Consider the following 72,089-nt stretch of genomic DNA (forward strand, 5'->3'; position numbering starts at 1 on the left):
TACGTCTACGAGTAGGAGGAAGAAGAAGAAGAGGCAGCTCGCAGTCGTGCTTCCATGGGCTCTACAGTTTTTCCTCATCTATTGCGGTAATTTCATCGTCCATCTTAACCAGTGTTATTACTGTGCGTATCAAGTTGTGACGATCAGTTTGACACCACGGTTGACCCTGTGCGTGCAGTGTTACCTTAGTTAGGGCTGTTATTCTTGATGGCCGCGTCATGGCCATGTCAGGCCTAACCCTCCACCCCGGAGAGCTGGGCCCGGCGCCCGTGCCTATCATGCAAGGGACACCGAGCGTCGGAGACGGCACCGTGCCTGTCTCAGTACCTGACTCCAGTCTTCCCCCGGATGCCGACATGGACCCAGAAGTAATGGAAGATGGCCACGCAGAGTCCACCGCAGGAAATAGCCATGGCTTCATCGAGGTCGTGTCGAAAGCGCAACGCCGACGCCAACGTGGCTTATCTACAAAAGGAAGTGCGCAGCCAGCCCTAGCTCAAGCAAATGCCACTACAGCCTCTACGTCAACACGTAAGACATCCATTCGTCCTCAACCGCTACCCCGTGACGACTTCAAGCTTGTCTTATGACCTCAAGGGGGCCTTCGTCTCGGGGATGTTCAATACGCAGAAATCTCCATCGCCTTACTCAATGCCATAGGGACTACTTGGAGACAGGCGAAACTGAAGCTACGTATTGACACGACCCAGAATACGGCTACAGTAAGCACACCTTCTGCGGAGGCCGCTCGTGCTCTAAGCCAAGTTAAACAACTCACTATCGGAGCTTCCATCCACCAAGTCTCGCTTCACAGCTTAGCACCAGACGACTCAATCACGGGAATTATCCGTGGGGTACCCCTTCGTTTCACAGAGCAGGAAATTCTGAACAACCTGGACCAACCCCACGACGAGATCTACTCAGTGCGCCGATTGGGCCAAAGTACAACGGTCATCCTTACTTTCGCGGGACCAAAGTTACCTTATCATGTACGACTCTATGGGGCCGAATACCCTTGCTCCATTTACAAAAAGACAATTCCTGTGTGTTCTACATGTCGTGCGATTGGACACCGTTCAACAGCCTGCCCTCAACCGACAGCTCAAGTTTGCCATCAGTGCGGTCTTCGGGACCCTGTTCCAGATCACCCGTGCTCTCCCACCTGTGGCCTCTGCGGTGGGCTTCATCTCTCCGGCTCCCCTGGCTGCACCAAGCTCTACGCGGAACCGTATATTCTGCGTCAACGAAGGCTTCGACAAGCCAGAGCGGGAAGTCGGGAGCCAGCGCGAGACTCCTCTTTGACACGAGGGCGACGACGGGAGCGGTCTGTCACGCCGAGTTCGAGACTGCGTAGCAAATCCAGCAACAGAGGTTCTCGACCCGAGAAGACCGGGAAAACTGGCTCAAACGTGGACACAAAACAAGTAAGCTGGGCACAACGGGTGTCTCCCACAGCTCTGACCTCAACCCCTCCTTCCAACTTAAATCATAAGTCTGCCACACCATGTCAGGGTTGCACAGAACTACTACAGCTTCTTGAACAACAAAAATCAGTTATGTCAGCTCTTCAATCGCGTCTTGACGCTTTAGAACTCACTAAGGGTACCGTGACCGAAAAACGCAAGAAACCCAACCTACAGCCCCCTCCCTTGACTTCCGCGCCCCCTCCCACGCCACAAGAAACCCAGACCGCAGAGGCCGAACCCCAATCCGAGAAGTCCTCATGGTTCCAGTCCATGTTAACCAAGCTTGATGCACAACTTGGCACCTTAAATCAAGAAATTTAAAACCTCAGGCAAGACAACAACCTCCTTAAACAAGAAATTAACTCGCTACGAACCAAACACCTAAATTTCCGCCAAGAGGTAATGTCTCTTCCTGCCCTCTCCGGTCATTTAGAGACCCGCCCTGATGCCTTGTCCGGCCAGCTAGAGAGCCGACCTGATGCCGGCCCCATCCGTCAAGATAGACCTGAAAGCACGGGTTCTCGCTCCCACCGCCGACCCGCCCCTTATGCCAGATCCGTCGAACCCAAACCCTCCCACTCATCCCTTGATGACCACGAAACAGCTTAACAAGCACGTCACTGCACTCCTGCAGTGGAACTGTCGAGGCTTCAAGAACAAATCAGGCTCTTTACAACAATATATAAACACTCTCGATCCCCCACCTGATATCATCGCTGTCCAAGAAACGAATGGCCTCACCAAGCTTCCTGGCTATATTACCTATGAAGACCCGTCTAAACGAGCCACAGCCACACTCATTCGAAATTCAATGGCCTCTGTACAGCATTCCACGCCACAAAAAGGGTGCGAACACACACTACTGGAAATTTTATCGCCATCGACCAAACTTAAATCCAATCTCTTCATCCTCAACATCTACTGCCGGCCCTCCACCAAGAAACCTGACGTTCAATCTACGATACAGGATGCTATCGCCTTAGCTGGCTCCCGTCCGGTACTTATTCTAGAAGATTTCAATGCCCACCATCAACTTTGGGGCTACAAGTACAGCACGAAAAAAGGTCGGCAAGTTGCCTCGACCATTGAGCAGCTTAATCTCACCATCCTGAACGACCCTAACACACCGACCCGAACTGGCACCAGTACTTGCAGGGACACCACCCCAGACTTGTCTTTGTTGGCGGGCCAGCTCGATGTCACGTCGTCATCCACCCACACTAACTTAGGCTCAGACCACGACATTATTCACCTCCTGTTGCGTAACCGGGACTACAAGGCACGATTAGGAAAAACTCGGATTACGAACTGGGATAATTTTCGTAAGGCGCTGTGCAGCCATTCGCCAAATCCCGATCAGTCCTACACTGAATGGATAGACGACATTCTTCAGACAGTTCACTCTCATACGCGAGCTGTAACCACGACTTACCAGACCCCTTGTGTGGATGCGAGGTTGCTTCACCTTTGGGAAACACGCCATAGCCTTGCCCGTAGATGGAAACGCCAGCGCCACAATCGGAAGCTCTGTAGGAGGATATCTCTTCTCAGTCAACAGGCGGCGGAGTATGCACAGTCGTTGAGCAAAGAAAATTGGCTGCAGCTTTGCGACAGCCTCCAAGGCACTCTGACCTCCCGCAAAACCTGGAACCTACTTAGGTACCTTATTGACCCCCTAAACAGCAAGGGGGAATCAAATCGACACATGGCCCGCACTCTTCACGCTTACCCCGGCACTCCAGAACACCTCATTCAAGACTTAACGGCTAAATACCTCCAAACAGAGATACTATCCCCGCCGCCACCGTACTCTGGTACTCGCAACGCAGATTTGGACCGAGATATCCAACTTTTTGAACTGGAAGCAGCCCTGGCGGAATGCAAGAAAAGGAGTGCCCCGGGTCCTGACCAAGTAACCTATAAGCTCCTGGCCAATTTAGGTGATGATGAACTTGCCATCCTGCTTAAACACCTGAATGAATTTTGGACATCTGGCCGCCTACCTATTCAATGGAAAACCGCTGAAGTCCGCTTCATTCCTAAAGCGGGCAAATCCCCACACATAGACAATCTCCGGCCTATTTCACTTACCTCTTGCGTGGGGAAGCTATTGGAACGCATTATACTCAAAAGGCTGCAGCCATACCTTGAAGACACCAACCAAATGCCCAAAACAATGTTCGGCTTTCGACAACATTTAAGCACCCAGGATATTATGTTGCGACTTAAAGAAGAGGTCATTGCACCTGCCACTCGCCACTCACCTCGAGCCATCTTGGCCCTCGACCTAAAAGGGGCCTTCGATAACGTTGCGCACGCAGCGATTCTCTCCCGTCTTAATAATACTGGCTGTGGCAACCGAATTTATTCCTACATTTCGGACTTCCTCACAGGCCGCCAGGCTGTGCTCAAAATTGGAGATGTAAAATCCAAACCAATCTCTCTTGGCAGTCGGGGTACACCGCAAGGCTCGGTATTGTCTCCACTCCTCTTCAATATCGCTTTTCTGGGTCTACCAAAACAGCTAGAGCAGATTCCGAATCTTCACCACGCATTGTATGCAGACGACATCACCCTCTGGACTGACACAGACTCTCTCGGTGGGCTGCAGGACACATTGCAGCGTGCAGCCGAAGAAGTCAATAATTACGCCCAAGCTTGGAGCTTACATTGTTCACCGCAAAAATCAGAACTTGTCATCATCCGGAAACACCCCCACGACACCACGTCGAGCCCATCGAAATATCTCTTGACGGCCATTCGATCAAACCTAGCCCCTCACTCAAGATATTAGGTCTTACCATCCAAGCCAATACCCGAAACGACTTTGCCTTGTCAAAACTGCGTAATATGTCAGCTCAAGTCGTGCATATGATTTGGCGGGTCACTAACCGGCATCGAGGAATGAAAGAAAAGGACACAATGAGACAAATTCAAGCTTTCGTCATTTCTCGCCTCACCTATGTCGCTCCATACATGGCCCTAACCAAATCCGACATTGAAGCACTAAACAGGATCATTCGGAAGGCATTTAAACAAGCACTCGGGCTCCCTATGAGTACATCGACAACCAAGCTTCTTGAAATGGGCCTTCACAACACTATTGAGGAACTCATTGAATGTCATCTCGCAAGCCAGCGCCTCCGTCTGACACACACTCAAGCAGGCCGCTTTGTTCTGCAATCCATCAACTGGCCCTGTACAGAACAAACCCACCTGGCCCCTTTGTCAGACGAGTGGCGTAAACATATCTCTGTACGACCCCTACCAAAGAATATGAACCCCGACATCCATCCCGAGCGCAGGACCGCCCGCAGCCAAGCCCACGAACGCTTATATGGCAATCGCTCTGACGTGTCCTACACCGATGCGGCGAGCTACGCTGACAACCAAACCATGGTTGCAGTGACAACAACCAGAAGCCATTTAACTTCATGCGCATCCATCCGTACGACATCCCCACAAGACGCCGAAGAACTCGCCATTGCCTTAGCCCTCATCCAATGCTCCAGCAGAGTCATCATCACTGACTCTCAAGCAGCCTGCCGCAGTTTCCTTTCAGGGAGGGTTGCACCAACGACCCTGCGGTTACTTCAGCGATACCGTCCATCTCACCGAGTGGCGATCGTTTGGACACCTGCCCATGCCTCTGTAACGGGCAACAACTTCGCCCACCAACAGGCTCGCGAACTGGCCCACCGAGCCCCAGAGGTCACCGCAGCTCCGACGCCACTTCTCACCTATCAGGAAATTACTCAATTTTACCGGACCACCAGACAAAAATTCCCTTGCCCTCACCCATCCCTCAGCAAAACTCAGGAAATAACACTCCGACAATTACAAGCAGGCACGTACGTTCACCCGGTTCGAATGAATTTATTGTTTCCCACACAGTACACCGCGCTATGCAAGTTTTGTCCACAGCTAGGTACCCTCCAGCATATAATTGTGGAATGCGCTCACAACCCAGCCCTACCACCCCTCTCCACCTGTTCTTTTCCCGAGCTGTGGGAGACACTGTTGACCAGCTGTCAACCGGAGGACCAGACTCTCCTGGTGACACGGGCCAAGACGGCGAGGGCAACGCATGGATTCCCGGACTAGGGTTCCACTCTCACATTTGAGCTCAATAAAATGTTTTCTCTCTCTCTCTCTACGAGGTAGCCGAAATGCTCCCTGTTCTGTGGTAGCCGGGAGGCGTGGCAACTGCGCGTTCGGCAAAAAGGAAGGCTGTGCGCGATCGTACCACCTAAAGTTGCTCATACCGGAGAAGAAGGAACGTATGGCTGAGCTTGTAATATGCCGCAGCGAAAGTTGTCACTGATGAAAAAAATTGCGCGCCTATCCACCCTATGAAGGTGGTTGTAAAGCGAAGCTGTTAATGACACTGAGAAAGATTACCCATGCGACACCACTTGAATTCACACACGTGGTCCTACAAAGAGTAAAAGCAGACGCAAGTGGAATGCACCTAATCACACCCGTTATTACTTTAAAGAGGTATTTTTGCTAAGGTTAAATAAATGCACGATTTGATTGCATGATTTATGATTGGTGAAGAATATCAGTGGAAACTCCTTTTTTCTAAAATAAAAGAAAGCTCATACCCGGTGTTAATTGGCGTATGCCTACCATTGCCCCTGAAGAAGAAAGTGTATGACAGATGCATCTTACCGGTTCTCACCTTCGGGCCATAAACTTGGAAGCTCACTAAGAGGGTTAAAGTTAAATTGGGAACGACTCAGCGGGCAATCGAGCGGAAGAATATAGGTGTAACATTAAGGTACAAGAAGATAGCGAAGTTGGTCAGGGAACAAACGCGTGTTAAGGACATCTTAGTAGAAATTAAGAAGAAATGGACGTGGGATGGGCATGTAGTGCGAAGGCAAGATAACCGTTGGTCATTAAGGGCAACAGAGTGGATCCCTAGAGAAGGCAAGCGTTGCGGGGGGGGGGGGGTGGGAAGGGGACGGCAGAAAGTTAGATTGGCAGATGAGATCAAGAAGTTTGCGGGGATAAATTGGTCGCATTTAGCACAGGACCTGGGTAATTCGAGATTAATGGGAGAGGTCTTTGCCCTGCAGTGGGAGAACAGAGGCTGGTGATGATGATAACCGGTGTTAAACGATTTCACTCCTCCTTCGCCTCTGCTGCAGCCGACTGAGGCCACCAGATCAGCGGCAGAGAGGGAGGAGAAGTGAGATGCCATGCGTCGGTGTGAGGTTCCTTTACATTTTATAACTACTAGCGCTTGCACAAGGCCCGCAAACGACCGCTACACGTGTCGTTGACGGAGCGTAAAGCGGCTCGAGACGTCGCGTAACTCTGTCACGTGGCATTCAGCGAGAACGCAGGGGATAGACCCACAGATGTGCTCGGTGAGTGCAGCGTCTGTCTCCCGATTCAGCGTTGGCCCGAACCTCAATCGGAGCGACAACGGGCTCTCAATTCATGTATTCATTCGTTCCAGGTTCGATTCCTGGGGGGTCCTGTAACTTTTTTTTATTTGTTCACGGAACGTTTCTTTTGATACCAACGGTCGCGACAGAACCCTTCGGCGGTAGAGGTATAAAGCTTCGCTTTAAAAAAAAAACCAAACGTACTTCGACGATGACCAGATACGACAGATACGGGCGCATGCATCCGTTTTACCTTGTCTTCGCCCACGACAGTTTAATGGCACGTTTTCCTTTTTTTCTTCAAGTATGAACCAACTCGCTCAGCAACAAGTTTAAGCTGTAGCTGACAGTCGGTTCACTCGTTTGCCACGAAAGCGACGTTTTCCTAGGCAAAAAACATTTATAATCTCTTCAAACAAGTGACTATTTGAAATAATTGTAAAATCAATAAAATGATAGTATCTACTAAGCTTTCCACAAAATATTAATAGCGTTGTTAGCTAATAAATTGGTCCGGAGAATAGCACAACCGTTCCGACAAAAATACGCTTTAGTTCATTTTTGCTCAGCTTTAAAACAGCGTGTTTTAATTTCCACTAATTTAATACCATAGCATTCTTTGAGGTTTTGGGGAACTGTGTTCGAACATACGGCCACTAAAGCGTTTCACTCCAAGCGAATGATGAAACTAAGACGAGCGCAAGGTATAATTGCGGCCCAGGATGACACAGACGGCTTTGATGTGAACCGCATAGACGTTAGCGCCATATCCCTCTATAGTGTATATAGTTCGAAACTATATAATCAGCAGCCCACAAGCTCCGCCACCTCCCACGCATGCGCCGTTGGGTCTTCTCGGGTAACGTGGCTCGTCTTGCGCCAGGCGAAGAGGAACGACGCGTTCGCCGCGAGTGAAAGCGATCCGGGCCTCCTCCTGTGAGCGTTGCAAGGGACTGAACGGCCTTGAGTCGTGGTCAGCAATACAGCTACATCATAGGTTTACCAAGCGGTACCAAGACGCAAGCAGACTAAGCCAAACTTGTGATTTGCATATCCAAAGTTGGCTGAGCTAAGCCGAAACCATTTGTTTTGACAACTATCTGATCTTGCTGCAACGTCCGCAGCTGCCGCGATGACGCTGTATGTTTTTATCACACGTGCTTGGGCGTTAGGGCCATGTCGTCAGTTTGTTCCACCGATCGTGTTTTCATCGATCTGTGACCATCGAGATTAACGCCTACCAACTAGCCGAATTATCTGCTCTGCTGCAAGTCGTTGAGCAGCTCTTGTGGAAGCAACCAGCTGGTGGCCGTTCGTGTTTCGTTGACCTCGGTTTTGAAACAGTGTACGTCTTACCCTTTCTTATCTTCAGTGCTTAATGAACCGAGGAAACATTTTCAGCTGCCCGATTCTTGCCTTTTTCAACAGTTTCGCTGCGGCTGTAAACCGATATCCAGCGCAAAACACTCGTGGAGCTTGCGATAAGTGCACGCTAGCCAAAAGTGATAACGAAGTTGTAGAAGCTCAAAAAGAAACCAAAAACGCCTCTAATATACCTCCTATCGCTTGGACAGCTCGCAGCTTCTTTCGGGAACGTTTGTTTTGTGGTTCTGTGGTGCGCATGTTGCCTCAACAGTTTCCTCCGCGTGCTGACTCTGCGCTTGAGCTGCGTAGAACAAAATCGTGCGTAGTTTTTCTTTTCATTATCTCCCAGCGGATTTGCAAATTGTTGATTCGCTATCATACCGATGGCTTTTATTTGCTTACCCGAGCCCAGTATGTCAGTCTTTTACGCGGCTTTACGCAGAGTGCGATTGTAGTTTCACAGGTTGCGGAGTCCCCTCCGAGTTCCAGAGGCACACTGCAAGCGGGAAGGACTCATTGCTCAAGACACAACTATGCCCAATCTTTCCGAGAAGGTGGCAGTCATCACAGGTGAGGCGACACGTTTGCAAACGCTTTGCAGCAGGAACTTATCAGTGCTAAGACTATTTTGTATGCCCACAAGGGTGAGGCCCGGGCTCCTTCTGTTCAGTAATGTTCCGTGCAGGGAATGTTTCGTTTTTCTCGGAATTGTTTGCTTTATTTTTGCGAAAAGGGATAAAGGTAATCTTTAACACATACAGGAAATTTTAGGAGCCGTCAAGTAAAAAGACAAATACTGTCACTAAACCACTCCTCGCATCATTTATTACATTGTTTCCTTTTTAAATGTTTCCTTAACACTCCGCCACATTTATGTTCTAATTTCCGCAGCATCCAAGACAACCTCCCATTCAGTTCATAAAACAGGAGGGAGCACACAGCAAAGAATACCCACAGAGAAAGAGCTTGTCAAGCGTGACGCGGCGGTGGCTGAAGGACTGAAGCCTGGTCGCATGTATTCGTGCGCACTGCATCTACAAAAAAGTATTTCAGGGGCGATTTAGTTCGCGTGTTGTCAACCAGCGGTTGTCACGGCGGCGCGAGCTACAATTACTTCAATTCGAAATAACGACTTGTTCTTTTTCATACGAGCAGTTTTAACTTTCAGCGTTACCTTGTAAAGTAAGCATGCTGAAAACACAGAATGCATAGTCCATCGCTGTTGAGTGGTAGAGACAATAGAATTGAGTTCACGCTGAAACTTGTATTCTCTGAACGGCTACAGCGTCCGGAAGGCCACGTGAAGTGGACATACATGACGCTGGCTAACTCCCAAAACCGAGCAGGGAACCACGTAAAAACCTGTCAGTTGCAGAGAGAATGTAGGGAAATTTGCAGGGAATTCATGAGGAACCCGGGGCAAAAACATGCTAAAAATAGGGAATTTCTGAGCCTAAAAACGGGAAATTTTCGCAGCAGCACGGACCATCACTGCTTCTTCTGTGTATGTTAAGCGACTGCTTGGATGTGATGTGGATGTACTTCTATTCGTGGTAGCATTATATGCTATACATGGTTGGGTTGGAAACTTTGCCGCTTACTCTCAGATGGACCCCGTAGATAGAGGCAGCGCTTCCCCAATTATGATTAGTGGCTCAAGCGCGGTAAAAGCAGACACAGGTAGCAACGCAACTTTCGTTCCATCTACCACTTTTCCGACAACTTTCTTATTATACATTCTCTTTTTGAGACTGCAAGCTACCATAATATCTACTATTCAGTTTGAGAAAAGAACGCGAACTAAATATTATCCAGTATATCAGAAATCATTACTACAACCATTGGCCGTCTGCAGTAGTAGTAGTAGAAGAAGAAGCAGCAGCAGATTTTAATCTAACCTCGCTGATTGCAAGCTTCATTCGGAATGAAGTGTGCCTTTGCGCGGCTATCATCATTCGGAAATTTCAATTTTTTCCGTCATGGAAAACCCAACTAGTGTAATAACGTTTTCGACATGCGCGACACACAACTATATGGCAAGATAAAGCTAGCGCCTTGATACATGGGCCACTAGAACTATTTTGATATTGATTGATCGATTGTGGGATTCACGCGCCTACGCAACGCATGCGATGAGGCGCGCCGTAAAAGGAGGGCTCCCGATTAATTTTCGACCACCTGGGGATCTTTAAATGTGCTGAAATCTCCTACACACGGGCGTTCTTGCTTCTCGCCTCCATCAGAAAAGCGGCCGCCGCGGCCCGGAATCGAACCCGCGATCTCGTGCTCAGCAGCACAACGCCTTAGCCACTGAGCCATTGCGGCGGGTTATTTTCATTTGTGAAGCAATATCTAGAACAAGCGGTGTTAAGGATTACGGATCAGCGTCGCCGTCCACCCGGTTTTTCGCTCGGGTCAGCTTATGGCGCCCCGTTATTGCAGCATGATTGGCTCGTCCAGTTTCAAACGAGAGGATAACCGAATAACTGCTGATGACAAGTTTTCTCAAATACCCCTTCGAGGGAAAGAGGGAAAGAGAGAAAAAATTTTACGGCGTGGGATAGTGGGAGTAGAACCCTAGCCAAGTTATCCATGTGTCACCACAACCCTCTTCGCCTTGAATACCAGACTGGTCTGGTCCTAGAGCCGAAAGCTAGTGTGAACTGTTTGCTAATGGTCAGGAAAGAACCAGGTGGAAAGGCGCAGTAGGGCTGTCTCGTGGGCGTATTCCCGAATGATATTTTGGAGGGTACCTAGTTGTGGACAAGCTATGTATAGAAGAGTTTCTACGAATGTTGGGCTGTGTGTACGAATGTTCCTGTTTGTAATTGTCGGAGTGCGATTACCTGAGGTGGGCTGAGGGCAGGGGAGTTTTCGTTTGGTGGTCCTGTAAAGTTGGGTAATGTCTTGATAGGTAAGACCTGGTGATGATGCTGCACTATTCTCAGGGGGTCGGCGGATCACTTCGTAAGCATGTTGATGATCGAGGTTGTTGACCGTTACGCAAGAACGTGCAGTCGCCCACACGAGATTGCGCTCTAGAACAAGCAGGACGTGAACTCCAGAATTAAACTAGCCAGCTAGACGAATGCAGCTGGCTTTAATATTCATGAGGATTTTCATCGTAGGCGCATCATCGGGCCTCGGCGAGGCAACCGCTGTACACTTTGCGTCTCTGGGATGCTGGCTGGCGCTCACGGCAAGAAATACTACTGAGCTAGAACGAGTGGCCCGGGATTGTCGAGCCAAGGGAGTCCCTGAAGAGAAGGTAAATGTCATGTTCACATATATACGGGAAGCGAACTGCATAACTGTGTCTGAATCATGCGAAACTTAGCTGGGGAAGCATTGGTTTCCACGCGCCGTAATATGTACGAAAAGATCATTTGAGGGATTCTGGAAAAAAGGTAGAATGCTTGCAGCAACTGTAGTCAGCCGTCCAGATGTGGCAATAGTAATTCGCCTAATCACCTTAATTGTGCTTGATGTGTGTCAACATTTGGCTGTATTCCTGGGACTTTTTAAAGGTACGCAGAAGTAAGTTAGAACCCGTCTCAATATTTCTTCATAATCTAGCATGTGTAATTGTTTCCTGGCGGAAATACGCGTATTTCTATTGCGAAGCCGCTGTTAGCGTAACTCTGCAGTTTTCGTGGCACATTTAAGAAACCTTTTTAAAGCAAAGCTTTCTACCTCTACCCCCCAAGGGTTCTTTCGCGACCGTTGGTGTCACCAGAAAACTCCAGGGAACAAGTAAAAGAATTTACGGGCACCGCCCGGAATCGAACCTGGAACTAATAGACTAACAAAGCGAGAGCCCGCTGTCTTACCGATTCAGCTACGAGCCCACGCTAACATGGGAAGACAAATGGTGTACTCACCAAGCACATCTACGGGTTTACCCCCTGCCTTCTCGCTGAATGCGACGTGAAAGCGTCACACGACCACTCACGCCCGGCTAGCGGCCCTGTGCGCGCCTTGCTCATGTGCTAAGAGTTACAAAAATTAAAGGAAGCTCACACCAATCCATGTAATCTCATTTTAAAGCAAGGCTTTCTACCTCTACCCCCCAAGGGTTCTTTCGCGACCGTTGGTGTCACCAGAAAACTCCAGGGAACAAATAAAAGAATTTACGGGCACCGCCCGGAATCGAACCTGGAACTAATAGACTAACAAAGCGAGAGCCCGCTGTCTTACCGATTCAGCTACGAGCCCACGCTAACATGGGAAGACAAATGGTGTACTCACCAAGCACATCTACGGGTTTACCCCCTGCCTTCTCGCTGAATGCGACGTGAAAGCGTCACACGACCACTCACGCCCGGCTAGCGGCCCTGTGCGCACCTTGCTCATGTGCTAAGAGTTACAAAAATTAAAGGAAGCTCACACCAATCCATGTAATCTCATTTTTAGTACGCCAATGTGCTAAAGCCTGTGGCCTCCAGTGTTTACGTAAAAAATCACAGCTCCTTGTCGTCCGCCTTCACGCCAAATCAAGGAATACATTCAAATACTCCTTGATGACCAGGCCATCACTCCAAACCTAAGCATCAAGATCCTGGGCCTACATTTCCAGGCCAACACCAAGAGTGACGTCTCCTTGCAGCGCCTCAAAAACAGCATTAATCTAATCATACACATGATCAGGCGAGTTGCCACCAAGAAGCGAGGCCTAAAAGAATCCGGTACCTTTCGATTAATTGAAGCTTTTGTCCTCTCGAGAGTTACTTACGACAAACCCCTATCTCTTCTCGACAAGGAAGATATAGAGATGCTTTACATAATGATTACAAAGGTGGTTGAGCAGGCCATTGGTCTTCTAATGAGTGCGTCCACACTGAGGCTGCTTAGCACGGGCTCCACAACACGGTGGAAGAGCCGATAGAAGGCCATCTTTCTAACCAGAAGGTCCGACTCAGAACTGCGGTGGGTAACCGCATGCTTCACTAGATTGGCTGGGCAGCCCAAAATGTCACTCCGCTTGACGTACTCCTAGACTCTTGGCGACTAAAACTAAAGATGCTCCCTTTGCTTAGAAATATGAACCCCTCCAATGACGAGGGTCAACGAAACGCACGGGCTCAAGCGCTAAGCAGCACCCTCGGTGGGGCTCATGCAGTTATCTACACAGACGCCTCCAAACATCGAGGGAAGCAGTACGCCATCATCGTGGCTACCTCCAGAACCAACCTCCTTGCGTGTACCTCGCTTAGGACCCAACAAATGACGGCAGCACAAGAGGCAGCCATCACCTTGGCTCTCACTCAACCAGGGGTTCGGAGGGTAGTCACCGATTTCCAGCAAGCCTACTGGAATTACCAGTCGGGTTGGGTGTCCTGACCTGCACTGTGCGTGCTAAAAAACCACTCCCCAAACGGTTCCATTCAGCTCATCTGGACACCGCCTCACGCTTCAATGGAGGGCAACAAATACGCCCACCCAACAAGCCTGCGCTTTTACCTCCCGTGCTATGGAGCTACACGAGGACAGTCACCCGCTTGTCACGTCCAGGGAGATAATCCAGCATTATCGCCTTCTGAGACAGACCGTACCTTCGCCTTACCCTGACCTTTCCAGAGAACAACAAACTACCCTACGGCTCATACAATCCGGGCTTCTTTCCACAGCCAACGTGTCTTCACGTAATGCATCCGAATCGCTACGACGCTGAATGTAAATTTTTCTCAGAAGTAGGAATACTCCGCCCCGTAATCGGGGTGTGCGACTTTAGCCCTGAGCACCCTCCTCTCTTTCCGTCAACTACCCAACAAGAGCAATGGGAGATGCTGCTGTCCAGGCCCTCTCTACCTACCCAGCTTCAGCGGGTGGACAGAACACAGGCCGCGCGGACTGCATATGGGCCCCACAGAAGAAGGAATCACTCCCCAAGGCTGCACTCTGGGCCGTTCAGAAATCTGAACAGAAGTATTTCTTCCTCCTCCGTCTCAGCCGCAAGTCTCGTCGCCTCCGTCCGCGGCGCAGAGACGGAGAAGTCAGATCGTCTAACACCGGATGGGAGCTTACTTTGATTTTATAAAAACAAGTTTCCACTCTTGCTACACCAATACAAATCAACCAAACACCGTTCATGCATAATGCATTGATTAAACCTTACCAAGAATATCTCTTTGAAGTAATAAATGGTGTGGTTAAGTGCATTTCACTTGTCTCTGGTTTTGCTATTTCTAGAGCGATGTGAGTGATTTTAAGTGACGTCGCATGAGTAATCGTTATGGGTGCCGTTTACAGCTTTGCTTTCCAACCACATTCACGGGGTGGATTGGCGCGATTTTTTTTTGTTATGTCTGTGTCTTAAAGGGACTCTGAAACTTTTTTTTTTCAACGTTTTTTGAAATAATAAATGCTTGCCGAACGTAGTTCATCTGGGGAGTCACAACGTACTTAAGCCAGACATTACTGCTCTATGCAACCAGATAACTCAGAAACTTGCTCAAATTGTTGTTATCTTATTCCCAGTCTTGGCTTTCTTCAACAGCTGTAATCACATCATTACAGCGGTGTAGCGGCTATTGGGCGGCTTTCATTTAGTAGCAGCAATGAATACATTCGGTAGCCACATTAGAAGAACGCCGAAAAGCAAAGCAGAATTGGAAGGCGTATCTGCTGCGTCGAGCAAATCACACAGTGCCGCCCCTTGCTGCCGATATATAGCTTTTGCAGTGCGTCCAGACAGGAAAGGAAGAGTGACAGCGTATCTCGGAAGCGCTGATGAGTCCCTTTAAAGCCCCTTTTAGTGCAAAACGGGTTTCTCGAGGAAACTTGTGAAGCAGCTTCGGGAGGCTGGGTTTTTAAAACACCAATAATGTTGTTGACCCTCCGCCTCTGCAGACGTTGATCTCAGAGGTTGATTTCCTGCCTCAAATTTAAATTTGAATTTATTTCGGAACGTCCAGGCTCAGAGGGCGCAGCACACCGCCAGCGGGTTTTCACAGAACAAGCTGGAAGCAGAGTTTGCAATGCAGGGAAATGTAATAAAAGGGTGGGCTTAAGCGGCGGTTGTCCCTTCATTCTGCTAGTTGCGCAGTCTATCGGGTAAAAATTTCCTGGGTACCGATGTCCCTTTATGAAAAAGTAAGATTGGACTTACTATGAAGGTCGCGGGATAGTCCGAGTTCTATTCCGAGGACGACGATTTATGCCAGAGATACAAATGATCAAGAACTGTAAAATCTGCCGAATAAGGGATGTCGGAGCTAGCAATTTTAGGTTCTGGGATTATTTGTGAGCTAGCTGTATAGCGCGATAAAATGAATTTCCCTTAATGGAGGTGCAGCCTCCGTTTGATGGCATGGAGGATATTTGTGTCTTGCGAATGTGGATTCGGCTTATGTGGGTGCGGTAAAGGTTCATGAACATAGGTATGGCTTTCGTTCTCTTCGGGGGGAGGGGGGGGGGGGGAGTGGAGGGACGTGTAACAGCTACAGTCGGCGTCCATCTTAAAGGGGCCCTGCAACACTGTTTTCAACTTTTTTTAACATCTTAAATGCTTGCAGAATGTAGTCACCCAACGCACGCAGTACTTGAGATTAGGGGGTCGAAAGGTACCTCAGACGAAAAATACCGCTCTATGCTAATCAGATAACTTTTAAATTCCCTCAAAAGATAGCTCTCTTTTCCGGTCTTGAGTTCTTCGACGGCTCGAATAACGTCACGAAGGCCATGTAGCGGCTGTTGGCCGGTTTTTCTTCAGTTGCAACAATGAACGCTTTTCGATAGCAGCTTTAAAAAAATGACATAAAAACAAAGCAGAAATCGAAGGCGCTTCGCTCTCGCTATCCTTCCCCACATCTTCTGGGTGTGCCCTAAAGATCCATTTCTCCTAGTTTCCTCTGATGAGCAGTGGGAGGAGGCGCTCGGGAGCTCAGACCTAGAGGTACAAACCTCCTTGCTCACCAGAGCTGCCGATGTCGCCGCCCGGCACAAGCCAGCGGCCACAACCGCGTCCTGAGCCACATAAAGCTCAATAAAAATGTTTTTTCTCTCTCTCTCGCGTGCGACGAGCAAATCACGCAGTGCCGCTCTGGGCTAGCGATAACTATAGCTTTCGCAGTGCTTCCAGACGCGATGGAAAGAGTGAAAGCGCTTATACAAAGTGTTGCAGGATCCCTTTAAGTCGGCCTCTATACGTCGGAAGTAGTTCAGGCAAGCGAGCAAACCTGTTAGTTGTTTTGGTGGATAAGAAGTTGCAGCTGCCTTCTCTAACGATACACAAAATGCGCGACCACCTTCGACTTCGAAAAACCGCTGCCAAAAAGCCTGCCAGAAAGAAATACATAACCCCTTGCTTTGTTTATGATTGTAGTGTGTCACTCATAAAAAAAACATTTTTTTCGTGTATTAAAGGCACCCGCCCTGCAGAAGATACCAGAAGCCGATCGTAAAAATGAATTGTTTTACTAGCTTTGTTAAAAGCGCATTGTAACAATACCACTCTGATAGGGACGTGCCAATGCCGTTCGGAAGGGCGGTAGAGGCGACATTCAGCAGCAGAGAAGAAATGCAACTGTTAATATTAGTGTTATTAGAATACCGGTGTTACCCCTCACACACTTTTTCCAGATTTCGTGGTCCCTCCACAACTTTCAAGCTTTTTCCGCAAGGGCATGCGATTTGGTGGGTGACGATTTTCGCTTATGAAATTAATACAAAATTTGATGCGTGAACGGGCCGCCTGTTCCACGTAGGGAAAGTACTTTCTGGGCAATTTAGATTGGCATGCTCACATTGAGGCGACTATAGAGAATGGATTTCGGTGTTAACGAAATTAACTGAGATGTGTTCAATCATATATGGAATCGATTACTGTTTTTGAGGCTTCTAAACTGTGGTACACAGTCTATGCCGCAGGTCTTGGTGTTTGCGTTCTGGAAGGCAGCAAATTTTGAATACCTCATTGTGGGCCCTCGTGGTGGCGTTTTTAACCCTGATTATGCGGGGGCGCAAAAAATGGCGCTGAACATATCTTTAAATTCAAGTCTCCCATTAAAACCTATATTTGATAATTATGGCGTTGTGTTGTATCTGAGGACTAGAGAATAATTTGCGCCATCCGCAATATTTTAGAGCGCACTAAACAGAGCTTTGTTGAGGGCGGAGTAGGCAAACGGTGTATGGCAGGTCAAAAGCTCGGTAGAAAAATACTAATGCGGCCCCTTCTGTTCAGCCAAAACGTTTCCCCGCATTGTATCCACCACACTGGGACGCCAACGTCACTATGGGGGTAGTCAATGACATACGGCTCTATCACAAAAAAGCTACAGAAAAGAGAAAAATGAGTACGTGCACTTAGGCTTCCTTCCATGATGCCGCAATGGGCCAGCTTCACGTAACGTTGAATTTTGAAATTAAGGATCGGCGTGGGTATGTAGAAGTCTTCAAAAATGAAAATTAGTAAATCGGCCGTGAGCTTTAGACGGCTGCTGTCAGATGTGCAGAAGCAAAACTGTGGGCTTGCATTTAGACCTTGCAACCAGCCATAGTAGAAGCTGTGACTTGCAAAATGGTTGAAATAAGTGAACTCACGGATCATTTCCAACCATCCTGCTTTCATAAGCTCACGGTCATGATTTTTTTACATCAGCTGTCATTGGCCAGAACATTTTTAAGTGCGAATGCACTTCTTAAGCGACCCTGAACCTGCGTCCACCGGCGATGTCCGCGCACGTGGAGATGGGCGCGCGCAGCCTGGCCGCTGACATGGCACATACCCACGCGGGGGATTGGCCAGGAATCTTCTCGTCTTCCTTGGCAACGGGGGGAGATGGGCACGCGCTGCCTGGCCGCTGACATGGCACATACCCACGTGGGGGATTGGCCAAGAATCGGGCGTGAGAAGGGCTAATGCACCTGCTTAAAGGAGTACTGACACGAAATTTCAAAGCTGAGATCCGCTCTAGCAATCAAGTACAACGACAACACAAATAGGTGTCTGTGAATAAATGCATCTTTCTTTCTTTGTAGTTGTGGTGTGTGTGTGATCTCTCTTTCGCGAACATTACCGAACCGCGCAAATTCAACTCGTGCATTCGCACTTTCACATTCTTCCCCTCGGGGAAATGCGGGGAATTTTTTCCTTTAGTATGAATGTGTGACTTCACGAGTTCATATGGTCATGGCATACCCACATGTAAACTGGTGATTCAGCTGTGAGCCTCTGATGGGTCCCGCCATCGTTACGGGCCAATCCACCTAACGCAGGCAGAGCCAATGAATTTACAAACTCTGTCAACGCTAGTAGGCCTCGCTGATCTGGGAGGAGAGAAGATACATGCTAGTTTTACAAATTGAGAGCTGGAGGATGGCCGCCTCAGTCGAAGTAGCCGCGGACGCCATTAACAGCAGCATGTTTACGCTTGAGCTTGGTCCGGTGGCGTTCACATAATAATACCAAGAAAAAAAAATCGCGCCAATCCACCCCGTGAATGTGGTTGGAAAGCAAAGCTGTAAACGGCACCCATAACGATTACTCATGCGACGTCACTTAAAATCACTCACATCGCTCTAGAAATAGCAAAACCAGAGACAAGTGAAATGCACTTAACCACACCATTTATTACTTCAAAGAGATATTCTTGGTAAGGTTTAATCAATGCATTATGCATGAACGGTGTTTGGTTGATTTGTATTGGTGTAGCAAGAGTGGAAACTTGTTTTTATAAAATCAAAGTAAGCTCCCATCCGGTGTTAGACGATCTGACTTCTCCGTCTCTGCGCCGCGGACGGAGGCGACGAGACTTGCGGCTGAGACGGAGGAGGAAGAAATACTTCTGTTCAGATTTCTGAACGGCCCAGAGTGCAGCCTTGGGGAGTGATTCCTTCTTCTGTGGGGCCCATATGCAGTCCGCGCGGCCTGTGTTCTGTCCACCCGCTGAAGCTGGGTAGGTAGAGAGGGCCTGGACAGCAGCATCTCCCATTGCTCTTGTTGGGTAGTTGACGGAAAGAGAGGAGGGTGCTCAGGGCTAAAGTCGCACACCCCGATTACGGGGCGGAGTATTCCTACTTCTGAGAAAAATTTACATTCAGCGTCGTAGCGATTCGGATGCATTACGTGAAGACACGTTGGCTGTGGAAAGAAGCCCGGATTGTATGAGCCGTAGGGTAGTTTGTTGTTCTCTGGAAAGGTCAGGGTAAGGCGAAGGTACGGTCTGTCTCAGAAGGCGATAATGCTGGATTATCTCCCTGGACGTGACAAGCGGGTGACTGTCCTCGTGTAGCTCCATAGCACGGGAGGTAAAAGCGCAGGCTTGTTGGGTGGGCGTATTTGTTGCCCTCCATTGAAGCGTGAGGCGGTGTCCAGATGAGCTGAATGGAACCGTTTGGGGAGTGGTTTTTTAGCACGCACAGTGCAGGTCAGGACACCCAACCCGACTGGTAATTCCAGTAGGCTTGCTGGAAATCGGTGACTACCCTCCGAACCCCTGGTTGAGTGAGAGCCAAGGTGATGGCTGCCTCTTGTGCTGCCGTCATTTGTTGGGTCCTAAGCGAGGTACACGCAAGGAGGTTGGTTCTGGAGGTAGCCACGATGATGGCGTACTGCTTCCCTCGATGTTTGGAGGCGTCTGTGTAGATAACTGCATGAGCCCCACCGAGGGTGCTGCTTAGCGCTTGAGCCCGTGCGTTTCGTTGACCCTCGTCATTGGAGGGGTTCATATTTCTAAGCAAAGGGAGCATCTTTAGTTTTAGTCGCCAAGAGTCTAGGAGTACGTCAAGCGGAGTGACATTTTGGGCTGCCCAGCCAATCTAGTGAAGCATGCGGTTACCCACCGCAGTTCTGAGTCGGACCTTCTGGTTAGAAAGATGGCCTTCTATCGGCTCTTCCACCGTGTTGTGGAGCCCGTGCTAAGCAGCCTCAGTGTGGACGCACTCATTAGAAGACCAATGGCCTGCTCAACCACCTTTGTAATCATTATGTAAAGCATCTCTATATCTTCCTTGTCGAGAAGAGATAGGGGTTTGTCGTAAGTAACTCTCGAGAGGACAAAAGCTTCAATTAATCGAAAGGTACCGGATTCTTTTAGGCCTCGCTTCTTGGTGGCAACTCGCCTGATCATGTGTATGATTAGATTAATGCTGTTTTTGAGGCGCTGCAAGGAGACGTCACTCTTGGTGTTGGCCTGGAAATGTAGGCCCAGGATCTTGATGCTTAGGTTTGGAGTGATGGCCTGGTCATCAAGGAGTATTTGAATGTATTCCTTGATTTGGCGTGAAGGCGGACGACAAGGAGCTGTGATTTTTTACGTAAACACTGGAGGCCACAGGCTTTAGCACATTGGCGTACTAAAAATGAGATTACATGGATTGGTGTGAGCTTCCTTTAATTTTTGTAACTCTTAGCACATGAGCAAGGTGCGCACAGGGCCGCTAGCCGGGCGTGAGTGGTCGTGTGACGCTTTCACGTCGCATTCAGCGAGAAGGCAGGGGGTAAACCCGTAGATGTGCTTGGTGAGTACACCATTTGTCTTCCCATGTTCGCGTGGGCTCGTAGCTGATTTTTTCCGCTTTCTCTTTCAGTGATTGCACCTGCCCCCGCCAGTAGGGCTCACTGTCGCGATAGTATTCCAGAGGGGTTCCCAAGTACTTTACTGGGGTGGTTACCCAAGCTACATTAGCAAAGATCGCTGGCGTTGACCTCCATTCACCGTGCCAAAACCCCAGGCATTTTCCCCAATTTACCAGACTCCCCGTGACCTCCCCAAAATGCTTCACTGTTTCCACGGCGAACATCACGCTTTCTTTGTTCGAGCAAACAACGGCAATGTCGTCAGCATAGGCGAGAAGTTTGACCTCTGTCTCCTGTAATTTAAATCCGCTTATTTTAGCATTATGAATGATGCTGAGGCACAGCGCTTCTATGTATACACAAAACAATAAAGGACTTAGGGGGCAACCCTGGCGCACCGAACGCTGCACCTCGATGACCGCTCCCAATTCCTTATTCACTATCAACCGTATAGTGCAGTTCCGGTACGCCATCGCCACACCCCGTACAATGACAGAGTCTTCCCAGTGCCACTGTATAGAGCTCTGTACAGCAATGGTCCAGGACAAGATGTGTTAAAAAGAGTCAAGCGAATGGAAGTGTCACCTGGGGCAAAGACTTTCTTTTTTAAATTGCACACGGGTACACTTTCAGTCGCTACTTGGATGAATGAAAGGGGGCTCTCGGTTCCATGGGGAACCGACTGCCCCATTTGCAAACAACCCGAAACTGTGGAGCATGTTTTTCTTCATTGTTGGGCCGCAGTGTTCCTTTGGGATGTCCTCCAACGGTCACTCCAGAAAGATTTTCCACTTAGTCCACACGGTATTCGTTTTTTGTGCATTGATAGAGAGGATGGTGTACCATTTGACAGTGTCATGTTGTTAGGTCTGCACAGCATTTGGCGTTCTCGCATGGCTTGGCTGCATTGCGATGTCGACGCGCGACCAACGAGACAGTATTTTAGGGAAAGTGTGTCACAGTTTGTTGAAGTTCAGAGAGCGAAGAACTCTCCGCCAGAGTGGTTGTCAAAAATTGAACCCCTTACTACGCTTAGGGAATTTTAAATGACAACACTGGCCCTGGGGGGCATGGCGGCATTACTGTGATTTTTTTCTTTGTCATTGTACCTGGTACCTTGTGTTGCTGTCCGAGATGGGCAATAAAGAAAAAAAAAAAAAAGCTCGTAGCTGAATCGGTAAGACAGCGGGCTCTCGCTTTGTTAGTCTATTAGTTCCAGGTTCGATTCCGGGCGGTGCCCGTAAATTCTTTTATTTGTTCCCTGGAGTTTTCTGGTGACACCAACGGTCGCGAAAGAACCCTTGGGGGGTAGAGGTAGAAAGCTTTGCTTTAAAAGTTGCAGATGACGGCTACGCTTAGGTCTTACGATGTACGACGCGATAGTGTTACTTAGACGTCGACGAAGTGTTTTGAAACGGAGTTGCTGCGTTTGCAACACATGCTTTCCAGGCACCAATGTTCAGTGCAAAGAGCGAAACTAGCGGCAACGATTTTTAGCTGCCGTGGCACAGGAAGAACAGGGGCCACTTGCGCTTGTGTAACCGAAGAATTCGGCGTGAAAATTTGCGTCCACAAGGTCCACTTTTTAGCATTTTTTTCTGTCACGAATGGAGGCACAGAGAAGTCTTTTATTGTGTAAGACGTGGTTAGAGTTTCGAAAAAGTAGGTAAACAGATGGTGAGGGGCCCATTGCTTGTGCCCGTACTAAAAGGCCCCAGGCTCTCTCTGAATAAATAGTGACTAGGTGGTCAGAGATGCTTCCCATGTTTTGACAGAAGTGGAACATGTAATGTTTCACTTGTATTGTGTGTGCATATGTTTCAATATCACCACGTTGCGGAGAAGAAATTGTAAGCTTTCTCGTACATAGCAGTGTTATATAGTATTGTCGGGAATTTCCTACAAAATATCTTTGCCCGTCTAGATTTGTCGGTATATGTGTTGGTTCGGAACCTGCGCCGCGCTTGCAATTATTCCACGATGACACCCAATTTGGCCCGGGGAAGGATAATGCGTGTTGGCCTGCTTTTTGTCAGCTATAGCGTAACCTTCCCGACTCTCATGTCCGGGTGTCCATGTGATGTGAACTGTCATAGTTGTTGACGAAAGAATGTTTTTCAAGCGTTTGGGTGTTCTGCTTGCAGGAACAACTCTTTTGATTGTGCGTTATGACGCTTAAGCTTATATTTTGTAGTTCTGATAGGGGAGGCGCTGACCTATTTGGTGATAGTGAGAAGTGGGAGGGTGCGGGCTGCCCTATATGCTGCCCCCGTGATTGTGGTTATTTACTTCATTCCGTGCAGGTAAATTTCTGGAAAAGCAGGCGTGATGAGTGGCTGCATAAGTGTTGCCCTTTCTATCTGCCTCTTTCTAGATCTTTTTTTGTTTGGGGTATTACAATTTGGTCCAGATCGGTAAATATCTTCCATTCTTCTTGATTGTGAGATCACTTCTGCCCTTCTCTGCAGTGCCATGCCAATGATGTTTACGTGACCGTCCTCTCGGACGATATCCTGGCCGATTTGGAGGGGTTTTCTTAAATTGTCCTTGTGGTGTCATCCATCGTTTTTCGCACAGAGCTTGCACCGGTGAGAGTGCGGCGAGAAATTTAAAAAGTAATCTAAAATTCGCCTCTTTCACGCCCTGTTCCCGGTTTTATTTCTTAGTAACATACATTTTAGATAGTTTGTGGTGTCAATATAGGCCTTCCTTGCTTTTTCACAGCTTGGCGTCAATATTTCGCCAATCTTTCGCCAATATTTAACGCTTTGTTAGTCAGGTGACACAGTGTTGGCGCCGCATCAGTTTCGTTGGCAGCTTTGGGGTGATGGAGTATGTCGCAGCAGTGGCTGGGCGCAGTATCTGCCGAGGAGGCGACTACCGAAACGGAGTACAACACACCTTACTGCACAGGCGCAGCCCCCGCAGAAATCACGTATCGTTTCTTTCATCCCCGCTGCAGTATTATTGTCCTCCTTTCCACATTCCAGTTTCCGCCGTACTCAATGTTCGGGTGAGCGCTCGTGTCTTGCTGCACCAGTAGTAGTTTTCGGTTAGCAGTGGTGACGTACTTGCGCGGACGCTTGATGAGCACGGCTGATAGTGGACGGTTAGCAGGCACTTTGAAATGAAAAAATGAGCCTAATAACGCTATCCGTTAAAAACTCTCCTAGACCTTCGAAAACACTTCGCCCAGGATTCGTGGCGTGTTCTGTTGCGGGCTCTTCTCCTCGCCAGTTCACATGCGTTCTCGCCCAAAGCAGGGAGCCCAGACGCCGAGTTCGCGAAGCCGGTTGCCGCGGGTTCTAGCACGTGCGGTCCGTTTTGAGTACGATGTGGAAGCCTGCGGACAAAGCGGGCCTGCCAGTCATGCAGAACATCCAGCGGCAAGTTCGCAAATCCGCGTGACGTGCAACAGCCGGGTTACTGACGAAGGGAGAGGGGCCGCCAGCTCTGCTGTTTCTCCAGCCATGCACCACTGGTGAAAGCTGCGCCAATTTCTTTTCTGAATTAGACAAATCAAGCTCGCGAATAAAGAAAGTGCCATACATGCAGGTTCAATCTCTCCTCGAAGTGGATTTATTTCTCGGTGGTACGGTTTTGACTGGAGTATATGACACGTTAGGTGAAGGCCGGCACATTATTCGAAAAGCTGATGGCATCATGGTCCATATGGAGCCGAAGTATACCCGTAAAAGTTCAACGGTTCAATACAGGTCAGTTTTACCGACGTTGCAATAGGAAGCCCTTCACATCACTGTGTTAGTTTGTTATTGCGAATTTAATGGCGGATAGCAGATTGTTTATCCCCAGCGTATTTTTCTTACACACATTGCTGTTTTTTGGAAGGTACTGCACAAAGGTACTCACTAGAAGGTACTCCACAAATTGCAGACGCAAAATCACCGGAAGCCTGGAATAGGTCTCACAAACTGTACACCAAGCATGAATATACGCGAAGGAATGGGAATTTGCATTCTTTCCCGTTGAAGGTACTGGTGGCACCGGGCGATTTGTCATTAGAAGAAAATGCTGCTGCGGTGATACAGAAAACAGTGGATCACTTCGGGCAAATCGACATTCTGGTAAGCGGAATTTTTTTATATTGCAAAGCTTTCTCACAGTGCACACAGGTGCACAGGCGCACTGAAGAGTCAAAGTGCCAGCTACGCAGCGCAAAGTATCAGGCGTCTTCCCAGATGTGATGCAAAAGTTAACAGATGAAAGCCCTTCCCCTAGCATGTTGGCTCTTTCTCAGCTTGCTTGTATGCGCGGGTGGTTTCGTAGCAGTATACGAACTGAAGGATATGTGAAGGGGGATTTAGAGAACTAGTCCGCTCTGGCACTTCCCGCTAACGGTTACGAACGCGCCCCGCCGTCGCATCTTTCTTTTTGGGGGCAGGCTGGTTTCTTCGTGCATTGAAATATTTCCGAGAGATCGGCACTAAGTATACCCCAGCGGCAGGTAGTGGTGGCGAACAGGAAGTTGAGCTTTTATCAGGAAGAGATCTGAACCTACGTCAATGGTTATACTACATCGTTCTTTGGGTAGAATTAGGCAGAGAAAAGTGTGAGCAAATGATTGTAAGCGAAGCCTAGAAGTGATGACCCTATGCCCGATCGCAGTGACTATCAGGCCACAGGACATCCTTCCTCATGCAACAACACCTCACCCAACGCGATCGTTTATTGGAACTCTATACACGCACAACACCGTTTGCCTTGATCTTTTTTTGGCTATTTGTGTAAAAAAGAGAAAACCATCCTGGTAAGCGAGGAGTACAAATAAGAAAACATTCGTTTCTTAGTAACCAAATCAAGCTGTAACATTAAATTCTTGAATACCGCGTCTAAATTAAATAAACCCAGACAATTTCTACGTGAAGGAACCACAAAAGGAATCACATACAGGTGTGATTTGATATCCCCATGAAATCAGCAAATGTAAATCTACAGAATCGCCGGAAGTATAACGCATACAATTATCACTTAGCACGAAACGGGCACACGCATTCACAGTTATCTCTTGCATTTCAAACTCCCTCCGATATGCGGATTGAAAGCGCATTCGATTCTACGTCAGGCACCCTTGACGCTTCAATAATTTTCTGTGTAGTCTATGTTCTGAAGATGTGATTAGTCTGGTTTCCTTGAACTTGGGAGTGAATGCACAATTGCATAATAGCAAGCGAGATTCAGAGTAATTGCCTTGTGCTCATGTGAACATGTACTCCCGAAGCCGTTCCCTGAGAGAGCCTGCCTAGGCTTTGATACGTATTTAAAGAACCCCTTAAACTAAACTAAAGCGATTGGAATTATTCCCTCACTTGACCCATGTGTCTGCCCCTGTACGTCCTCTCAGTCTTTTCAAACCACCAGCATTGCCCCAACAAGAGTTCTTGAATTTTAGAACAGCCTAGTGGTTGATATATTCCCGCAGCATTTCTTGTGCTGTGGGATAAAAATGTCATAGAAAATACTACAAAGTAAGCAACCATTGTTTTGCTTCGAAAGAACCGCCAAGTGTTTGTTAACACGCAGGGAAATTAAATGAAGTATTTGCCTGATTGTCAAACTCAACATTCAGTGCTTCGTGTTTGCAATATTTCTAAACATTTGTAAATAGTGAACGGTAACCACAAAACGAAAAAAACAGAACGTGGGATGTGAAGTCTTAAACGTTGCCAACTTTTTTACATACCGTCATGTCGTTTTTTTTTTCTTCCGCAGTATCGCGCGTTTCAAATCTTTCTGTAGTGTGCGATTCTGAGTCACAGACGTTTTGAACCAGATTCGTTGCTTATTATTGTGTTCAAAACGTTCCCAGGTGAACAACGCTGGAATTTACCTCCCAGGATCACTTGAGGAAGGTTCTTTAGAAAACTACGATGAGCTGATGACAACCAATCTGCGAGCGCCACTACACATGCTCAAATATGCCCTGCCGTGCTTGCGAAAAACAAAAGGTACATTGATCTTCTTCGTCTACAACAGTCTTAGCGTATAAAACTACCTGAACAGAATTTCACTTTGTTCTTTTAACCGATTGATTTATTGTGGAGTTTAACATGCCGAAGCAACACGTGGGCAATGAGACGCGCCGTAGTGGAGCGCTGAAATCTTGACACACGGGTGTATTCGTTTTTCGCCTTCGTCAGAAAAGCATTCACCGCGGCATGGATCGAACCTGCGTCCGTGACACAGAAGCACAACGCCACAGAAGCACAACGCCATCAGATAGCACAACGCCAATCTGTGCTATCTGATAGACGCATTTTTCAAGGTTGCATAATCATTGCTGCTGAAATAAGGCGATGAGAAAGTTCCAAAATTACGCAGTTTATGATGTGAGTATTTTTTACCTATAAGCATTAGCTTCATGGGTTATACCATAACAAAAAAGATTTGGCACAAAGCTATTAAATCCTGATGTGTGCTGCTATATTGGGCACTAAGCTTTTCTGAGTTCCATGCTATCCCACATAAGTAGCACAGGAGCAATTAGGAACCAGAATCGGTCACACATTACACCGCAGGCAAAAGGCAGTCTCCCCTAAATAAACGCCCGAACAGGCAGATATGCTCGGATTGAGGAAGGTTGAAATTTCGGTAATTTGCTGTCCATTGCAGAACTGATATAAATAAAAAGGCCTTTAAGGAAGTAGGAACTCGTAAACCTGTGGAAAAAAAACGTGAGTTAACTCATAAGAAGTTACCCAAGTTTGTTGAGGCAACGAGAAATGAGAATGGACGAAGCTTTCGCCACGCATAAACAAACGTGCGAGGAGCACTTCTACTAATCTGAATGTACCCATTGTCCGCCGGACGTACTCAACCATTTTAATGTGTTTCCAAATGGTGTGCGCGCCAAAGTCAGATTTGTATTGACGCCGAAGGGCCCGTAGTACACAGCGCGAACGGATAAAACCGCATTTTAGTAGCCAAGATAAGTTAACTCCAGTGACTTTTGACCAAATATTTCGGAAAAGCGTTAAATAAACTGTTATAGCAACGAAATCTTCGCTATCACAGAAGCAAAATCGGCAGATCAATATTTATTGTTTGAAAGATATTGCATACCTACTAGAGGCTCATGCAAAATGGGGAAAGTAAATAAAAACACGGGGTGAAAAAATTGGATAAAGCGAAAATTATTACCCAGTGCGCGCATAAGAAAAGTACTGAACGCGAATGAAATGTGAAACGCAAGACAACCGACAAACCACCACACAGGGTATACAATTACGTGCACACAAAAAGCGCATTTTAAAGGGAGCATGAAATGTTTGGAGCGCAGATCTGGAGCGCCCGCTCCGGACTGTAATTTCGCGTCGCCCTCGCCCTCGCCCTCGTTGTAACCGATAGAACAAAGAGGACACGAAAGTAAGATTGAGCAGAAAACCGGGAGGAGGAGAGTATGGCGAAACAATGAGCCGCAGGGCGGAATGCCAAGGCTGCCTTGCGAGAGCACAAGCCTTTATTCGAGCCACGGTCGCTGAGTGTTGGTGACGGCTATGCTAAGGCCAGACGCGACTTAGGTAACTCCGCGTACCAGGACCTCCCGAACCTGCCTAGCTACCCAAGGCGTCTCTCCATAGCTCACGGCTGGTGAATTGAGGACAGGGGTCGAAAGGGCCACGCCATGGACATTGAGTGTTCTGGAGTGGCACGCTGGCCGCATTGGAAGCAGTTGGGAGACAGGAATCAGGACGGGTGGATTTGGTGTATACGATCTCTGCATGGGAAAGAATGCGTTTCCAAAGGTTGCCCGTTAAGGATTTCGTGAGGCGTGAGGCAGGAATGGGTGGGGTAAAGTACGACGAGATAGTCGGTAGAGCTCTACGATGTAATTGAAAGTAATTAGGCGATCTCAGCTGGAGCGCACACCGTATCGGGGGCGATGCTTACACCAGCCCGGAGTGTGAGATCGTGGGCAATGGTATGATCAAGTTCGTTTCCCGGCAAACCAGTGTGAGCCGGGGCCAGCACCGCCTTCACCATTTTTCGAGGTGGGTTATTCTAGAATAAGAGAGGGACTTCACAAGAGATGGCTCCCCGTGAAATCACGATGCACCCTTGTCCCCTATCATGGGGCCAGACCCGTCAGGAATACACTGACAACGTTTCACGATATCGCCACTTATTACCGCCTTTTCCGCCGTAAATGTCCCTCCGCGCATCAGAAACTGGCCCATTCACAACAATGTACCTGGTGACTTCTGCAAACCCACACTCTCTATGAGGGCGGTAGTTTATTACATTCATCCCTCCCTGTACCCATCACCTAACTGTCCGCGTGTGGTAACCGTGCATCAGTCACCAACTCTATGTGGGTCCCGCTCCTTTAAGGCCGATCCACACGGGGGACCAAAACGGTTATTTGGACCGCGGTCCGCGCATCACGTGACAGGACGTCACCAGATCGCGCGTACCGCCGTTGGACCACGCAGGACCGTGGTCTTCGCGGTCCAAATATTCACCTAGGCTTTTCGGTCCGCGGTCTCGACGGCGGACAGCGACATCAATCAGCGTGGTCTGACAGCTCCCGCGCCGCGTGGGCGGACCCGGAGCCAGTTGCGCCAATAGAGAAGGTCGCGGGCAGTGCGGTTGATTCGAAGCGCTTGAAGGAGCCGCACCGAAGGAATTGGTCTGGACAACGAATGTTGTCTGGCAACAGAGTGTTTTTAGCCAAATCCCATCCAATTTTTGGTTAAAAAAAAAGCCAGTCGTTCTGTCGTCTGCTTTTCCGCCCCTCGGCCGCCACTGCAGCGCAGTTCCGAGAAACTGCGGCGGGCGCACATGTCCCTGCTTTTATGACCGTACGCACAGCGGGCGGTCGAACTACCCCCCTCTCCCCTTTGTCGGACTTGGCTCCCGACCCAATGTCTCAGGCACCCTAGATCTGTGTTCTCCGAAAATAAAATAAAGAATGCTTTCTCTTTTTTCGAGGTGTTCGGGATGCGACCCAAGGACAGTAGCAGACGGTCGCGAGAGTTCCGCACGCCTCAACTTGGTTCTGCAGTCCCAGCTCTTTTCGACACATCCACTTTTTAACCCAGCACGACCTTTTTGGTGCAGGCTAGTCTTCTTCATCAACGTACAAAGCTAACGCCATAGCGCCCAAACGACGCTTGCGCTCTGTTTCCATTTCGACTGCCCCAAAAAGCGCGCGGAACCGCGAAACCAAGCGCAAAATATACATAAAACAAGCGCGGCGCGGGCGCGAGCCGATCGTATGGGTTCCCAAGTTCGTCTGGTTGGGAACGCTGTGGTGGATAGTGTTGCTGGTTGGACCGCTCTGTCGTCTGCTACGGCGTTCCGCCGTGCGGATGCTCTCGGCCAGCTACATCCGACCGCGGCGGGCCGTGACGTGGCATCACGTGACCGATCTGACCGCGGACTCGGTCCGTCGTGTGGATCAGACTTTAATTGCATATTTTCGATCATTGGAGTTTCTGTTTATTTCTCTTTCCCGTGCAAAAGGTAGCAAGGCTAGCTTGGAATCAGTGAAGATCTTGGGCAGGGTTGGCCGCTGCGTGAGGGCCGGTGTAATGGCCGCTTCCTCTGCAGCCATGGGAGAGGTAGCAAAGACGGTGAGCGTCTTAGGCGTGCTTCGCTGCGATGACGGACTACGTGACAGCGCCAGAGCACGGTGGCCCAAGTAATCTGCGCCGTTTTGCGTTCGCTGGTGAAGCGATAACTACCTCAACGCAGCAGCTATGCGCCGTCACCTAGAAGTCGCTCGAACTTTGCCTTAATTTAGTACCGTAATCGTGAGCCAAGTTTTGGTATAATAACACAGTGGTGAAAAGCACACAATATAATCGCCGAAACAAAGAAGAATATCAGTGCAGCGATAGCAGTTTCTCATGTGTATGCGCAAAATCGAAACGCCCGAGTGTCGGTGTTTTGCAGCACGTTAAAGATCCTCAGGTGGTGGAAATTAATCCAGGCTATCATGAGTTAACGGGCTCACGTAGAGCGAAAGCTGCGGTAAAGCCGTAATTGCGGACACGAGTACTACAGAGACCCTTTTTGTTTTACTCGAGTGGCTTTACTCGTGGAGTGGTAGGTGTCAAGGAAATGTATGTGCCTTTAAAATAGTTGCAGCGCTATTTACGGCAAGTGCTTTATTATTACGGTTTATGAACAATAGAGGAGAGACAGGGACCCAATTTAAAAAAAAAAATCGCTTGCACCATTCACCTTGTTGGGGACCAGACCGGTGCTGTATTTCTCCCTTCCGGCACCGCCAATTACTACACCGCCACATTTCGGGGAGAAATGTGTTGGCGACACCGCCGGGGTGTCGCAAGAAAAGTACCCTTACGTCCTTCAAGAAAATGCCGTAAAGAGTGTACAATAGACTGGTGGGATGATGGCTCGCTGCACGAAGCGGTTTTAGGTATCTTGGGAACCGTTTACAAAAAGATGGATGATACAACATGTTTTAACCGGGGAATGCGTACATGAAGAAACTTTTGATTAGAAAATTGGCCTTAACTAACGTTTGCATGTGGCTTATCAGACTACCCCGATGTTGAAGGAGCCGCGAAAAGTAAAAAAAAAAAAAACTAAACGGTTCGTCGTACTAGAAATGGTTTAAAAGAGCCAACTTGTGCCCCACTTCTTCAATGCCCTGCACTACAATTCCCTGGTATTCTTAGCTTGCAGTAGTTTGTGCAGTGTACAGCAGATAAATTTCATAACGGGAAAAGTATTTGAAATGTTTCACCGCAGAGGACACTAGGAGTACGTCAACTCTGTTCTCGGCGCAGTGGAAACACTGTGCTGCCATTTATGCTCAGCATGCGGGGGGTGGGGGTGGAAACGTACTCAGTGCTCTTTTGTGAAGGCGGCACGTCGTGTACGCTTGTGTTGTGTCATGTCTTAAGTATGACATTAAAATAACCGCGCTTGCGATAGTTTAGTGCTTCTATCAACGTTTTAGTGACATAATAATTCGCAAGTCTTTCGCCATGACTACTGATATCCGGCTATATGATAGACGTTGCTATGGCACGCCTTTATCAAAGCTCTATTCTTCTTACAAGCATTGCACTTCTCTTTTCACTGAGGAAAGAAGGTCTCGACACCTTAGCCTATTTTGTCACAGCGGAAGACGATGAATACTGCGAAAACATAAAGCGCAACTGCTCACTCCAGAATTGTCTTTCTGGACTTCTTTTCAGGCAGCGTCGTGAACGTGTCGAGCGTTGTTTCACTCCGTGCGGTGCGTATCCTTTAGTATGTTTCCTATAACAATGCGGGGGGGGGGGGGGGGTAGCTGAATGCTTAACAGTGGTGTGTAGAGGCTTTGAAGGGGTGCTTACACGTAACAGATGCTGTACTCCATACAGTGATTTTTACAGGCAAACCTGCTACGCCGCAGCACGCTTCAGATGCAATGAGCACAGAACGTAGTTCAGTGTTGTGAGATTTCAGCAACGAAGTAGAACATGCAGCCTAGGTGCTGCCTCTCTCCTCCTTTTCTTCCGCACGCACATGCGCCCGCATGCACATGCGGACAGACAAGACATACAGGCAGATAGGTAGGTTCCAAAACGCCTGCATTTTATTCCTCGGTGTCATGCTGTTCTTGCACGGGTGGTAGTCGGTCTGCTGCAGCAGCACTGATGAAGGAATGAGTGAGCTGTGTACAAACGGGCGGACGAAGCCTTGCGAAGCGTGCCAGCAATACATCAGATCAAGTGACACCTTTTAAAACAATTCGCGGCAAATCCTGGGCAGCCACACAGGTCTGTATCTTTCGAAAAGTTCAGAACAAGACACAAGATACCTTGCCCGACTATCAAATGTCTCTTGATGTCGACAGTGGAATTTGGAGGAACGGGGGGGAGGGGGGGCTCTTCTCTAAAGTTTTTAAAATAGAGCTGACGGCTCATGGCATGCACTGGGAAGTCCGTGAAAAAAAAAATCACAGCATATCCACGGGGTGAATGATGATGAGTGGGCGAAGGTCCTGAGGGGAAATCATCGGTAAAACCGTGACTCTTCAGTGAAAGTTCGCCCACTACATCTGTGTCCGAACGTAACGTCTAGAAAGTCTCGCTTAAACCGCGCGTCGGCACCTTGGGGCTGAGCTCGCCTGATGCGTTTTGCAGACGCCTCACGAGCTCTCACTGCATCGGGGTCTGCCTGCCGATACGCGCGCTTTCTCGCCGCTTCCCGTTCTCTGACGTTTTGGAGATCCTCTTCGCGTCGCAGCCGTGCCGCTTCGCGTACGGCAGGGTCCTCGCGCCGTTGCCGTGACGCTTGGGCCTCTCGTTCTGGAACGCTGGGATCTTGGCGGCGTCGTCGCGCAGCCAGACGACACGCTTCGGCCTCCCGCTCTCGTACGGCAGGATCTTGGCGGTGGCGTCGCGCAGCTTCACGGAGCGCTTCTGCCTCGCGGGCTCGCACATCTGCAGCCTTATCCATCGGGCGACTCCGAGCGCGCGCCAACAGCGAACGGATTTTATTACAACGCTCCCCGCCATCTAGTAAACAATCCAAGAACTAAACTAGAGGTAGCCACGCCATCTAGTAAACAATCCAAGCGCATCTTTTCATCATATACAAGTACCGCCATCTAGTAAACAATCCAAGAACTAAACTAGAGGTAGCCACGCCATCTAGTAAACAATCCAAGAACTAAACTAGAGGTGGCTACATACATACGTCGAGTATAGACAGACCCACGCATTAAGGAGCTTCGCCCCTAAAACGTCTGACATCACCATGCACGCCACAAGTTGAACACAGCGGCCAGGATGCGGGATTCAGTTTTTAAAGCCAAACCGGTGTTCAGGCTCAATTTGTCCTGATGAAGAACAGTAACGACGGGTCGGCTCTTTTCATTCCTTTAGTAACACGAGGCCGGTAACATGTGCGCGTGTGTGCCGGTGTACAACTGCATACCGGGCCATTGTAGGAAGTGCGCATCTCTTAAACGAGTTCCGCCCTTGTCCCGCATCGCAACAGGAAGCCCAAATAAAGAACTTGTCGCAGTCGTTTCACTTATGCCGCTATTCATATTTGCATGACTACTCTTCTCGGTTTCCATTTAACAGAAGCTCAAATTTTCGTACACCAACAGCAACATACTGCCACGAAACATGCCTTGAGATTTGTTTGTTTTGTTACTAGCGCGCCGCCGCGAAAGCCGAAAGCCTTAACGCGCTTTGAGGTGTGTAGCAGCCAGGGATTCTTGTTTGATTAAGTAAGGGTGTAGCGTTCTTGCCACAAGACTATGGTGTCCTTGCTTAATTGACGAGGCTCTCGATCTAGTCCGGCGATTCTTAAAATGACGGCATTTCGCGGTACGTGCCATGAATGCGTGCAGAAAAAACGCCGCCAGCTACGATGCGCGAATGCTTCATGGTGCGAAACACTTCCTTGAGTGCTTCTTTGAGGTTCGTGCTTTGCTGTAGTTAATTGCGAAGCAGAGGCTTATTCAAAGAAAACTTTATTTTCCATAATAAATGTGCGTCGTTTTTGCTACGTGCATTATAAACACTTTATACCTGAGTGTCTTCAAGGCACGCCTTAGGTCATGTGTGATGGTTTCAAAACCTAAATTCCACCTTGCCTGAGCGTTGGCTTGTCACTGTGTTGAAACGCTTGCTAAACGTGCCATATTCATTGCGGATTGACGATAATAACCGCAGCGTGCGTGTTCTTTGTTTGTTTTTATTAATAAAGGCCCGTGGTGGAATGTTTTATAATATAAGCAAGGCAGGCTTGGACCAACTGACCAAATGCGCCGCACTGGGTGAGTTTCACCACGGTTTCCTGGTTTGCTATTGATAGGTCTTTTTGACATATTGTGTGCCTTCACCGGTTCTTCGGACGATTTAACGTTCATCGCGGTGAGATTTTTTAAAAAAAAACGTGCTGCGTTCCTATATCTATTTTTCAGAACGGTGCAAATAAACTGAGGGTAAAGCATGTCCCGTTTAGAATCGATATTTGCGGATATCGTGACTCATTGTCTTGCCGTAGAGCTGCTTTATCGCGAAACTGTTGAAATGAAGTCTTTATTATTAATAAAGAGGGCTTCCGCCACACTATTTTCAATGCATCGGAAGTCCTAGGTATTGGTGCCTCCGTACATGTATGAGAACAGCGTCAGTGCCGTGAACTTCCTGTGGATAACTGTGGGCGAACTATCCACTCTATTTCCTCTGAACTGAAGAAGTGCGTGCTACGTTATGGCCCGTCGCCTCTTGACTTCATTTCGGTGAACTGCCTGGGTAATTCGCCTGCTGCTAGGTCATCAGTGCCTTCGTGATTTTTACTCGTATTCTGTCAAATGTCGGCATAATCCTGATGGGGAGAGTACGAAATATTAGAAATGGTGTCAAGACATTTAACCGTGCACCTGGCCGATATGATGCCTGGCTGCTACCGGGGACCTGGCAGAAGTTATCAGCGTAGATAGAAGTCAGCTGTTCTGTCTTGAGCAGGACATTTTCGCCCGATAATGAGCCTGCACACGATCAAATAATCACACGATGTAACGCGATTTATTTTCACAGTTTGTGGGAAACAAACGCATGCAGTTTGATGTTCTTTGTTTAATAAGCGTGGTTTATTGTCTTGCTATAGAAAACGGCCAGTACGGAGTCAGGGTTAACGCTGTCAAGTAAGTTTCACTGTTTTTTATGTATGAATTTTATATGCGCCTGGATTTGTTGAAAATATTTCTTGGTAGTAATTGCTTTAGGAACTGCTACGAAAGCAAGAAAATAATTTTCGCCGCGTATATGGCATGCTTGTAAGGTGTTCATAATTAAGCACTGTAACTCGTTTAATAAAACAGCTAGTACAGCTAGGTTTTGTCTCTCTTCTGGCTTATGCTTCCGTGCGTAAGCAAACTCAAGCACTAACCATCAACGCAAAAAAACCTAAGTAATAATTTTCAATCAGTTAGCATTCATTGCTTTCCCCAGGGTATGCATTTATAACGTAAAGTTAAATTGGCCTGTCACCCAATGCCACCATTAAATGAGATCTTCAAGCACGCTTTCTCGAAAAATTCAGAGCCCTTCCCCCCCGTGAAGAGTGATGACCAGCAAAGTTGCGGTGCCGAGCCTCCACGTTAGGTTTGACTGGGTCGTAGTCCAAGTGGTGCATGAAGCAAAACACGTTTGTTTATAATTTGCGATTGAGCATTGTTCCTGGTTATTAACTGAAAGACCAGTCCTGTCCAGTCACTGTTCCTCGGGCATGCTCAGCATGCCTCTTCACGAGCCACGTGAAACGGCTATCAAGCGGCTCCGATGCAGCGTCAGAGTTGGCTACTGTGTAATTGAGGCACACACCTGGGCACGCGCCGGCGCCAGTTCGTCTGCCGCGGCATTGATGCAACAGAATTTAACACAATCTACTTTAATCCAATCCAATCCAATCCAAATCCAATCCAATCTAATCGAATCCAAGGCAAGCCAAGCCAAGCCAAGAAAATCCAATCGAATCGAATTCAATCCAACGCCCCTCGCGCTTACGCAGAACGGCCCTTCACGGCACACGCGAAACTGCTCCACCTCTGCCAGTGTAGCTTACGCTACAAAACACACAGGAATCGTGGGTAGACATTTTTTCTAGCGCGGGTATGGTAATCACGGCGCATGCTCTATGAAGTCCCTAGGACGTTTCTAATTTTGTGTAATTTTTTTCCATGCCCCGGGATTGTGGCGCGTAGTTTTACGTTTCCGAGGATTTGAGTGGGCTCCGCAACGTGGTGCTACTCTCGCTAGCTATTCCTGTCAACATCGCTCTGGGATCGGAGACGATCTGCTGGATCCTAGCCGTTTACAGCTTTGCTGTATTTTTCCCTAGCAAATTAATGCTCATATGTGATTCGAAGTACGCGTCTGATAAGAACGATGTGCCTGACAATGAGTCGTGACTGAAAAAAGCCTATCGAGTGACACCCTCAACACGAGAGTAAAAAAAAATATCTGGTCACCTGGTATCCATTCCGTGCCAGGATAATAAAAATATTCACGCGATCAGCCTTGCTGTGACCGGCACTTCACGCCTGGCGCCGAACTTCGTGCCGGCCTTGGGGACTGTCAGTGTGTTTAAATGCGGATTAGGTGCAGGCTTGGAGACACTTATGTCAGCACACCCTATTGCAGGATTATGGAAGAGCTCCGGCTTAGAGCTATTGCAAACTTTCCAGAGACAGCTGTTGAATGTGTGTTTTCGAAATAGGTTTTATCGACGTCTGTCGTTAGTCGTCAGTAGGTCGTCGGTGTCAGTTCATGCGCCTCTGAGAACAGATATGAAGAACGAAATGATTTGGGGACTTGATGTAGTGGCTACTAAAGGGAGGCTACACTGGTATTGAAGCGGAGAACAGAACACTAAAGAACGAGCGCAACCTCACGGAACAAACAACGTTATGAGGATTTTAAATGTAAGTGTGGTTACATTAGGGTTCCAGAGAACGCCGACATGAAACCCTGTCAGGTTGAGATCGGCTCCTTTCGGTGCATGAGATTACTTTTCATTACCGCCTTTGCAGCCGTCAACCACGCCCTACACACCCGGCGCTCTCGCACGCCGAAGAACGCGCGCGATGCTTAGTACGGATTTATACCCTCTTTGTGTCTCCCGCCGGCACCGCATGTAGCCAGCCCTCCATGTACTCCTGGCACCAATGCCGCGCTTGTGGGGGTGTCCAAACCATTGCTCACCTCCTCTGCCAATGGCTCCACAACCCATTTCCCGCAATGCAGACAATGAGCACTGGGCGAAAGCACTGGGCTACTCGTATTCTGCGGTTCAACAACCCATCTTTGCCAGGTCGACCATATTCACCGGGCTCTTTCTCCCCTGGTCACCAGCCACCCCCTTATGCAGCCTGGCAATAAAACTCTCTCTCTCTCTCTCTCTCTCTTTTGTTACCTCTCTCCTCAACATCTTACAGGTTTAGCACTGTTTGCGTTTGAAATTACACGCTTTCCACCAAGTTGTGCCTCCTATTTTGGCATTCCAATATAAGGCAGTGTGTCTTGACAACCTTCCTATTCACCCGGTTGAGCGTGGGGGATCCGTATTTGGTCACGAGTCCCTTCCAGTTTTTTGCAGCCCTTTTGGTAGTCCTCGAAATTTACATCCAGGTTGCCAACTGGTTTAATTATTGGTGACGAATTGTGAAGAAAAGAGTGTATTTAAATATGAGTCGAGAGCTTTTGCGTTCGGTCTTCTCTCTCGAAAACTGGGTACACCTTGCAACTGCACGCGTTGTCTTGCGCGATTGCTTCCAAGGTCATTGTTTTTATGTAATTTTGATTGCTGGCTTTCGTTATTTTTTCAGCCCCGGAGTATTGGCCACCAACATTGGGAAGAAGCCCGGTGTAACCACTGAAGAACACATTCAGGTATCGACGCCCCAAATGGAGTGTTCATTGTGCTCCTGTGCACAGCTTTTCTCTACAGCTATACAGCGTTGGCTACGGAAGCCGAAAATTATCTGTGTTTTCATCACGAGAAGGTCTTTAGGAAACAAGTTACTTCATTTTACAAGACACATTAATTTGCTTCAGCGCGGTCTATTTTACCTCTTGTTGGATGTAGCGCCTTCTTCGGGTGCTACAGGCCAAGCCAAAGTCCCCAAAGCAGAACACAATTAAGAGCATGAGCATTACTTTTGAGTGCAAGGGAATTACTGTTTCACAGAAAGCAAATGGAAAGGCTTTTTACATATAAATCAACAGGTACGAAAAAGCGTGCTGGGTAGATAACCTATTCGTAACATAAAGAAACCTCAGGACACCTCAACGTTCGTGGGCCGCCGCGTCGCCGACCGATGTTGAAGGATTTGAGGATCAGCGAACTAGCAGGTAGGCTTTGGCTCTGGTGAACCACGTAATAAAAGCAGCTGGATTACACTGGGTTGACAGCTTGTAATTTTTTATAAGTTGCAAAGTACAAAAAGGCATTTGTACGAAATCAAGCACGTTTGTGATGTATGCGAGAAGTCGAGCGACGCACGGAAAATTCTTGTGAAAGCGCGATGCATCCGTCCGGCTACCGTAAGCAAGGAGTCGTACGATGTCGCAACTCACGTATGTGATCTTTTTGGCCGGCTTAGCGCTGCGTATTTGTAAAGTTAGAACGGCCGTCAAGGCAAGGAAGCATCAAGGCGTGTTGGCTTGTTTTTAAACCCCTGAAATTGCTCACAAGCGCAACCTTACTGCATAAAGAACGGTCTTATGCTCTGACAAATCTGGATTAAGAGATTGAGAGTACAGATTAAGCACATGCTCATCGGGGTGTATTTAATATATTTAAAGTGGCAGCAACTCTATTTTGGGTTTAAATGGTCGGTCGCCAGTACATGCAATAAGACATGAAAGTAGCGCTATTTTATGCCCCTTCCCATATTCGCTGAAGTTTGTATGCACAAGAGATGTGATTGGTATTTTGTTTGGCGCGTTGAGTACCAGCGAAACCAAATATAGGGAAAAGACGCCTGGGCAGGCGTTACGTGCTGAGATCTGACTGTGTGCTCCGCTTTCACGTAAAACGCCTGCGGCACTGACTTTCTTAAAGCGATACGTACATAATGCGGATCAGAAAGTCATTCCCACCCAATTAAAAAGTTAGTATCCTGCAGCAAGTGACAAAAAAACGTGATTGATTCTTTAAAATACCCGTGCTTCTGCTCCAGAGCAGATGATATTCGAGTGTAAAAATATAAAGACCGATTACAAAAAAACTCCCAAGCATTTCCCCGAGGGTGAACATGGTTAAGTGCGAATGCACGGGGTGATGCTATGAGGGGGAGTAAAGTTAAAATCCGTTGGCATTCGCCCGTGAGCGCGCGCGAGCCGACCCACGGAGGTCTGGCAGTTTATCGCTGCATATATAGGGGGGTACGCCGCGCCGAGCGCGCCGAGCCAGGTGGCTAAGAGAGGAGGCGAGCGCAAGGGGAGAGGGACCGCGGCGCACGGCAGCTGCAGCCGAGCGAGGGGAAGAGGAGAGAGTGTGACGTCACGGTGGAGAGAGAGGCGCGCGGCAGCTGCTGGGGAGAGGAGGCGCGCTGTGACGTCATACCATGACGTCACGGCGCGGGGAGCGGTGCGGGGAGCGGCGCGCACCCGCGCAGCCACGGCGAGGAGGCGGAGCGAGCGCGGTCACGTGGTGAAGTGACGTCACCGCGCCGTTGCTACCGACGCTCCTCTCCGCTCCACGCCATTGCTAGGGAGAGGAGGACTGCGGACGCCGCCGTCGCCGGCGGTGGAAGGTTTGGGGTCGCTTATAAAGTGCATTCGCACTTAAAAAATTTGTAACACATACGCACTGACGAACAGCCAAGCCTCACCTATTTAGGTCGAAAACGGCAGCGAGGAACAGAAAGTCGCAATAATTCGAAACAATCACTGCCGTGACACGCGCATCGTGAAGTGCCAAGGCTCTCCGCAGACTGTCCGAGAAGAGGGGCGTTGTTGCTACAATTTGGAGCGTTTGCTTTGTAGGGGCGGGTGATCCTTCTGCGCTCAGCGCCAGTCGCTTTACCGTTCCTCTTTTTGCTCTTACTTGCTTAAACGCGATCGCGTTATTAGGCTCAATTTTTAATTTTCCCGTATGTCAGCCGTCCGCGATCAGCCATGCTCAACAAGTATTCAGGAAAATACGGCACCACTGCCAACAGGAAGCTACGACTTAGGAAGGCAGATGCGAAGGCTCGCCTGAATTCAGAATACGTGTAGCAGTAGCTTAAATTTGGAAAGAAGGACAATGGTAGTGCGGCCGAGACCAAAGAAAGGATACGTTATTTGAGCAGGCGCCGCTTCTGCGCAGTCAAGTTCCTTCTACGCTCTCTAGGTAACAGAATCCTCGGCATACCCAGGGGAGTGAAACTTCCTATACCTTGCATGGGACGCGAAATTCACTCGCAGCGCCAGACAAACCCCTGAGGTTTGGGGGCGGTACTAAAAACATGGCGGCGCGTTGCAGACATGCACTGGGAGATGCTATCTTAATTAGGACTGAAAAGCCGAGCGGGAGGGGGGCAATTTAGCTCCAAATTCAATTGGGACGCACATGAAAGGTAAATTGAGCAAGTGGAAGATATTCAGATTGCCAGCGCACGACCTTGTTCCTGTTGCGCAACCCGCCACATTATCAAAATGGCAATTGTTTTGCTCTGATAGATGAAGCTTTGCGCGTCCACTTCTTTTTACACCACTTTTTCTAAGTACGACGTTGTTTTGGTTTATTGGTACATACAATCTATACAAGAATAAAGAGTAGAGTTATTTTAATTTTTATTGCCTAAATGTACCGTTCATACAGTAACAACACAACTTCGATATTTTGCGCTTTTAGTCGCGAACAAAAGTGTATGGCACATGGCCGCATGCTAATAACAGGTATCCAGCCAGTGCATATGTGTCCAGTGCCTTGTCTGTCCAAGGTCCGCGTAGTCTCTGCTGGTGAAATGGGCAGGACACAGCCGGTAGCTGCTGTAGATCTGTCGAGGTGGTAAATGAGCCAGGTCCTGCCTCCTCGCACACTGGAGCCAAACGCGAGATCTGGAACATCAACAAGCACATTTGTTTATATGGGTTAGAATGAATACGAGCTTTAATAGCTTTTATTGGATACTAGATTTAAGATGATGATGAATACTAACTTTAATGCTGCTTTCAGGCGCACCTAGGTTTGAGTAAAATCTGGCATCTGTATCCGAAATAAGCGTTATCTGATACATTGGAAACCTTTCCTTCTTAAATTGATTTTGGCTGCAAAAACGACTTTTGACAACACCAATCGTAAAGCAAATTTTAAATTAAAATCACTCTTTATTATTAAGAGACGCGGGTACATTTTTCTATTTGCGCGATCATATTGTTCGGTGGCAACGACCCACCTCTCCTCCTAATCCAAAATACATTTCTGCAGACAAAAGCAGCCATCCCCAACCAGAATCGCTAAGCAATTATTCATGCATATATACTTTCGCGCACTATGTATCCCTCAGGTATTTCTCTGGCCCTGCAGTAAATTGCCTATAAAAACCTTACTTAAAAACCTCTAATCAATTACTAGCAAAGGTTAAGCCTGCATTGTGTAAGTATATATCGGCTCATAGCTGTAACTGCGTTTTTTTCAATATATCCTTCTTGTAATTAAAGCTGAAACTCGAAGCATAGAACTCAAGCGTAAATTATAAATTATAAGTGGCGGAATTATAGTTATGATTGTATTATAAACATATACAGTAATTGCTTATTTTGTATATTCATTGATACAAATTCATTCTGCTATGTTCCCTTGATTCACGTGAACAGAAAATGCCGAACACACAATTGAAACCCAATAAAATATTTTATGTAGTCCCTACTTAGTTAACCTAGTGCTAACAACATGATATGAACCTGCAGACCCACTCTTTGAGCCATAAGTGTATGGGAGATGCCTTCCTCCAGCTGTAGACCCAAATAGGCTGATAATAAAAACGATAACAATAATACTGATAATAATTATAATAGTCACAATAATAATAATATAAAAACAACAACAATTCATGCTACAAAAACAAACTAAACGCAGGCAATCAAAAGCTAATAAAAAGAGTGCAGATACGCTCACACTGTTTCATTAGTTCTTGCATATGTTGCCTCATGTAGCACATTTAGCTGCATACCGTGCATTCACTTGCGCTAAAACGCAAAACACACAATCGAAACGCACTAAATAATAACCCACGTATACACAAACGTGTGTAGATGATGTAGAGATTGGGTTAATTACCAGATGCTCTGCCGCGCATTTCATGTGCAATTCAAGAGTCAAAGAAGGCAATCAGAATGTAATAAATAAATAGTGCACGTGTATGCTCACTTAATTTATAAAGCTACAGCTGCAACCGCATCCTGCTATCGTGTGCAAGCGTAGAAAAGCAAAACGAGTAGCATGCAGATCGTACCTTTCGTCCGCCGGGATCCAAAAGAATTTTATGAGGCCTGGCGTGAAGAATTTTGACACCACTCAGCACAGCACAATCTGTGATGACGGCGCGAATCCATTCATGGGTTTGTTTCGATGGAACGAACTTTACGCTGATAAAAACGGCCCTCGGAACACCGTGGCTCGCAGCATATCTGTGGGCGCGACAAGAAACGCCCTTTTCAGCGGTGCGAAGCAGAAAGGCTCGGTTCCGGTTTTCCACTCCGGGTGGCGCTCGAATTTTCGCAGTATCGAACTTCAACTTTTCAGTTCACTTGTATATTAAAAACTCCGTAATTAATAAGTAAACTGGAAATATAAAATGCAACAACAATGTTCATTTATGCTCGTATGTAGTACAGCCCCCAAACCTTAGGATCGCTGCAGTCACGGGACAGAAAAATGGCGGAGTTTCATCCCCCTGGCATACCGCCGCCTGCTGTGCCCGCAACTGACGCCATCACATCTTAGCGGTTCTCCCGTCATAACTAATCCCGGCCCCAACATGTTGTGACCAAACTGAAAATGGGGGTCAGCAGGTCATCGCTCTCTCGCGGTTCATCTATAAGCGTTACTCCTGTCACTCGCCTTCACACGGTTCGCTGGGCCGACCCAAGTTTTTTTCCTTGTTTTAGCAAGTCTGGAAGTTCCTGCCCCGTAAGTTATGACGGGGAGTACGCGTTGAACTTTGTTTTCAGTGACAGAAATATCCCACCGTTCATTTTCGCAAAGTGTTTGCCGAATCGTCCGACAGTATTTCCACTCCTGATTTACCTCTCGTATTTGTACCGGCACCCTCAACTTGCGCGCGGTGGTTATATTTATCCACCTCTTCTCGTACTTGATTACCTAAACTGAAAGTTTTTCGTCTTGCTCATACTTATCTTTAGTCCCAGAACAGGCATTTAGTTGCTTAACCTTTATTTACATAACTTCTCCCCGTGTCACACTGAACACAACGATGTTTTACGCAAATGTTAACGTGCTCAAACATTCTTCATTTACCCGTAACCTTGTCATCCCCGACTCACGCGTACTAAATAACCGCTCGAGGCGCACTGCAAACAACTACGCATAGAAGCTGTCTCCTTGTCCTTGGCCCTTTCTAAAATGACACTACACACACTAATTACGAGCTGCTATCGCTCCCATGCATTTCTCGCTATTAAAAGCCCCATGTGAATCAATTTTAATTTCTGTTTTCATGTTTCCATCACTGCAGGGGCTTCTACTGAATCAAACGCTTTTCACTAATTTGTAAATTTTGTGTCCTAATGTGCGACTTTGTTTTCGTTAGCCATAAGCTTGTGTGGTATTACTATATCCGGCAGCGCAAGAAAGTACAGGTGAGCAATTTGCAGGAACATTGGGCCTGTAACCATTCCCCCGCCTGCTCGTTGTTCGAGGTAGCACGCCGATGAACCTCGAACCTTTTCTTTGCGTCCAGTAGGCGGGTAATATTTATTTTAATATGTGCTTCTTTCACAAAACTATATCTGTTTTTAATATCTATCAGTCAGAACGTGCCTTATCAAATATAGGAATCGGAAGGATTTGTTTATGTCCTTTAACTCACTGACGCTACACAGGCGGTGAGGCGCGCCGTAGTGGAGGGCTCCGAATTAACTTCGACCGCCTGGGGACCTTTAAAGTAACATTTGGAAGTAGGTAGTTAATAAATAATGAGAGTATAAAGTGCATATTTACTTCACGACGATGTAGAGACAAAATATAAGGCTCTGACCATTATAATATTTCACTTTTTCGTTGCCTTGCCCGCCGACCTTCTATTGTAAAAAAAAATCACTGGGAAGGCAGTACAATTTGAAAATACCTTTGGTGTCTCTTTGATATCAACACATGCTCATGGGTGCGATTATTCGGTATTCAGTAACCGAGTTCGGGAAAGACATAAAAAATAAAAAGAATTTTTGTTGCGCTGCTGTTGATGGGAGATTCATTGACGGAGATGTCAGTTTCGGGGTATTGAGTACGGTGCTCCCACAGTTTCTTTAGTAAAGAGTGTTCGACAAAGCTTGCTTCGGGGAAATTGGTATTTTATAAAAAGTTTTGCGGCACTTACGGACTTTTCAGTGCACGCCATAGTCTAGTAAGGGGCTAACACGAGATGTTGGCACGCTGAAACAACAACCACGCAATTCTTTCAGCGTATGCAAGAACGGATGGGGCCAGCCCACCTGATGGGGCGCATCGGAAGGCCTGAGGAAGTGGCCCGAGCCATCGCCTTCCTGGCGTCGGACGACGCTTCCTTCATTACGGGACACACGCTGCCCGTCGACGGTGGACACCTGCTGATGACGCCACTGGATATCAGCCCGGCTGTTTCAACTCATCCGGCGGGCGCACACGACCTATCATAATCTCAGTGGAAATAAAGTGAAATGGTGCGGAACACAGAAAGTTTTCGTGATTCGCCCTGGCCTCTTTTTGCAGCGAAGCTGTATATGGCACAGATGCCATGGTTTTGCGCCGGCGGACACAAGTTACTCGGTGGCGCGCGATCAGATTATGGAAAAACTCATAAAAATGACAAACAGGTCTTAATGAGTTTATATTTTGAAGTGACGGTTGTTTTGCGCCGAAGAAAGGTCTCCCGAGCAGCGTATTTTGGTTTACAGGTGAAGCCTACTTTAAGGGAATTGGTGTATGTTTGGTCTTTGCAGTCTGCCTTTCGCACATTTTGTGTTGCACAGTATTTAGGGAGGGAGTATGATTACAGTTCCCCTGTATCTTACTCGCCACCGCCACTGCCTCTTTCACGAGTCGTGTGTAATCCTGGCGACGTACACAGTCTCTCGCCTCCGACATTGCGCAATGCCGCGCACTCTTCGCCAGCCACCGGTGGGCTGTGATTGACGTAGCCGCGCTAGAATAATCGTTGTCTGTGCCGACTAACTGTGGGTACCTTTTGTCTGTGACATGGAGATAGCACAGCTCCCTGAAAATACAAGATAGCAAATCCCCAATAAAACAAAGCTAATAAAGCTAAATAAAGCCCCAATAAAGCTAAATCCCCACACGGCCAATCCCGCCAGAGCGCCAGCTTCGCTGGACGTAGAGGCTTCGGCAATGTTTTAAACTTTGGGGGGCAGGAGGAGAAAACAAGCCAATCAACTATCATTATGATGATGATGATGATTGATGGTGGTGGTGGTGGTAGTTGTGTGGTTGTAGAAAGCGGAAAATATTTGTTGTTCCGGCGGCTGTAATGCATAGTTTTTTTCAGAGAGTTCAGCCGTGGCTTTTCAAACGGAATCTTGAACCAAACACCGATTATTTTAAGTTAAAGCTCCTTGGCCCCTTCCAACATCCTACGCTTTCTCATATTCCAAGTTATTTGTGGATTTTGTAGAGAGCAATCGTAGCCTCGGCGTGGCAGTCGAACTGAATTGTACGCCTTGATTTGGGATGCAAGCAAGATGGATATAGGAAATAGAATTACGGCAATTAAATAATTTATTCTTCCTTGCAAAACAGCAAAACTGTAGGGATAGCAATGCGCTAGTACGTAATTAGAAGAAGAAAACAAAAAGGCTAATAGGGAGTGAAGCAACAATTTCTCTGGAACACGGGTTGACCGTTCGGGCTAAATGACTTAGTCGTGGTCATATGAAGCCTCGCTCTCTGACCACTCCACTAAGCTTTCCTGTGCGATCATGTCAGGACGAGGAGACGGAGATCCTTCTTTTTCAAAACCGAGAGGGTTTGAGCTCCCATTTTCCTCTTTACCTTCCGGAGCCCCTTGCTAGACTTTCCTCTTCGCAGTGTGGAAATGCTCTGATATATTTCCAAACAATGCACACCAGCCCACCCCTATCATATCTTTACATTCATTCATAGTTTCATCGTGCAGATAATTCCACGGGAAGAAATACAATTACGTTGTAGACAGAGAAAACCCACAAAAGTTTAGTTGAGACGAAAACACGCTATAGGCACCTGCTACCACCAGGATCATTCTTGTGCAACGCGTTGGTGTACCAAATTGTCCTGAATTTGGGTTAGCAGCCAATGGAACCATCCTGCCACGTCAACCTCATGCAGCGACGTTGCTCGTTTAAATATCTTAGTATTTGTTCAGGTGTCTTAGTATGCGCTAGTGTAGCAGCATCAATGAGCGCAGTTAGCTTGTAGCGACACCATGATAATCGTCTTATCACCCCTACAAACCGGCTCGCACGCACAACACGCTTTGCACCACTCTATTCTACGCTGCTCGCCCTCCCCATGGCACAGCCCTCGTAAACACAATACACCTGGGCTTGGCCCCACTAACTCCGCGGCCATTAACAACTGCTGTCCAGGACTTGATCGGTTTCGCCGCGCTGTTTCCGCAGCCGCAATGCAGACAACGGCACAGGAAGGATGCAACCCGACCTCGTAAATTTCCCAGGCTAATCCTCACGTTGCCTCAATCAGTAACCCCGCCGCGTGATTCGTCACGCAGCAGAGCAAATTTTGTGGCAAAGGCAACCCTTCTAAGGGTGTCAGATACCTCATTACCCTGCGTAAGCTACCTGATACATGAAAGTTCAGATCCAGCTGCAAGAGATCACTCCTTTAGATTTCAAACCGTTGAGGACCGTGCAGTTCTTTGAAACTCATTTCCAAATTTGTGCTGAGCCGCCCGGTTGATTCCGATTCCTTTCACAAATAACAATACGACTTCTCAGATCACCACGAAACGTTCTAAAATATCTTGATACCAAGCGTTAATGAAGTCACTAATAAATGTGGCGAACCCCTGTTAAGTTCGCGCACCTCAATTATTAGCGCCAGCAACTACGTATCGTTGGGTGGGTATTGCGTGTTTACCTGCATTGTGTTTGTTTTCCCGCCAGCCGAGATGACTTGGGTGCGAGGGGCGTGAGGAGAGACAGCGGAGGCTTCTTTTTGTTCGCCTCGCTATGGTGTTCATACGACGAGCGGCCCCAGAGAGGACGTATACAAATGCGTCCGTCCCTACAAAGTAGTCAAAAGCGGTGCAAGCTTCTGAAGGAGGCTTTCTTCTACTTCGTTTGGGAAACCGGCGTAGGAGAACCGTTGACATTGTGGCCACCGCGATGACAGGCATGAGAACGCCCGAAGCAGACGGGAGCTGGAAGTCAGTCAAGGGGTCAAAGATAGGAAAAGGGCATCACACTTTCTGTCTACAAAGCTACCGGGCGAAGTTTCCGTTCGTCACACGTCTGACCATAGCGACTCGGCGGCTGCGATGCGGCGCTGGATATGCGACCAGGTTTTGTGAGGCGCTCCACGTGTTTACAAAGGAAAGGAACATTGGTGGCGTGGGGCGCAATTATAGGCGGGCACGGTATGGGATATAACTTAAGATGAGCTGCCCGACAAGCGATGGCCGACGCTAGGTTTGCTTTTGTTGGGTGATTTTTATGTGCGTTGTATTTGTGTTTTCCGGAATATCTCCGGGTTTCTCTATGAGGGTGAGAGAGATGGGTGACATGACCATTTTGAACCCTTCTAGCTTTGGTTGTCGCTGTGGCCAATCTGTCGCCTAGTGTGGGCTGATCAATGCGACAACCTCACTCCCAAATTCTGACGTCCGGGTTTTTGGGCCGTTTTGGTTGCACAATTGAGGAGTTTGATGCCTTAGATATAAAGAGAAACAAAGGAGGATTTGGAGAAAGAAGAGAGGAGAGCAGCGAGCCCCACTCTACGCGATTATGAGCCCTGAGAGCTGTAAATAGGTAGTGTAAATACAATGTACATATTGTACAACTTGCATCTTGGAGTAGCTCCTCGTTTGCCACGTGCCATCGACCACGAGCCCTCTTTTCATCGGATCTTCGCTTCGTTCGTCGGCGACCGATCCACCCGAAATGAGTTACATCTTCGTTTTTAGCTACACCTCTCTTATGTAAGCTTAGATCTTGGGAAGGCTTCTTGCTCCGTCTCGCATGCCGCTATCTTTGCGATGACTGGCGCTCTAAGCGTCCCAGCGCACACACAATCACTTGTTTGTGAAATGTACAAAAACTCTTTTTGGGTGTACTAGTCCGGTGGTAGGGCGAGTGACAGTGTCGGCGTCCGAATAGGTAGAAGTATATAACAGGGTGATCCAATATTTGCCTTACTGTTCATTTGCGCTTTCGTTCCTCTGCTCAAGCAACTCAATTCCACGGAACTTGTGGTCCAACTGGGAGGGGCCTGAATGTCCGTTCTTTCCTTTTCGGACGCCATTCATCTGCTGTCCGACTCCTTACAAGGCCTCCCAGGGGTTGTTACGCTCCAATGCGGAGTATTTCACGAATTTCGGTGTGGTCTGCAACAAAAATAAGTAGCAATGTTTTGGCTGGGGTCTGAATATTAAAGCTCACGGCTGTATTTATGATCTCGTGGCATTTAGATTTTAACTGGACAGTCATCCGGTATTTGTCCAGGATCGACTAATAAAGTACGTCGGCTTGAAGTTTTGTGAACAGGTGTCTGAACGTCATCAACCCCAAGGTTGTGGGCCTTCTCCAACTAATTACTACGGCATCTTTGAGACCCCTCAGTAATTCTAACGTTATGTGAAGCTGGCTGGACCAGCCTTCTTGTACACGACTTCCAATACCTCGCCGATCCAGACCGAAACTCGGTGACTGGACAACTTCCCTGGTATCCGGGTGAAGAAACTCTTGTTGCTTTCAATGGTGTTCCCTAGTAGCCACATTTGGTTGTCCTTGAGGAATGGTGATCTCAGAGTCTCGCTGGTCGAAAGAGCATCGCAATCAATCCAGTTTGAATCCTTGTGCGACTTGTTAGTTCGGCTGATCCTGCCGTCAACTGTCAATATGGTGGAGTGCTTAGTAGTAGCCGCAGATGGATCTTTGCACTGTTAGAAATTCTCGAGGGGGTAACTGACGCCACGTTGGTGTACTCCGCTGTGAAGAGGACCACAAAGGAACGGTGGAACTCGATGCGGGACCCTTACAGGCAGAATGACGTGTTCGCATACGTTCAGCAGCAGTGTGCGAACACGTGGCTCTATCGCGACTCCAGCTGAGACTTCAGAATAACTCCGTCCGCACTCAAGGTTTATTGACCAAGAACGCTAGTGGTTCCAAAGGCGGTTGGAGTTTGCCAATTTTCAAAACGTTCGTTTAGCGTCTGCCTTATCGTGGCGTACTTGCGGTTATAGGCAGCCTGTGGGCGAAGTTTTGTGCAGCTGTTTAGGCAAACCCTTTTTAAACAACTAAACCGATTTTAAACTCTCATGTGCTTATTTGAACATATTTTGCAAACCTCAACACGACAAGATTTTTCTGGGAAGTAATTTAAAGTTGTGCAATATACACCAAATGCGAAACTCCGCTTCGGAATCCCGGCGGTGCGGGCCCCCTTGCTGCATTGTAGCTCAGGGGCACATCTACGCACGGGGCAACTAGGAGACAAGCTAAATACTTGCTGAATAACAAAATATCATCAAATAGAGCTTTCTTTTCAAATTAAAAAGACGTAACTGGGGTAATATTCAATTATGTGCCTTTGATTTTTCTTTTAAGATTTACGGCAGCAGCCATAGGCACTTGAGTACTACTTCAACTTTCTGCCGACAGAAAACAGGCTCGTCAAGTTGCCCTTCTTTGCTCCAGCACCGAAGGGGCAACATCGGACGGGCTTTTGAGCGGGCCTGTGGTGAGTTTCGCAATTTGCTAGTATTGAGTAACTCTGAAAAGTTGTCATCACAAGAAGAGGATTGACGAAAGATGGCAGCTGCAGCGAGCTATTTCCTGTGGACGTAAAGCGGAAACAATGTTACCTGCGGCTGCTCGCACTCCGGTTAGCCGGAGACTAAGTTTTATTATAGCTTTTGCCGTCTTTGCATACGCTAAAAGTTGAATTCTTTCGGGACGCTACGTCAGCCCCGCGAAGAGAGATTTAGTGCAGCATTTCGTCGGTTTTTCATTCCGCAACACTAATGCTTACTGCGCTATCTGTTGAACCAAATGTAAAGCGACTCGCTGATGTGACGGAACGACTACCTGCAATTTTGCACAAGCACTAAACCAGTAGATCCAACCGTAAGTATTGAACGCAAAAGACGCTCAACATGACAGAAATGTTCTCTTACAGAAGCCCCCTCTATAGTGGAAGAACTGAAACCCCGAAGTTACTTGTTTTGGCGATCGCACACAACGCAAAAAAACCAAAAGACTGTTTTTCACGTCTACATTTTCTTCCACTCGGAAACAATCCCGAAATACTCTTCAAACAAACGCTACGTAACCACGTAAGGGCTTGAATTGAGAGACCGAAGCACAAGAATCAAATGCGATCTTTTGCATCCAGGTCGTGTAAACATCGCACACCCTGTACCCGATTTGCAGAATCGAACAGCAAGTCATTTCACTCTGGCGGAAGCCGAGAAGGGTTTTGACAGCACACGGTGGGTTTTGTCGTTTCTAGTGGTAATTCTGAACATAGCTAGCACAGACCACGCGCAAAAGCACACAGTCCCGTTCCACCGTTACGCAAATGCGCCAGCAGCTGACACACAGCTTCGGACGCCGGCATGCAGGTGTTTTGTTCCGACAGTCAGCGATGCCACGCTAGTGTCACTCACCGCGAGAGCAACGTGCATTTGATTTACGGCCGCTAGACGCAAAACCAACGTTTGGTACTGCGCATGCTCAGTGCTACGTCGCAAGAGAATAGCGTACGCTAAAACTTTTCTTAGGGCTAAAACACTGTAAAAGAAACCTCCAATAAATGCTTCTCCAACCTCTGCCCTGCCACCTTGCTGCGACGCGGCTACCTGACAAGCTCTTCGCACAGTTCCGGCTGCCACGATCTGGCCCACAGATCTACGAGGACTTGGAATAAGGCTGTTCTTAAGCGTTAAGGCACCTCCAGCAGCCTGTTTCAGTCTGAGTGTCCCTAGGGATGACACAAAGGTCACTGTCATGACACCGCCGACGCCAATGTTTACAGCGTCACGCCTTCATCTGTTCGTTCTAGTTCGCTACAATGTATAGCCTCATCTCGCGTGGACGGGCGAGCCCCAACCGTGATTTGCAGCGTGACGGAGGCAACGTTTCACTTGGAGTAAACGCAACACCATGGCGCAACATCACAGAATATCGCGTCTCTTCCACAGACCGATGCAAGTGTCGAGTGCCCTGCCACCGGCAACTGTTAAACTGCACAGCCTGCACTATACAGAACGGGTGAAAAGATTCTTCTAAACCCCACCACCCCCTGCTACGGAAGCTCTCTTCGCCACGTCCGGTATTGCACCTTCCCGCAGACACAAACAGCTCGAGGACTTTAAACGTTCGACGTGCCCTCGAAGCAGATCAGTCTGCCCAAGACGACACTTGCATGCTGGTTACCATGCCATTACCGATGCAAAGATTCCCAGCCACTAATGCCGCATGTGTGATCCATCTGCCATCTTTACTATCGGTGCATTTCTTTCTGGAGCTGCCTCCATCCGAAGGTGTACGCACAAACCTAAGCCCCGAAAGAAGCGTCACCGAAAGCGCAAACCCTTGTATCTATGCAATCCCGATATTCGTCACAGAGTTGCCTCCCGATGTCGATCGATACCCCAATCTACAACAGTGGTATGTAGGCGCTATCACAGGGGCTCTGCTTGCAGAGTACGAACTGAATCAAACGAACTCGCAAGCACGACAAGAATCCGACGCCTCTGCAGTTCGACTACTGCTCGTCGATGACACCCTCTACGATTCCATCTTTCGCTTCGGGTGCGAACGTTCCCCAGAGTGACGCAGCCAAAAACCTGACCGCGAGACGCGCTCAAGCACGCATTCCAAGCTTCATGGCGCTGCATCACGCCTCATCTTGTACCATTCGTTTAACGTCTGCCTGATAACCATGCCAACTTTCATTTCTCCCGTCGCGCCGCTTCCACCTACGCGTTTGCCGCCTCAACCTCCCGAAGTTGCCCCACATCCCGGAGGCTACCTCGCCGCCTACCCGGACCATCATAAAATTTGGTCAACCCTGGCCATTCTACCACATACTGCCCACGGAAAAACTGTATTTACCTGTAGATACTATCGTTTGCATTGTTTTAAATCAGTACAGCCCGTCCCCTCATCTACATGCCGGACTATGCACTTCCATTTCCCCGCTTTTCTATCCTACCAAACCGTAGCATTTTTTCCCGCGTGGTGCAAAACATGTGCGTTGATTGCATGTTAACGCCCTTCGAGCATAGGGAAGTGGGGAGCCCTATAGCGACACCATCGTCAGTGTCAATATTATCCCTATCAAATAGGCCGCGCCCAAAACAAACTTGCCACCCGGCCTGGACCGGCACCCTGTTCTACGCTGCTAGCTCTCATTTTGACACAGCCGTCGCAACCTCAATAAACGTGGGCCCTGCCACACTACCTGGTCGGCCGGCTCCTGGACCTTCTCAAAGTGCATATTGGCGACGCAAGATTTGTACGCAGATTGCAGGGAAAAGGTAGAAAACAGTTTTATTTGATAGATGTCACCTCCGCCAGTTACGCTAGAGTGTGGATCGACTTGTGTGTTGCTCCCTACCTTACTGCTTCTATTTCTTCTATTCTTTCTTCAATAATTCGCGCCAGGGGAGACAAAAAGTGGCCACAAAACAATACAACTTCGGAAGTTTGGGTAACATAATAAACGCGCCTCTGTGGCGGGAAGCGTGTTTAGAAGCAGCCTATATTCTGCCAGTGGGGTGCTCAGATACGACACTTCTTTAGCGAGCTCCGATTACCCTATAGTCGTCTTTTTGAGCAAATGGGTCATTACTTGTGCCGCTAAATGTAACAGAAATCAACTAGCGGTGCAGCACGCTAAGGGCGCGCAAACTCCAGAAGAAAAGAGGACCTGGGCCAATATTCCGACTGATAAATGTTAACAAAGCGAACGTTATTTAGAATCTGCCCGTAGACATTCATTGTAGGCAACTCTTCTCTTTTGTGGAAACGGAACGTGCAGGCCATTACTGCCTAGCTATATCGAATTTGTCATTTTGTGATTAAGGCGAGTAAATTTACTTGCCTTGTAAGAAACGGGCCTTCGTAACTGTAAGCTGCCCAGGCTCTCTCCTGGCCCTAGGCGTTGGACGTCGGCTTTTGGGCCTGGACTATTTAAGTGGCCAAGGCCCTTTCTTCCAAGGCAAGTGAATGTACTCGCCTTAAACACAAAACAACGAAGGAATCCGATATAACTATGCAGTAATGGCCTGGACATTCCGTTCCCACAAGGGAGAAGAGTTGCTTAGAACGATTGTCAAGGGACAGGTCCTAAATAACATTCGCTTTTGGAACATATATCACTCGGAATACCGGTTATTCGTAGCAGCCATTACAATAATATAGTGATTATAAATACAGCTTCATAAAAAGCGAAGCCAGCATTTTATTGCTACGTCCAACTGAAAAATCTAATTTTTAATTACAACGTTGAAATTATTTCTTGACCCTGCAGTCGAACACAAACTTTGAAATGTGTCTCCGGGCCCGACAAAATCCTTTCATGTCTCACAAAAGCTATACAAACGTGCCCGAAATCACCACCTCAGGTTGCAACTAAAGGAGTTGGGAAAGAAAATGCAAGCAAGATTGACTACGTTTGAGAAAACGCCCGACAACTTCGAGCTCGATTCAAGTGCGGGGGAGTAGCTGGCGAAGTACTGTAATGTCCAGCCTCTCCGCCACACACGCCACGCGTGCTGGCGAAATCAGCTAATAATGATCGGATACCGCGGTTTTACCGAGTACACACATGCTGCAATGCAAAATGACCCCGGCCAGTTAAAGCTAGCTAAAGCGCAAGGGCCAGCAGTTAAGGCAAGATGTAAATAACAGTTGGGACACATTTCTAAGAACCTTCCGCAAAAATGCACCATTCGCAACGAGCAAAGTAGTAACCTCACGCGACAAGTCAAACGAAGTTTCCAACAAGGCAGCTTTGGGCAATGTAACAATACTTGAGAAAGTAATAAGGCCAGTAAAAATAATATGTAGGAGGCGTTATTGTCACGGGGCTGCTGCCGGGCCATGTGAATATCTGCAAAAACGTCGCATTTGCAGTGCATCACAAATGCACATTTCTTTATACCGGTATATTTGTTGTGCCAAACGAAACATGGCAGCAGCCAATTCTCACTTGTTGTACAACTACAAGTAGCATAACAAGGGGAGGTTGAACAAAGTCAGTATCACCGATTTTTTTTTCCATTTTTTCATAACGTCTGTGTAAAGTATTAGTATTTCGTCATTGCACAGAAACTTGTGATACTAAAGAGCGATGTTATTCCGACATGTTAGATGTCGTCCAGGTCAGCGAAAGCGAAGTCGGTGGTCACTTTCTGGTCTTGTTCGCTCGTCCATTCCTGGTCTGACCAACCAAATACGAGTCGACCCATGAGGTTGGTGCCTAAGAGCAGCGTCAATATTGCCGTAACCTTCACAGTGATGCCCGGCAACACCTGCGATTAAAGCGGATGAAGCACTTTCAACGGGTGTACGTGTACAGCAGCAAAAGTGCACGGTAAAATACCAGGCTTCCATTACTTGGTCTACGATGGCATTTGAGGGCATTAGGCACATATTAGGCTGCTGTCCGCGTTTCGCTATTAACACCATCGAAAGCACTTGTGTGCGCTTGACGACGAGGCGATCTTGAATTTTTCGACTTCCTTGGCGAAATCTTGGCTAAGGGGACGCAGAGCAGAAGGCTGTGTTGGCTTCCGTATGGACTCGGGGCACAATGAGGTCTTGTTAACCTTTTAGAGATATATTTTGCTCGTATATCATTTTTGCATGTCTAGATTGACATCTCGCTATTGGCCTAGATTTTCTATTACCATCATGTTTTGTATATCGACGTTTTGCTTCTTTCGCCACCGTATAGATATCGTTATGTCGCAATATTTACACGGTACCTGATGCCTGCTCGCCCCACTCTTTGCCTCTTCATAACACTTTTTAGCCAACTCCCATCTGCGGTAGCCAGCCCCTTCGATAAAGGGGCTGACCTCCTCACGTTGTATTAAAGCCTTTTCTTTTCCTCTATCCTTCTCTCCCTCAGTATCTTAAGCTGACACTTAAAAACTGCCAAAGAGGACACATCAGTGAGTGGAATATTTGCCTCGGTTCTGATGTAACCTATATCAGGCTCGTGTCTGCAACTTTAATTCATCACCAATCTGCGTTCATTCAAGACAAAAAGTCGTAGCAAGGGATTTTCACCTGAACGGCAGATATAAAAGCCGGTTTCCGTAATCCGTGATTGGAACGGAACGCGCACCCGCAGGACAGGCCAGTGCGATCATAAACATTACCGGACGCTACTCGTCCAACTGTCCTCGGCACTACCATTTCTCGCCTGGCTAGTGAAGGTTCTGAAAAAAACAACCGCTTTTTAAAATATGCAGCTGCAAGTCAGTGGTCACATCGATAACAAATTCATGTGAGATCGTTACCCTCAGGTTTCCTCGGCAAGCTTATCGACAACATGGTCTCCGCGACCCCCCGTTACATAAAAGGAAACCGCTGGCGCTGTCGCCTTATCAGCCTTCTGGCATGATCGACGCTACCCCCCGCCCCAACGATTTTCCCAATGCGCCAGTGCTATTGCAAGAATCAGGCGGCTGCTTTCACGCCACAGACGAATCTCACTGCAAGCTGCCTTACTCTTTCGGAGATCTTTTTGCGAAGATGTTACAACCTTGATGTACGCCCCCCCTTATGTAATGCCTCCTGGCCCTTAAGGACGAATAAATGAAATGAAATCAAATACAGCAAGTACGGCGTGTTGATTTCTTTTTTCGACAAAGTGGTAGCACTGCCTTCATTTGTCCTTCAGATTGTACACAGTGTAAGCACAGTCATGCGTCCGTTTCGTCCACTAAAGGCCACATTTTCTAGCCACCGCTCCTGAGAAACCTTTTGAAGCTGCATGCACTTCGCAGTTGTTAAAATTTGACACGAGCAAGGTTGTGCGTCACCCGCCTGACTTACTTCGATCCTGTGTCTTTAACTATCACGTCTCTCATTCGAAACAAGTTAAATATCACAGAACACATCACTTCATCTATGAGCTGCCGGGTCACGTGTTAACGTTTCTTTTATTGCTTGATTGGCATTCAAACTGCAGCGGTAGTCGTGTGGCGCTACTTACTCTGTTTCCTCGCCCGACTTGCGTTGCTCTGTGCGCGTGGTGACCAATTATAAAATTATCCTGTTTCTTGATACTGATGCCCGCTAACTTAATCCTAGTAATTCCTTTTTAGACGGCTTGACAGGGAGCTGCTTCACTGCAGGCGCTGCGTTGACGTCACAGGGCATACGTTTCGGAGTAAGGCGCGATGAGGGCAACGTTAGAGACGGCATAGAGGAACTTCCGAACAGCTAGGAGTGAACTCCTTTTTCCCTGCTAACTCATGGTCAGATGTGGTGCGCTCTTCTTACTTTTAACGCCTGACGAGAAGTGGGTCCGGAAGACGGTCGGTCGGCTGAACCACGCACACGGTGCTCGGTTACGCAGAGAATCTATTTCGGTTTCATCTTGGTCGCACACATTCGCGAGACACAACACTATGTCAGTGGCGCTGAAGAACAAACATGCACCACTTCCAGTACGCAAGAAAAGAATTGGCCTAATGTGGTGAAGCGCTGCGTTCAAAGAAACAGCATCTTCCTTTGGAGCTGCTTTGGTAACTGCCCCTCCGCGGTTCGCTTCTCTCAGCTATCGCGAGAGCTCCGAGCCATATTCGTAAGTGCCACTGGGCATCCAGCTCTCGTTCTCTTGAGGTCGGGAGGCCCAACCTGGGGGCCGCATGTGTTATCTATAGCGCTCCCAGGCCCAAGGGCCGTAAACGCACTCTCCTTTTGCGCTTCGTTCGCGACATGCTATTCGCTGGGACGCGATCTAAAGGAGAACACCAATGTGGTTCTTTTGTTTTGGCGCAACAGTTGACTGGCGTAGTCAGCGAGCTGAGAAAAACTCTTCAATGATTTTGTTAAGGTACTTGAAACCAGGATAGAACAAACGGCCAGCCCTCAAATTCCCTCATCCTTTTTACCATCACGATCCCCAGAGAAGCTGGCTTACCGTTACTCCTGGGCCAATATCGGCCATGTCATGTATTACAGCCACGTGCACGGAGGCCATGGGCAGAATGATGCCGATACCGGATGCCGCCGTGATGGGTACGGCCAGGTAGAGCCACGGAGACAGCCTCTCCTCCGCCTGCACAGAACTCAGCGTGGCACCTCTGCTGGCCTCACTGCGGCACTGTTCTGCACAAAACCTATTTGCTTGCTCCGGAAGTGCGAAGACGTCCAGAAATTACATTTTGATGCCTAGTATTCTCTGCCGAGAATGCCCAAAGACCCAACCGTGCAACGCCATTCGTTTGCCTAAAAATGCATGAGTAAAGAAGTTAACACATATAATTGGTATAATAGAGTAAAAAACAATAATTGTTCGAAGGGGTTCTTGAAAAAAAACAGAAAAAAGAAGATAGAGAAATCATATCAATCATTTATAACACTCAATTAAGGTGGACTGATGTCAATTATATCAGTCGGCCTTACTAACTAAATTCCAAGTGAACAGTATACGCCGTCTTTTAAAAACGAATGAAAATAAAAGTACCCCCAAAAGACTGAAAGACGATTAAACCAGGAGCGAATACGAACCAACCATGTAACAACCTGAATTTGATAAAAAGAATACATACTTGCTGAACCTTAGGTATTTCCTCGCTAGAATAGGGCAAATGTACATCGCTGAAGGGAAAGAACAATAGAAAACTATAATACTATAAAACAATATCTAGGTACACTGCAGTCTTCTTACGTGCATTCAAGGTGGAAGCCTGGTTTACTACAATGAGAAGAACATTTCGTATACACGTCTTCCTGTCGACACAGCAGCCACGCTTTTGATCGTCCCTCATACATTTTGATTTATCTTGATCGAAAATAAGCTCCATCTAATCGCCCTAATCTACCTTAATCTATCTGATCTACATGCAGCCCCCTTATACAAGCTTATTCCATCGCAATCCGGTTTATTCTATAGTAATCTAACCTAATCCTACCTTAACCTACCTTCATTTCACCATAATCTACTTGAATTTATGTTACTCCCCCTTAGCCCATCTTAATCCAGAAGTAATCTCACCTTAGTGGTCATTATTACCAATGAGTAATCACTGGTTCATTTATATTATTCTATCTAAACTCCCCTTATTGGCACCTTAATCCACCTTACTATACATCACTTAGAATCAATAATCAATCACTAATTACTTGAATAGTCCTTACTCATCTGATTATACACGGCTGACACGCTGTGGTTCCTTTCTGGCCAGCCTTGGGTGTTTGTACCATCCTCGTCTACACTTGGGTAATTCAATCACATTTCGACAAAACACGTATAAGGTTCTCGCCTATTTTGCCGAATGTCTCCTCTTTCGTCTCCGCGTACATGTGAACATTCATGCGTTCATTCATAGCGGCGGCACCGTTTTATTTCTCTCTTCTGTGCGCGCCTAGCTGTTGGTATTGTTACGAAGAAGCAGGACACGTAGCAGAAATAGTGCTGGAACGTTGTACGGCGTATTCGAAGGTCGACTATAACCACTCAAGTGTGGCAATGCGCCATTCCGGGCTTCGTGTACCTTCAGGATGATGAACATGGTACTGTGTTCTACTTCTCACTTCTTTAGTGGATACAGCCTGCCGATTTGGCGACCGTCCCGGTCGCGTGTTTCCAAACAATTCGCTGCAGAGAGCACCCGCGTGACATGTGCGCTGTCACTGCGTGCGCTATTCTGAGCGCCTGCTCTGTGGCCTCGATATAGAATGCTGAATACTGGCGCTGACGGCTTGGGTTCGAGCCTCAGCACGTCTGGTTATTAGGTTTTTTTTTCATTGCTTAATTTACTTTTCTAAATTTTATGTAACTCACCTATAGGCGTGCTCTCTATTAATAATGGTGTTTTGGTACGTTTTATGTCGCTTTAGGTTTCGGGCGCAGCCAATGCCCACGTAAATTACCGCTCTCCATCGCGCAAGGCATGTCACGTGGGTGTTCTGTGCAGGGAAGCGTTTGGAAATATGCGTCCTGGTCGGTGGGTTGGTTGTACTGGATGATTGTCTGTAAGGGCCAGTAGAAGTCTCCCAGGTTTAAAAAGCCTTAATTTCCTTCCACTCTGTGAAGAAGGATGACCTGCGAAGCCGAACACAGTTCACGTAATGCACGGGTACAGTACTGCATACCTGGCCGAAAAACTTCTGATTCCAAACCTTGGTAGACTGGGGTTTGTCGGTGCGCGTTCTCTCTGCCGCTTGATTGTTTGAAAACCTAAAACTATGGGATATGATTCACAATTGACAGCAGCGCAGCGACGCGTGTGATGTTTTATATTCCACCGACAATTACGCAGTCGAGTGCTCCATGTTGTAGCCTCTTTTCGCGTGGAACAGCGGTATCCCGTTTGGCTTCAACATGGTCTTGTGGCAAGATTTATCACGTCGTGACTTTTCTCTGAACGTCGGGAACAACAGGGTCGGCTATTAGAGTTCACGCTTTTCACCCCTTCGAAGCAGACAGCCAGATACGGGCGCTATAGCCACTGTTGTCGCAGTTCGCTGTCCAGTAGTACGTGATGGCATGCATGTGTGCGTGGATATTTTGCTGTGTAAAGGTGACTGGTTTAAGAAAGAATGGGCTTCTTTGGGAAGGGGTTCCGGTTTCTCTGGGGCCTAGATTCATTCAGCTAAGGCCGATTCCTTCGCGACCTCCCACAAAGTGAGTAACGGCTCCTTGGCGTGACTGTGACTCGTTGGTGTCGTATACTCCCCGTAGGATGGCACCTGTCTGGCGTGTCAGGCCCCAAGTGTGGGAGGCCTACACAATTCCAGAGGCAGCGCCTTGTGCCTCGCTTACTTGCCGAGTCGTCGCAGAACGGGCAGTGGTAAGGGGGTAAGGCGTTTTTGACGAAGCCATTGGCTCTCTTCTGGTCATCGCGCGCCGCCACTGGAACGCAGAAGTGAGGGACCGCGCCAGCCGCGCCACGTCTGCGGAACGTCCGTGATCAAGCCATTTCCTAATCATGCCTTATATAGTAGAACATAAGCTACCCATGGTGAACCTTCTGGAAAAGGTTGTTAATACATTGAAATCACTTCTAGTATGTTCAACAATCCTTCTCGTCGTCTCGTCTTCAACCGTTTTGGTAAGATCGGCATAAATTAATGGCGGCACTGCTTGGTCGGAAAACGAGTGGAGCAAGGTATTTTTTTCTCTCTCGCCATTACGTAGGCCACCTCGCTTTCGAGGCTGCCGTGAGTCCGGACACACATTCATTGCATATTCCCACGAATATGCCTCTTTTTACGTCTCCGCGCTGTCTTTGTAGCCGGTTACTACAAAGCGTCCTTTTCTTTTTGTGCGCATCAAAAACAACAGTTAAAAGCGGTGAAGAACCCACGGTCCCAAACCACGAGGGCTTGCACTAGTGAACAGTTGACCCAGATGGTTTTCTGAGCATCGATGCGAAGCCTGGGCATTACCGTGCTGCATTAAATGTTACTAAAGCTCATGGCCCACAGAAAAAGCCGCCTACGGTGTGCTGAAGGATCTTTCCTGGAATAAAAATACCTGAACCTCGAGCCAAACAGCACGAATCGTATTTGTTACGCGCAAGGAAAGAAAATGATGGCGACGATTCAGCAAGAGAGGAAAAGCGTTGCAAACTTGGTAGCAAAACCCAGGGCAGCGGTGTGCGTAAAAAGAGTAATGGATAGCAGTGAGGCCTTTGAGCAAATGCCTAACGTAAGCGCCGTTTTTTACCGTGTTCAAAATGTTTCAGAGCCCCTTTAATGCGTAATGAGAGCAAACTAGAGGCCGCAGAACATCACTTGTTATTCTTCTTCCTTTTGAACTGACAGACGGCGTACGTTTTGGTAACAGAAGAAATCTATGGAAAAGATGCAACTTCGCCCTCACCAGGGTGGCAGCAGCGGGCAGCAACAGTTTGACCGTGAGTTCGGCGCCCATAATTTCCGTGAACAGAGAAGCGGCTGCAGTGAGCGCCGCCTGCATCACGAAGGGCCTCTGACCACGGGTAATGGCGGAGGACACAGCTGGCGACAGCGCCTGCGAGCACAGAACGCACCGCCCTGAGCGTGAGCCTGCATTGCCTTAGGTCACGCGCATTGTAGCGTGCGTTGCCCTTCCCTCATATAGAGAGCTATCTTACACCTCCGTAGATTTTACTTACTACCCTAAATAAGGACTGCTATGCCTCGGCGCACGACACAAAAAGGCAAAAGGACCATGACAAAAGGCTTCCGATGTACATTGAAAGGTCCAGAGTGGTTTAACTTGAACTGGAATATTCACAAAGCCTGGAACTTTGCGACATGATTTACAGGTTGGTATCGCTTACCGCGGGTTTTTGAGGCCCGCTTCTAAGAATGCCGTTGGGCTTCGGATATACGGCGCGACGGAAATTCGACTAGATGAGAAGACGGCACTCCCACCGGTAAGCTATCACGACCTAACTCCGTATCACAGCATACAAGGCGGATGTTCTCCCCGTTTACATCACACACACACACACACATGCTCTTCAGGGGCTCAAAAGAAACTCCAACACCCCACCAAACCAAACTCTACACCATATCATGTATACGGTACTTCCTAAGTGAAACTAGTATGACACCTTATGCAGACATTAATTCACAGTTTCGAAGTGCCCATCAAACCCCATAATCGACGAAATTGTCAATTGTGCTTAATGATATTGGGAGGTACCACTGACCACCCACTGTGCAGATACCCAGTTTCGTGTAGTCATCAGCTCGAGCGAGACCGCAAGCTGCAGTAAAGGCCTATAGTAAGGAACACTAACGAAATGTTTCTCTTTTGAACCAAAAATCTTAATTCTATCTCTCTCTCCCTGTCTTGGCATTGAGTTGGTGACCTAAAACTTCTCGTCACTCCCATCTAAACCTCCCTCGACGTTTAATTCGCGTAATATACTGCTAGACAAGTGCCGCAGAGTGTGGTGTATTGTTTCTTTTCAAATTCGAAAAGTTTTTTTCATATGTAACAGCCGTAATGAACCTTTCTTACAGGTCTGTAGCACACAGAGATGAGACTAACAGTTGTGCGGTGAACCACGGAAGCCTCTAAGCCCTTACTTATTTTCTTTTTAGGCTCACTGTACCTGCAGTTTCACTGCAGCGTCACGCAGTCAACGACTTCGTTCTGCTCTTTCCTGGGGAGTGCAACATTTCGCGCCACGAGGAAGGAATCAACAGCGTTTAGAATGCCGCTTCAGGAAGTGCTTACGTGGCTGTGTTCCCTTTCGCTGTCACAACAGCGCGATCACTGTGTGCCTAGGACCTACGTGACTGCTTTTCCAGTCCAATAATAGATATGGAGCGGCTAGTCTACTCTGCGCCAATCACGTCATTCTCGTAGGAAGTAGTCATTATAACTAGGCAACTTGAACCATTGTCGCAACGCCATAGCAAACTACATAGGAGGACCTCTTATGAAAATAGCCCAGGAAGTTACAGACATCTTACCCCGGACTGCCTTGCTCACTGATCATTAGAATAATAATTTTACATCATTGCTCGAATATAGCTCGAATCCTAAAGTATCTATATACAAACTGCGTCGTGAGATCACCGCCTTGCAAGGAGCTCTACGGGTAGCCGCCTCTCTCCTTAGCAGGCTCGTTGTGTTCCCTGTTTCCAACTTCTTTTCAGTACGCGGAAGTTATGATTGACAAGTGACCTGCTGCGGTAAAAAATTGATCTCCCTCACTCTTGAACTAGGGGTCTTCGGAACTAAATTTCTAGGGATCTAGCCTCCATTTCTCTGGCTCAACCCAAACAGCAGCTTGTGTCACTTGCGCTGAGGGTACCAAAAAGAGAGCTTTCTTTCCAAGCCTGCTACCAAGAAATACAGTTCTATGACTTGTTTGTAACAAAGATTGAAGAAAACAATTCTGGAGCACGATGTTCTGGCGGATGTCAGGATACGGAATACCCTTGCTCAGAACGACCACGTTCGGCCAGCTGATAAGTTCACCATTTTGAGTTAAACCTGATATATTATTTTGGAACAAATCATGCCGAGGAGAAATGTACGGTATGCATTTTTTGTGATAGCGACGAGCACAACTATGGGAGACAGCGCTGTTCATTTGGCTAACAGTTATAAATGTCGCCAATATTACCGTGAGGTAATAAAAAGGGGCATGCAAGAAGGAGCTGTGCATCGCGTAGTCTCGTAGTTTTAGCAAGCTTCGGTGTGCGTTGCTGCTATTTAAAAACAGACACCAGCGGCCAAGCCTTTTCTTGGACAAGAAGAGAAGGGAGCTCTATGTTTTGTAAGCCTGTATTTTTAATTTTTTCAACAGCATTAACAGTAGATTTTCTTTCTCACACAGCAAATAAATAGCTAAAATCGAGCGACATGCACTCACCGGCCAGGCTGATTGTGTCACCAGCTGAGATAATATCAGCAGAAGGGAGCCCCAAGGAATGGAGCGGAAGACCGTCTCCACCGCCTTGCGACCACCTGTGTTTCAACCACGTGTGTTTATTATGATGTTTACAAACGTACCACCTCTCTTTAGAACTTCTGGTTCCGCGAATCACACAAAATACAAACCTGGTTTATGCCCGAATGGTATTGAGATCCAAGATAAGAGCAGGAACAGGACGGAGTAGTCGTTAAGAAAGAGCTCCTCCAGCGTGCTGCAAGTGGTGGAAAGTGAGAGATGCCAAAGCGGTGAATATAGGCAGAAGTCCAGTACATTTACGGTACGAGAATGACGTGTGGGTGCAAATAAAGAAACCATGAAAACCAGATACAACTCTCTTCATTTGGAATAACTAGCCTCTGTAACGGGCTCGGTTAAATAAAAAAACACCAGCAAAATTGAAAAAATTGGCTCCAGTCAACGCTGTGAAGGTGGTCGAAACAATTGCCCGCGTGACGTCACTTGAATTCACACACGTGGCAGTACAAAGAGCGACGCCAGATATTCTGCCAGCCGTTAACAGCTATTCGCGGGGGCGGCGTCCCGAGCGTAGCAGCAGCGTCGGCCACGACCGGGCTAGAGCGGCGGACGCCGCCTTTGTAGCCCAACCGTGAGTCGGGAGAAAGAAAACAGAGAGGAGCATCTTTCGAAGGGTGAGACAGCGGAACCTAGCCATCCTGATGTGCTAGCTTGGGCGTAAACAACCTCTCCACACAAGCGCAGACACCGAAACAATCTGGCATGTGATATAAATGATTACCATTTATACCGATTTAAACTAGTTAGTTTAGTAAATTTGAGAATTACGGGAAAGCGGAGGGAACTTTTATAATCGCTATTTATCCGAACCAGTTCCTCCTTTCGCAATTTGTATTACCGATTAAAACACAACCGAATTGGTATTCACCAATGTAGAAAATAGAGCCCCATTCGTGGCAAGCAGTGCGCAAGAGGTAGCGTTTCTCTAGCGGCCAGATGTCTGTATGAGGTCGCTACATTTTATTGTCCCACCCTGCAAACCAATCCTTAACGCATGTTTGCCGTACAACCACTATATTTCGTTAGGTGCGGGTTACCCTGGAGATGCTGTCGAACAAGTTAATCAAGCCGTGCGAAGGCAGCGCGCAATGGACGCGGAGCTGCCCCAAAACAGGCCCAAAACAGTCGTCGCTAAAACAGACGACAAAGCTTCCGGAAGGGTCCCGCTGACGCGCCCGCCGGAGCGAGCAAAGAGAACGCTCCGTAACAGCGTTCATTCGCCGCACCATCTACACTGCGCTCCGCGAGTGAATAGCACCCTCTCCCTCCCCAGCCGCGTTGAGAGTTTCCTGTTGCGCACGCCACGAAGAAACCGTTGGATGGTAGAGGTAGAAAACATCGGTTTAAAAAGTTTCAAATTGCGCGCTACAGTGAGGTATTGCGGACCAGCACTAAATAATTCGAAGCACTTCCACGAAGCCCTTGGCGGAACATCCAAGAACCAAAGCCGTGTAACCAAAAGCGTGAAGCCAGCGACTTTGATGGTTTGGATTTGATTTCTCGTGTTCGGTTTTTCGCACTTGGTTTCGCATCTTTGGCACCATCTTCCACATTGACAGAGTGAAGGGCTTTGCTTTCGGAGGTGCGGGTCTTTCCATTCGTCCGTTTATTCCGTCTTTGTCTCGTAAATTTCATCGCCGATATTAACTAGCCCAATGCTGAGCTTTATTTTATCTTCGCGGACGACTCGTTGCCGCCCCAAGGCTGCGTCGAAACTATTCTGGGACTTCCCGCCAAAATGAGGTTATTTTATGCTTCCTGTTACGGAAGAAGGAAAAAAACAGCAGGGTTCGGGGTGATTGGTGACCGGCACTGAGGTGATCTATATAATGGCAAGGATATTACACGATGCCGCCGACGAGGGCACATGCCCCAACGGGGGGTTAAATATTTTCCCGCCATCGCAGTGTGCTCGTGTGCCGCTTGCAAGAAAAGTCACCAACACCGTTAACATCGTCTACTGATGTGACGTGCCTAGCTCCAAAATTTGCGTTTCATCATCTTCTACTAGCCGTTTTCCAGTTAACTTAGGGACGATGTTACGAACCAAGTACAGACATTCTTGCAAACGCCTTAGAAGAGCCCCGGGGACCCCGTTTACTTTAAAAGCAGTCGTGGACTCTAAAAAAGAGAGAGCGTGAAAGAGAGTCATTGCAGTGATGATTCGCCTTTGACTCGATTTTTTAGACTGTTGCAGACGTTCGAGCTCTTCGTAGCGGTACACGCTAATACCCAGCTCTTGACGTGTCTGGGTCATATCCATGCTGCGTCGCAGCTCCACATTCAACGTGCGGATCCCCGATTTCTGCACGGCAAGAACGCAGGGCTCCTTTCTTGCCGAAAGCCTTTCGACGCCGCTGCTTTGCTATTTGGTGGCGCGATGCCTCTGCTGCTACATCTCGTGAAAAGAGCCAACGAACAGAGCAAAACGTGGCATGTCGTCCTTTCCTCGAAGTCATCAACGTCTTTCATGGCTGCCCCCAGCTTGGTCGTGGTTATGTTCAGACATCCTGAGTGACATTTCGCCAATCCTGTCTTGTCGATAGACGACTTTCGGCTCCGTTGTGCCAATTTGTCGTCCACAACTCCCCCTTCGTGTGCTTTTTGTTTCTTGACAACAAACGCAATCCCCAGCAGGTCCTGAAGGGGGGCGTACTATGGGTTGTAGATGTTTTCAAGTGCTGTGACTTGGCAGCCGGGGGCAGCGTATTCTTCTTGTATCGGTGCTCAGGCACGCGTGACTCCACTGACTACTCGTGGGTGTCCCAAGAGTCACTAAATCTAGTCGGGTCTAACCGGTTTGTCACCTTTTTTACTCCAGCCCGCTAGATAATCAATGGCTTGGAAACATTAAATCCCCCAATTTAATTTTTTGTGGCATTCTTCCACGTCAGTAACAGTTACTGTTGCACGGCTTCAGCATGGAGAGTCACCTCTTTTGCTTCAGCGGTGCTACAGCCTCCGTCGCTGCTTAAGAAGGTCCTACCATCACAACGATGACACACACGGAAAGGCTGTTCTGGCATCCAAATTGCTATACTGCAGGTTTTCATGTTCTGGACGCCAATGGGGCAAGTTCCTAGGCGCTGGAAATACGACGCGCTGAGATTTTTTCTGAGTCCTGAAGGTTCGAGGGCGGTGGGCTGCATGCAGCGTTAGGCGTTGGTGTCCTCCATAAGGTCGGTTGTCGAAGTTCGGAAACAATTACCCATGGGACCAGTTGGCTTAGGGTAAAATGGCGGCCAATGGTTCTGGGTCCCATTTTCCTGCAGCCACTAGCATACGTGCTGCTCTCCCGGTCGGTCCCTCGGCTTCTTCCAGGCTTCATGGCTTTTTATGGAACAGTATTTACACGGTGATGATGGCGAGGGGGCACAGCAGCAAGAGATACAACAAACAGCACTGGTTGTGCTTCGAGATTAGGCAATTCCTTACCTTCACCTCTTAAAACGGAGCGCATAACGAGAACAGTTACTAAAGTATCAAAGGCAACTAGAAAAATTCCTAATGCCACGCGAAATCAGAAACAAATCAAAAACACGTACAGCTGGCGTGACCGTGCACACACGGGTGTCAGTATTGTTCAGCAGGATAATACACTTTTGGCAATAAGAACATCGATCAAGATTTCCTTTCCCCTCCGATATAATCACTTCACAGCCAAGAACGTAATTCTAGAAAACTTCTACGCAATATTTTTTTCTCCTACGTAGGCAGCCATGCGTCCGGCAAAATGCTTACTCAGCAAATTGGCTTCGCAGCAGCCAGACGCCCAAACAGACCAGAGGAAACAACTCCCGGTACCTGAGTGCGAAAGGGAAAAAAAAATAACCCTATGATCATTGCTTCAAACTAGGTAATAATATCAAACAAAACCGCACACAAACTACGCTATGCGACTATAAACCGCCAATGGAAAATCCGGTAATGCTTTATTGTGGGCATTTAAAAATGCAGACAGACAGACAGACAGACATACAGACAGACAGACAGACAGACAGACAGACAGACAGACAGACAGACGAAAGCTTTCGCGTTTAGGTAGCCTATGAAAGACTATCATCTTTAGTAGTAGTAAATAGCCTAGAGTACCAGCGCTCATTTAAATAACGATAACGCCTTGCAGGTTTTGCGGTAGCAGATAATACATACGCGTTATAAACGGTTTCGAAGAGAGGTGACAAAAGCGAACAGTAAATCAAACGCTGTCGGCATCACCTGTTCCAGGAACAAGACAAACGTTCCCCAACAAATAGCGCGCCAGCAGTGCGAATGCGCCAAGCACGAATTCAGTTTCAGAAGCCACTATTGCATTCATTACGGCAGAACGACAGTGGGGGAGCAGAGTGAAAAGTTGGTGCGGTGAGCATAGAGTGAGTCACATGGCGAGGGTGGTATCCTTTTCGACCGGTTTGCACCAAATCGAGTAGACACGCAGCCAATCATCTGCGTTGGCAATGTTCACCAATTTTTTGACAGAAAGCCCATGTATTACGTGCCTTGTTTGGAGAAACTGTACTCATCTTACGCGCGGAGGGAATTCCCGGGACATATTTTTCTGTGTATTCGTACGATTGCCACCAAAGACGCGGTTGCCTGAGATGTTGTGTATTTAGAATAAGCCGAACCACATTTCAATTTAGGAGGTGCCAACTCCTTGTACTATCATAGCGCCACGTGATCTCGAGGCCACCTAGCAAAGCTTCACGTGTAGCAAGAGTGTATACTTTATGGTATCGCCACCTCAAGTGTCCACAGCTACTTGTTCAGTAGCAAGCACGTCAAGATATTTTGTCTCTTTTCGTATTCCTATTCCTTCAAGGGCAGTTATTCTCTGCCTAATTTGAAAACTTTGTTTTTCTTCCGAGGCCAACAATGGGAATTTTCTACTTTAATGCCTATTTAGGGATGAAATATACTGAACAGGCGATATAGGCTACACGGCGTGCGCTCCTGGGTGACGCGCGCGATCATATTCACCGTCATGACGTAGGTTTGTAAGGAGAACAATGAGAGTCGCATAACTTCAGGCAAGGTAGCAATTGGTACCTGCCATCCTCACAGTGTGAAAATATTCGAGAGCGCTCATAGTCCGTATCGTACAGGGTAGCGGGCCAGCAGGGAATATTTATGCGTCATGGTGTTAGCCTGGTCTCACTACCCGCTCGTTTTTGAGAACACTGATTCTTAATACAGCGGAATAGGCGAAAGTCATGTTTTGTGCCTGCAACGGTAGTGAGAAACGAATTTAGGAGATGTTCGTGTGCGTCAGTATATGTTTGAATTCACCCTCTCAATGATGATAAACGTAAAGAGGCTATTCGAAACATAAGTCAGCAAAATTAGCACACATACATCATGCACTTTGTCACATAGCAGAAATCGACGCAAAGCCTTGGTAAATAAAGATTAGTAGACATTTTGCCATCAATACAGTGACAGAGAACACAAACGCCTAAGAAGCAGTCAACAAAATGACGTCGACGGTCGAGCGCCGGCGAATGGAATGAAAAAGCGCTCGTAGTTGGCACATTTATCACCGAAAGCTCCTCTTTCAAGAGCCATCCCATCCGACAGAGAATACTTTTCATCAAAGAAGAATAGCGTAAGTTAGTAACGACGAAGTGCAACCGTTCTCTGTCAAACAAATTGGCGAAGCTAGTACACCACAGAATGAGCAAATGAGCTCCGCGTCAAGCACAGGATAATTTCGGGCGTTGCCACGCGTTCCTCACGGGACACGAACAAAACAAATTCCGAGCTATAGTTACTGCCACTGACATAATATTGCTCTCTGTCGACACGTGAGCGTTACCAAGACGACGACATCCACAATGTTTTGTTGAAAGGTGTGCAGAAACCAGGTTGAAGCCCGAATGCTTCACTACCGCGTCTTTATGTGGCGTCAGATATCTGTTGTATAAACTGGGTGGCCATATTCATTCAAATATCAATTTTTATGGCGAAAGCGTTACTGGCCTAGTCCACATAGTTTCGCGAGTGTGACAATTCGACCTGCAAGTGACAACACGTTAGTCGTCGCTGCCCCTTCCTCCGTGCCCGACATATGACCACGTGACTAACCACGTGACCCACCGATCGTTTGAAGGGGAGACGGTGCGATCTCTGTGCCGCCTAGCCACTTCTCGCTATAGCCGACCCGTGCTTCATTCAGTTCAGCCGTTGCGCGATTTAAGGAGGGAGCGGGGACAACGGTCCGTATCAGCGGGCCGATTATTCATGCTTTCTCTTGCATAACCAGGTCTATCCGAGATTAGCTGCAGCCATTTTTTATTTCGTTTTTCATGTTGGTAGCGGCCACAATGCCATAACTACGTAAAAAATCAAGCAGAAATAGAGCTACCCTGAAGATATCTCACAGATCTCGCTTGAAGCCGCAATGCTTAAAACATAATTTGAATTTTTTTGTATTACACATCGCACGCATGAGGCCATCTTCATCAGCTGTGAAATACTGCACTCGTGCACTTGTAGATTCGACACATGAAAAAAGAACGCAGGCAAAGGGAGTGCACAATTGCTATCTTCGTCTTCTCTGCCCGTGTTCTTTTTTAGTGCAATGCAGCTAAAACTATAGAACAACTAGCCCGAAACAAAGCCGTTCTCCATGCACTCTTCAGACATGCACTGCACACTGCACGCTCACCCTTGAACGGCCACCCCTCGTCGAGCTTCATCGACGGCGGTACGGGACAGCTTGGACGCCTTGAAGTCCTCTTCAGCGTCGCTGAGAAGAGAGAAGACGCAGTAAGTTCCCAGCAACACAAGCCACGGAAAATAATGCGGGGACAAATTGGGGTGTGTAGGGCGCGGCGGTGGAGCGTTGGCTATAGCAATTTCGAACCTGACGGTGTGCAGGTTGCCTTACATGCACTAAACCGCGGTTATAAGTGGTGAACGGAAGGACAAAAAAATAGGTGCACGAAATCAGTATACGTGGCTCATCTATAAACACTCAGTCAGTACAGCCGAATCATCAATACGAACTCTGCAGAAGTGGTATCCGCGAGATCTTAAGTGAAATAAACATATACTCGGATAAACAGTTGTGCATGGCGGATAATGGCCGTGGAAAAAGACCGTCCTCATTCTGCGCGTGGCCAATAAAGGGACAAAATAGGATAACTGAAACCAAGCGTTTTTGTTTTCCGCTTCCATTCGAAAAGCGGGCATCGCGGCCGAAATCTAACCCGTTAAATTGGGATCAGAAGCACAACGCCGTAGCAACTACGCCAGCGGTGCGGGTGATACAGAAAAGAAATGCTGCCTAATGTCGATTTAGTGGAGACTGAAAAGTAAAGCGTAAGCTTGATCGATGAGCGCTACACAAGGTTTGCCAATACACCAAGGAAGGTTCTTTGGTCTTTGCATTTCAATAACTGACACGACAGAAATATCAAATAGAAATTCAAGCTTTCGAGCGTCCGAGTAAGCTCCCATACGGGCACAGTAAAACGCTTCGCATTTTTTTGTAAGATATGAAAGATGACTGCGTACGGGACTTGGCTGCAGCTACCAAATGCGATATCGCATCTGCCTGGAGGCATGCGCTGTGGTTAGTGATTGTTAATGATGCATGGCTATTCCGAACGCCACCTAGAAGCGCGTAGCAGTGTAGAAATTAGCTGGGATAGCTAGAAAACTACATCCGCACAATTCAGTCCGCGATTGTAAATTCGTAATCAAGGCGCCAGAGGGGATATTAAAGCCTCCAGCGTAGCGGAAACGGATGTTGTACTACATTACGCATCCCACGA

At 47.8% G+C, this 72,089-nt stretch overlaps 1 protein-coding gene across 1 annotated transcript; it reads left to right on the forward strand.

Annotated features, from left to right (window-relative positions):
• Positions 1–8,391: 8,391 nt before the first annotated feature.
• Positions 8,392–45,133, forward strand: LOC144147156 (meso-2,3-butanediol dehydrogenase-like). The gene is made up of 10 exons (XM_077679229.1): positions 8,392–8,548; positions 8,686–8,800; positions 11,359–11,498; positions 24,743–24,835; positions 26,578–26,716; positions 31,943–31,983; positions 34,455–34,524; positions 35,361–35,397; positions 38,080–38,143; positions 44,888–45,133. Exons 2-10 carry the CDS (start codon positions 8,764–8,766, stop codon positions 45,098–45,100), a joined length of 834 nt encoding a protein of 277 aa, XP_077535355.1. The 5' UTR covers positions 8,392–8,548; positions 8,686–8,763; the 3' UTR covers positions 45,101–45,133.
• Positions 45,134–72,089: the final 26,956 nt, after the last annotated feature.

Source organism: Haemaphysalis longicornis, unplaced genomic scaffold (genome assembly GCF_048455015.1).
Source record: "Haemaphysalis longicornis isolate Haplotype H1 unplaced genomic scaffold, Haemaphysalis longicornis Haplotype H1 scaffold_7, whole genome shotgun sequence".
NCBI classification, from domain to species: domain Eukaryota; kingdom Metazoa; phylum Arthropoda; class Arachnida; order Ixodida; family Ixodidae; genus Haemaphysalis; species Haemaphysalis longicornis.

Coding starts and splice junctions, on each gene's coding strand:
- LOC144147156 (XM_077679229.1), top strand. CDS start 8,764: ATGCCCAATCTTTCCGAGAAGGTGGCAGTCATCACAG. Junction 11,499..24,742: donor AGGGAGTCCCTGAAGAGAAG/GTAAATGTCATG, acceptor TTCCCGTTGAAG/GTACTGGTGGCACCGGGCGA. Junction 26,717..31,942: donor GTGCTTGCGAAAAACAAAAG/GTACATTGATCT, acceptor ACTTCTTTTCAG/GCAGCGTCGTGAACGTGTCG.